Source organism: Salvia hispanica, chromosome 3 (genome assembly GCF_023119035.1).
Source record: "Salvia hispanica cultivar TCC Black 2014 chromosome 3, UniMelb_Shisp_WGS_1.0, whole genome shotgun sequence".
NCBI classification, from domain to species: Eukaryota; Viridiplantae; Streptophyta; class Magnoliopsida; order Lamiales; family Lamiaceae; genus Salvia; species Salvia hispanica.
The window spans coordinates 19471195-19542900 of NC_062967.1; the positions used below are offsets into that span (position 1 = coordinate 19471195).

The 71706-nt window shown below is 36.1% G+C and overlaps 6 protein-coding genes and 2 long non-coding RNA genes across 21 annotated transcripts; 4 read left to right on the top strand and 4 right to left on the bottom strand.

Annotated features, from left to right (window-relative positions):
- Positions 1-2091: 2091 nt before the first annotated feature.
- Positions 2092-4860, top strand: LOC125217147 (ultraviolet-B receptor UVR8). Of its 7 annotated transcripts, none has more exons than XR_007175576.1 (6): positions 2092-2422; positions 3085-3301; positions 3420-3738; positions 3819-4286; positions 4407-4535; positions 4633-4860. XR_007175576.1 is itself a non-coding variant. In XM_048118982.1 (5 exons), the coding sequence occupies exons 1-4, from the start codon at positions 2109-2111 to the stop codon at positions 4283-4285; spliced, it is 1317 nt and encodes a 438-aa protein (XP_047974939.1). In that variant the 5' UTR covers positions 2092-2108; the 3' UTR covers position 4286; positions 4407-4860. The 7 variants fall into 7 exon arrangements, 1 of the variants encoding a protein (XP_047974939.1); XR_007175575.1 differs by having other exon boundaries at positions 4641-4860; XR_007175574.1 differs by having other exon boundaries at positions 4407-4530.
- A 3172-nt stretch (positions 4861-8032) lies between these two features.
- On the bottom strand, positions 8033-8362 carry LOC125209531 (keratin-associated protein 5-4-like). The gene has a single exon (XM_048109130.1). The coding sequence runs from the start codon at positions 8360-8362 to the stop codon at positions 8033-8035; it is 330 nt and encodes a 109-aa protein (XP_047965087.1).
- Positions 8363-17045: 8683 nt separating this feature from the next.
- Positions 17046-19275, top strand: LOC125209650. Of its 6 annotated transcripts, none has more exons than XR_007174334.1 (7): positions 17046-17255; positions 17639-17712; positions 17876-17934; positions 18144-18228; positions 18502-18592; positions 18678-18825; positions 18989-19275. It is a non-coding gene; the product is annotated as an uncharacterized LOC125209650 (long non-coding RNA). The 6 variants fall into 6 exon arrangements; XR_007174335.1 differs by having other exon boundaries at positions 18507-18592; XR_007174337.1 differs by lacking the exon at positions 17046-17255 and adding an exon at positions 17413-17517.
- A 9027-nt stretch (positions 19276-28302) lies between these two features.
- LOC125212649 (2-oxoglutarate-dependent dioxygenase DAO-like) lies at positions 28303-29818 on the top strand. Its single transcript, XM_048112872.1, has 3 exons — positions 28303-28756; positions 29037-29355; positions 29419-29818. Exons 1-3 carry the CDS (start codon positions 28422-28424, stop codon positions 29671-29673), a joined length of 909 nt encoding a protein of 302 aa, XP_047968829.1. The 5' UTR covers positions 28303-28421; the 3' UTR covers positions 29674-29818.
- A 14378-nt stretch (positions 29819-44196) lies between these two features.
- On the bottom strand, positions 44197-46338 carry LOC125217101 (2-oxoglutarate-dependent dioxygenase DAO-like). The gene is made up of 3 exons (XM_048118927.1): positions 45972-46338; positions 45374-45692; positions 44197-44661 (listed from the first exon to the last, which is right to left on the bottom strand). The coding sequence occupies exons 1-3, from the start codon at positions 46301-46303 to the stop codon at positions 44410-44412; spliced, it is 903 nt and encodes a 300-aa protein (XP_047974884.1). The 5' UTR covers positions 46304-46338; the 3' UTR covers positions 44197-44409.
- Positions 46339-50345: 4007 nt separating this feature from the next.
- Positions 50346-57013, bottom strand: LOC125210911 (putative late blight resistance protein homolog R1B-16). Of its 3 annotated transcripts, none has more exons than XR_007174426.1 (4): positions 56496-57013; positions 53387-55621; positions 50722-50799; positions 50346-50622 (listed from the first exon to the last, which is right to left on the bottom strand). XR_007174426.1 is itself a non-coding variant. In XM_048110545.1 (3 exons), the coding sequence occupies exons 1-2, from the start codon at positions 56931-56933 to the stop codon at positions 53396-53398; spliced, it is 2664 nt and encodes an 887-aa protein (XP_047966502.1). In that variant the 5' UTR covers positions 56934-57013; the 3' UTR covers positions 50346-50622; positions 53380-53395. The 3 variants fall into 3 exon arrangements, 1 of the variants encoding a protein (XP_047966502.1); XR_007174425.1 differs by having other exon boundaries at positions 53380-55621; XM_048110545.1 differs by lacking the exon at positions 50722-50799 and having other exon boundaries at positions 53380-55621.
- Positions 57014-59705: 2692 nt separating this feature from the next.
- Positions 59706-61598, bottom strand: LOC125209497. The gene is made up of 3 exons (XR_007174328.1): positions 61515-61598; positions 60670-60754; positions 59706-59896 (listed from the first exon to the last, which is right to left on the bottom strand). It is a non-coding gene; the product is annotated as an uncharacterized LOC125209497 (long non-coding RNA).
- Positions 61599-67010: 5412 nt separating this feature from the next.
- On the top strand, positions 67011-68563 carry LOC125212276 (stemmadenine O-acetyltransferase-like). The gene has a single exon (XM_048112387.1). The coding sequence runs from the start codon at positions 67112-67114 to the stop codon at positions 68420-68422; it is 1311 nt and encodes a 436-aa protein (XP_047968344.1). The 5' UTR covers positions 67011-67111; the 3' UTR covers positions 68423-68563.
- The last annotated feature ends 3143 nt before the right edge of the window (positions 68564-71706 follow it).

Sequence of the window (71706 nt, forward strand, 5' to 3'; positions counted from 1 at the left end):
TTCAAAAGGTATAACCATGTAAATCTGCTAAAGTGGTCAATGAATGTTACATAATAGGAAAAAACCATTTCTAGAGTTCATGGGAGCGTCCCCAAAGATCACAGTGAATTAGAGACAAAGGAACAATATGCTGGAAACATAAGGAGTATAAGGAAGCCTATGTGATTTTGCAACACAACAAGGATGACACAACAAGCCTCGCCTGTCGACTTGCCAGTAGGGGGGGATGCCGACTAGACCTCCAGGGACCTGGGCGACTCCCCTAGAACGAGCCCGTTGCGCTGTCCTTTGACCAACCGGCGGGTGCGGGGAGTAAATGATGGAGGGGACGGGAACTCCAGAGCATCGTCGGGGAGCTCGTGGGAACCACCGCTGCTGCTGTAGTCACCGGCATAGTTCAGACGCATCGATACCTGCCCGGAACTTCTCAGAATCCATCAACACCACGTAGCATTCCAGAAGGTGAACTCCTTATAAACCCCTTTCAAGGGGAACTGCGTCTCCGCGATCCTTCTGACCGCTGGTATTCATGCGGAGGTTGTTGGCGTACAACCCCGCAAATCGGGAGACCGCAACCCTGATTCGCTCCCACTACTTCCGGCACTCCTCCCCGCTGTGTGTCTTCCCATGCGGGCAATGTGTCTTGTAGGCTGCTGCAATCTTAACCTACAAGTTGACGATCCTATGATTGTTCGACTGGAGAGGATCATCACAAACAGCCACCCAAGCCTTGGACAGCTCGACGTTCTCGTCATCCGTCCACTTCCTCCGTATACCGTCGTCATCTCCAGTGAATTGAGTCTCCACTGAGGTCGATGTGTGGGAAGACACAGTCAAAAAGTCAAGACTGGTGCGATAGACATTGTCCCCCCCGGGCTGCACCACCGGCACCCCCCTGGCATCCCCTGAATCCCGGGCTGCACCCCCATCATCCCCGGCTGCCACCCTTGCATCACTGGAACCCCCGGCATCCCCTGTCCGCCCTGCCACACCGGCATACTACTACCCCCGGCTGCCATTCCCGGCATCATCTGTGGCCAAGGGTACATATTGTAGAACCTGCTCATCGGGTTCCATCCACTTCCCACGGGTACCGTGGGAGTTTGCGACCCGGACGTCACTGGAGTAGTTGGAGTGGAGTCAGGGATGGAGCCAGAAATTCTGTATAGGTGGGGCAAAATTCCATACAAAAACATTTCAAGGATTTTAGAAGTGGCATTTATAATGGTATTTCAAAAAAAATTTAAAAATAATGATCAAAATAGCACTAGTGAATTTTTTTGAGGTGGGGCATTTGCCCCTTGTAGGATGCATGTACATCCGTCCCTGAGTGGAGTCGTTGTTGTTCTCCATTTAGCGATATTGCTTTTGTACAGAAATTAAGAGAGAGAGATACTCGTTAACACAAGAGGTGCGAATGAAAATGACGTTAAAAGCGCGTATATATAGAGTTTCGAAAATAACAAAAAAAAAATTTCACTCACCAACCACTAGCCGATCGGGAGCCTACAATGGCGGCCAGCGGATCGGCTAGCGAATCAGCGATTCGCTAGCCGATATGTCGCTAGCCGCTCCCAATGGTCGGCTAGCGGACCGGCAAGCGCGCGCGGAGCCGCTAGCTGGTCCGCTAGCCGCCATTGGAGATACTCTTAACAGTTGCTTTAAAACTTTTATATTATTTACATTAAATTTGTTACTTTTTATAAATGACCTTTACGTTAAGTTTGTTACTTTTGGTCCCAAATAATGTCTCAATCTAAAATTAATACTCTCTCCGTCCCTGAAAGTTTGTTTCATTTTCCTATTTCTTTCCACCCCAAAAAATTTGCCCCATTTAACTTTTTAACATTTTTTTATAGTGGACCTCATATTCCACTAGTTAATTCGTATTCACATTTTATTATAAAACTAATATATAACATTCCACTAACTTTTTCAACTAATTTTTTATTACATTTCTTAAAATTTGTTCCAAGTCAAAGTGCGGAAAATATTTTAGGGACGGAGAGAGTATTTTTTATTAAACAAACTTAATATAAATGAAAAAAAAATTATTCTAATAATTTTGTTTACAACATTTTCAGTCACTTGAAAACATAACTCGCGCAATGCTTCGATTCCTCAACAAAAATTTCATAACCCGACCGGGCCCTCTAATCGGGCTGAGCTGCCGATGGTTGTCCGTCAAAACCACCGTCTTGAGCTTCGGCGACGATTCCCAGGGTGCACTTGGTCTCCAAAACTCCCCTTTCGGGCTTAGCTCCGACGCCTACGAGCCCACTCCTATACCGGGCCTTCCGCCTGATGTTTGCAGCGTCGCCGCCGGTCACTACCATTCTCTCGCCGTTACTTCTGAGGGCCACGTTTGGGCTTGGGGCCGGAATAACGAGTCTCAGCTCGGCCGCGGCCCGCTCTCTCCTAGGTTTTGCTCCCCCCAAATTGTGAAATTTCAAATTTTTACCTCCAATTCGTTCGATATACGGAATTGGAATTGGAATTGGAATGGAATTGTAATTCAACGGAATTGAATTTGAATGAATTGAATTCAATTTCAAATCCTTTGTTCAGTAAAAATGATATACGGAATTTAATTTGAAGGAATTGATTTGAAGTGTGTGTGTATGTGTGTACAGTGTGTGTGAAGTATGTTTGTGTAGAATTCAAATTGTGAAATTGGAAGGAATTGGAATTGTAATTCAATTCCAATTCCAATTCAATTCCAATTCCAATTTCGCAAGCTGAATATCATGGTAGCGAACAGAGCCTCATGGACTTTTGCTACAGTCAATATAAAGAACTCAAGATTGGGGTGGATGAGATCTCATATGTCTGAAAATAATGAAATCTTACTTAATTGAAGTTCAGATTTTTAATGATTTATATAGATAATTCGAGATTTTTGTGGCACTGCCTGATTTCACAGGCAAAAGCTAATGTTTCTATTTTATGCCAAATTTGTGCTTCTCTTAGTCCTCTAGAGAAAACTTGATTTTTGAATTCAAGATTGTTCTTTTGCATGATAAATGAATCCAAGATGCTTCTTATGATTGTTTTCAATAAACAATTTGTTCATATTTAATATAGAGAGACGTGGAGTAAACCACAAAAGGTGGAAGGGTTGGATAAGGTGATGGTTCGAGCTGCGTTTGCATCTGGTGTTGTATCTGCTGCTATTGGAGATGATGGTGCATTGTGGGTGTGGGGGATGTCGAAGCGTGGACAGCTAGGTCTTGGGAAACATGTCACCGAGGCTGTCTCACCGGCCAGGGTTGAATCACTTCTCGGACATGAGATAGTTAAGGTAGTCTTCTTACTAGTTTAAGGTAGAATTGATTTATAGAGCTCAGTTAACATGATCGGTGTGAAGTTGTTTTGCTGATTGAATATGTTAATTGCATTTCGGTTATATGATTTTGCAGGTTTCACTTGGCTGGGGACATGTTCTTGCACTGACTAAGGGTGGGAAATTGTTCGGATGGGGTTATTATGCAGATTGTAGATTAGGGAGGATTGGTAGATCTTTGGAGGCCTCACCATTGGATTCCATTTCTGAAAAAGTAATATCGCTGAGTGAGAATAAGAGTATGATGATTGAGGCAGCTGAGAAGCTGGTTTCAGAAGCAATGGAGAAGGAAACAGATATGCCTATAATCTGGGAGCCTACTTTGATAGAAGAAGTCAGTGATGCTGAAGTTGTGGATATGGCTTGTGGGCTTGATCATTCCTTAATACTATGCGGTAAGTCTTTGTTATCGATTGATAGACTGGCAAATCATGTGATGGGGAGTTTTTTAAGGTGGTTTGGATTCGATTTTCAGGGGATGGTACGCTTCTGAGTGGGGGGAGCAACGTGTATGGCCAACTTGGTCAAGTGACGGGATATTTAGGATTGCATTCTGTCGACCTTGGCCTCCGGCCAATCTGTATAGCATCAGGGCTCGGGCATTCTTTAGCTATCTGCAGTGCAGAAGAAGGGCCAACTATTTTTACATGGGGGTGGAACCAGTGTTCTCAACTTGGGAGAGACGGCCCAGAGAATATGCCCTTCGTTGTTGATAGTTTGGTTGGTGAAATGCCAGTTTCTGTTTCCGGAGGCCGGGTGCATTCTATTGCAGTAACAGAGAAGAGGGAGGTTTGGTCTTGGGGCTGTGGTAGAAATGGCAGGCTCGGATTGGGTAGCTCTGCTGATGAACCCGAACCTATGTTGGTCGAATATTTGGAGGGCTCTGATGTTTTGCAAGCTGTCGCAGGGTTTGATCACAATCTGGTTCTTGTTCGTGAATGATGTGAGAGAAGCCTCAACCAGCATTTATATATCCTTGTTCTAATAAATCTTTCGTTTCTCTTGTATATTGCCAGTTACTCGTGTTGTGCAATGATAATCTTGATATTTTCTCAACGTTCAGGGCTATCATCAAGCTGTTTCTTGTATTCCATGTCCACCTCCAAGATTTCCCGAGGCAGGGAAGTCTGGAAACGAGCTCAACGCTATCTCCAAACGAAGGTGAAATTTAGCACAAGTGTCATAATGTACGGTAAATGCAGTCATAGTGTTAAACTGTTGATGAAAATTTTACTCGAGTTGATGGGATGAACTTACCTCTGTTCGATATTTTCCTCTGTAAAATCGAGTGGTGCAGATGAGGCCGATATTGGAGAAGTAGAGAACCTCTGGCTTCGGTTTCTGAGCTCGGTCGTTATCGTTGTTCCATTCCTGAGCTGCAAATGATGTGATGGATTTAGAAACTTTGCTGTGGCATGGTTAAGGTTTTCGTCTGTTTTTGTTAGCCAAGAAATATGTGGTCAAAACATGAATAATGTTTATGTTGAATATTTATGTACTATTCATGATTTTTTTTATGGATTGTGGTAATGTGGAAAGATAGCGTTTGTATAAAGTACTACTCCATGTGTATATGATTTTCAGTTTAAAGTGCGAGTATTAATACTCTTTGGATTAAAAATTAATCACTTCTACTTTGTTTATAGTAATAAGAGAAATAATAAATTGTTGAGAACACTGGTTCCACCCCCATATAAAATTTCAATTTTTAAAAAAGTTGTTACAGAATTATTAGTATGTAAGTTATTTTAATTCAATTAATATTTATAAATCGATTTTTAACGTAAAACGTAAAAAAGTTTGATTATGTATGTACAATTATATACATTTATCATTACCCCGTTAAAAATGGAGAATCAAAATACAAAGAAAATCTATGGGAAGAGAGGAAGAAATTGCCATGGAAACCGTCGACAAAGAAGAGAGCAGCCGTCGATAAAAGGGAAGAGAGAAGAAATGAAGGATTTCATATAATGACTGCTACATTTTAGAAAATCTATGGGAAGAGAGGAAGAAATTGCCATGGAAATCTCCACCGCAATTGATCAACCTCCACAACCACCGCCGCCGCCGCAACCACCGCCACCGCAACAGCCGCCGCCGCAACCCCCTCCTCCGCCATCTCCACCGCCGCAGCAGCATCCCTGTGAAGTACCATCAGCGGATTTCCCCACGCTAGCTGCGCCCGCCAGAACCACCATGTTTCCATCATTCCCGCCGCCTTTCGATTTCCCCACATTCGGTGGCGGTGGCGGCTGATTTTTCCCGTTTGCCGGCACTGCCTTTTTCTGCTGATTGCCCTCTTTGCGGCCTCTTTTTCGTACGCAGCAAAACATTGTTAAGTGATGATTTGCACTCACATATCTAGCTCTTTTTATACACAGAGCACAGAGGCGCCATATTGGTCGAATTACAAATATGGAAGTCGAATTGTTCAGATAACAAATATGGAAGTTGAATAGATCATGGAAACTTCGGAGAAATTCATGTGAGAATTTAGTGCCCTTATATAATTATATTTTTTTTCCATAATTATATTTTACTTCACCCTCCATCCCGGCTAATAACATATATTTTTTATCGGCACGAGATTTTAGGAATTGTTAGTTAATGTGGTTAATTGGAGAGAGAGAAAAGTGGATTAAGTATTAAATGATGAGAGATTTAATTAAAGAGAGATAAGAGTGGTTAAATGTATGAACCAGAAAGAGAAAGCTACCAAAAAAAATAGATGTGTATTATCTTGTTGTGAAAAATTAAAGAGGAATGTGATATGACCATGGTGCTAGACATCAACTGTCTCTCCTTCGACGGGAGCCATGGATTGATTATAGTCTAAGGATGAGAGAGAAGACACTCCGAAGAGCCAATAAAGTTCGATGGCCTCCTGAGGATGAGAGGAAAAGAGAAGGCTCGGATTTGAGGACAAATTCTTTTCAAGAATGAGAGGATGATACGATCATGGGACCGGGCGTCAAAGGTTTCAAACGCAGTTGGATTCCAAGAGTAATCAGCTTATCAAAATGATGTTCAAACGCTCTTCAAAGATTATCAATGTTTTCATCTTCGAAAGAGGTTCGCATGAGTATCTTGCATGGTTTTGACAAGTTGGGCAGAAAGTTTGCCCGGGTCGGGTAATTGGCACTTTCTGAATGTCCGGGTCGGCCGCAGGCACTTTTTGGCTGATTTTATCCATTTTAAAGCTTTTTCTCTTAGGTTTTCAACCCCACCTATATATATACTCATTTGTGAGACTTTAAACTCTAGTTTATTGATGGATGTTGAATTTTAAAAGACTCCTATGGAACATCTCCTTTGTAAGATTTTATCCAATTCTCCTTTGTTACTTTCAGTTGAGATTTGGGGAGGTCCAAGGCCTAGTGCAATCACTATTGTGACTTGAGCCATATCCTTCAAATCTCTTATTTCTGTGTGTTTTATGTTTAAGACGTTAGACTCTACGAAGTCTTGTTTTGTTGTACTGATTCATTTACTTAGTGTGCAGGTAATCGGAGGAGTTGGAGTCTCAAGTCCGGTAGAAGACTTGAGAATAGCTAGGGTTCCGATTTAGTTTATCTTGTACTAAGTAGACTTGTAATCTTGTTTCTATCTTTTGTATTTGGCTTGTTTCTCTGAGAGTAGCCATCTTAATAAGCGGTGTAATAACAAAAAGATGTCCCAGTAATTAGTGAATCATGGTGGTCTGATTCCTACAACACACATTGGATTTTTCCATATCTTACATATTGTTTTATAGTAAATTTAATCTTCAAATAATTAAATTCGATAAGTCTTGTTATTCCGTTTTATAATCATTGTTTTAATTTCCATTTTTCTCTTTCCTTTCTTCTGTATTATTTTGTTTGTATTTCTTAAGAGTTTTTTTTTTTTTTTGCTGTCACCCCAAATTTCAAAATTTTAAAGATTAAAAGAAATTAAATTCTATGAAGTAAATAAATAAAATCAAAATGATAGAACTCTTAAACTTTAAATTATAAACCCAATTAGTAGTATTATGTCATCATATATCTGATCATCTGCATATTTACTTTAAACTTCATGTAAGACAAAAAAAGAGCCGAGAAAAGCATTCATGTATTTTACACCTCATTTCTGATTTTTCATAAAAAGCTCATATTAATATTGATAATATATAAAGTTGTTGCTGGGGTAAACACGTCTTCTTAGTATCACGTATCGCTTTCAGGTTTTAACCAAACATAGCAGCAATCCTTTTCATTTGCCTCAGTTCAAAACCAAACAGCCAAGCATATTTAATTATGGTTTCCACAAGTGTAAAATATTAAAGCTAGCAATGTACTAAATTCTGACAAATCACAATTCAACAACACTGACGAATTAAATACGGTATTCACATGCAACAATATTTACAAAAATTAATCCAAGGAGCGTGGTCGAGTAGCACGAGGCTCGTCCATTCTTAATCAAACGGTCATGATATCAAACCATGTCTTTGAGAATGGAGCAACTTTAAATCCTTGAGCTAATTGCTCCACCCATTAAAGTGCTTACAAATCAGCACGGAGAATAGTCACTAAATCCGCCGATGAATACTTGATAATTACCAAATATAAATATTCACAAAGAAGAAGGAAAAAAATAATTACTCCAATTTGCTAATTACACAAACAAAACAATTTAGTAATTAACAATCTCCACTGCACTTGATCAACCTCCACAACCACCACAGCCGCCGCAACCGCCGCCGGCGCACCCCGCTCCACCGTCTCCACCGCCGCAGCAGCAGCCCTGCGACGTACCATCACCGGAATCCGCGACGCCAGCCACCACCACAGCCGTAGCGGCGGTGGCAGCAACTGCGGCGCCTGCTCCCGCCAAAACCACCATGTTTCCATCCTTCCCGCCGCCTTTCAATTTCCCCTCATTCTCACCGTATCCATAGCTCCCCGGTGGCGGCTGATTTTTGCCGCCTGCCGCCACCGGCTTTTGATCCTGATTCCCCTCTTTCCGGCCTCTTGTTCGTAAGCAGCAAAACATTGTTAATTGATGAATTTCTTTGAATTTGATTGTTAGCTGATGTTTTGAACTCAAAATCAATCTCTTTTATACACGTGGAGGCGTTGAATGGTCAAAGATGGAAGTTAGGAAATGGCTAAGTAGACTTTTTTGTATGAATTTGATCGGAAATATAGAGGAAATTCATGTTATATTTAGTATTAATATCATTCATTACATCATCAATCCTTATCCGGGAATTCATCACCATTGATGCAATTTGGCAAAGTATTTTAATTGAAAATGAGTAGACTTTTCAAAGTCAAATGGGGATTCTATTAATTAATGTCAACCATAACAGTCTATGTGATTAATGTGAATTGTTATGGGTCTCTTTATTAGGTTGAAGGGTTATTCACATTTATTAGAATCATTTAATACAATTAAGTGTAATATTGTTTTATCCAAATTGCTTTGGAATTTAAAATTGAAAAGCCTGTCTATATCTTCCCTCGTTTTAATTTCATTGGTCTCTTTTTGCTTTTGCTTTTGATTCTTTTTCTACTTAATTTAGATTATGCTTTTTTTTGGTTAGCTGGAGGAGGATGCGATATATATTAATTTCCCCCTGAAAGGCATGTTTATTTGTTTGCTTGGTATTTTAATCACTAATGACGGAGCATCTAAGTTCGAGTTTCTTGAACGAAACAAAATAACACACAACTGACAGAAGCACACATCGAGAGATAGAATAATAAATTATTGTCCTCTCGAAAATGATACATAGATTAGTGAATGTTATGTGAGAGATAGAATAATAAATTATTGTCCTCTCGAAAATGATACATAGATTAGTGAATGTTTATAAGCAGTGGCGGAGCCAGGATTTTAATCATGGGGGCCCAAATTACTGTTAAATTTTATTAATTTGTTTCGGTGTCAAGTTGTTTCAGTATCTACAATATGAAATTAACTCGAACATAAGTAATAGAGAGATGTACGCGAGAGACGGATAATGAGATCGATAACTAAAGGATGGTAATAAAAATAGAGATACATTGACAACGTCAACATCGATATAATTAAAAATAAATAGCATATCATTAAAATTGATTTTAAATAATATTATTATGCTATGACATAGTATTTACATATGTTCTAAAATTATGAAAATTATTCTTAATAGTTACAAAATAAAATTATTTATACAAGATTACTAGCTATAAGATTATAAATTACTAGAGAAAATAAACAAAACTATTAGCATTAGAATATCTAATAGAACATAAACATATTCAAGTCTCAAGAGAAAATCTAAGGATTCACATAGAAATATTAACATCATATTTATAGACAGTGAAAAAAAAATGACAAATTCTGCAAGATCAGGAGTTGAACCTAAGATTAATCAGCTACATGTGCATCATCCTTACCAATTGCACCACTATAAACTTTGTTAATGGTTTTGTACATATATAATATATAGGTAAAGTTGGAAAGGGTGAGGGGCCCAGGGCCCCCCCTGGCCCCACCCTAGCTCCGCCCCTGTTTATAAGTCTTCTTTCACATATACATTAACTCTAAAACTTAACCAATCTGAACGAATCAAAATATATACTATACATGTATAAAAGGGATGTTAGGGGGAAAAATAACAAGATTAATATCATGAATTTTATAATAAAATTAGGGAAATAAAAAAGTTTAGTTTATTTATGTGATAATTGGAAAAATAAAAAGGTTTTGTTTTTTTTTTAATAATAATTAGGAGAAGTGGTAGTAAAAAGGTTTTTGATAATAAATTGAATGAGATAAAGAAGAAAAAATGTTTTTAAAGTGAAAATTTTCATGCTATTCTTATAGTTTTTATTTGATCATTTTCTCTGAGTTTTATCTTTTCTTCTTATTTTATATGTTTGTGCTTTCTAATTAGGTTTTGTGGGTATTTTTGTTATCTTTTTTCAAGAATTTTGCTTTCAGTACAATTAATATGATATGGGAACAAAAAAGCAGAAGAAGAAAGCTTTGAACGCATGTAGTCTTCGTATTCCTCGAAATAGGTCAATCTTATATTTAACTTATGTTATCTAGCGGGATTTAGTATAAATTAGTCTAATTTATTTAATTCAATTTATATTTGAAAATTAGTAACACCATCAAGTACATGGGGTACCAGTACCGTATGATGTATGAAGATAAGACTTTTCTTGTTCTCACTGATGATGAAGCAAAGGGATTGGTATGACAGTCTCGAGCCAAGTTCGATTATAAGTTGGCACGATACGATAAGAAAAATTTGAGAATAGTTCTTCCCTTTTAGAACCACTCTCAAGCTACAATAGTGGCGGACACAGGAATTTTTACACTGGAGAGTAGAATTTGAACTCATACATTAAAGAGTTAAAGGTTTCTATGCCCAACAACAAAGCCACTTGAACTATTACTATATCACATAATTTTATGTGTAATATATATAGATACACTTAAAATTGGTGGGGTTCCAATGGCCCCCCACCCAACCATGTAGGTCCGCCCCTGCCTACAAGCCGAGATAACCCAGTTTAGAAAGAGAGATCAAGAATCTATGGAGGAAGCATGGGAGAGATTTAAGACTTTGCTGAGAAAATTCCTAATCATTAGCTCTCCACCAGGCATCGAATCAATATTTTCTACAATGGGTGTAGCGAGTCGATAAAGTGTCTGATGGTTCTTTCCTGGATTTGGGAGATGAAAGTTGCACCAAGATATTGGAGAAGCTTTCGCGCAACAACAAAGGTTAGAGCTTAGGAGAGAGAGAGCTCACAGAGTAATAACCGCTGCTAGTGATTTTGACTACATCAACATCGTCCCAATAGCTGATCACGATGAACCAAAATATGGATGATATGAAGGGGTCAAATGTCAAGAAGCCGCAAGGGATTGTTGAGGATGAGAGTTACTTCCACCCAAATGACAACCCACGGAACTTCAACAACTATCACCCCTATTGGGGGGTGGTAATTAACAAGCAAGGAACAATTCACATCCCAATCTATCTTACAGGAATCCGAACAATGTTTGTAACCACCAACAAGAGCCTTTGTGTCAAATAGTACGGTCGATGAGCCCAATAATAACACCACCGACAACCTAATAAGAACCCTCATGGTGATAACAGACAATACATGGCACACTACAAAAAAAAGTGCAAAATAATGACGGAATTAGTGACAACATTTAATAGCTCAACAACTAGTGACAGAATTAATGACTGAAAAGTGCCAGTCACTAATTAGTGATAGATTACCCGTCACTAATGCGAAGCAATCGCCTATGTTTTTCGTAATAATAACTTTAGTGACGGAAAATCCGCCACTAAAACTTTTTACCCACAAGTTTATTAATGACGGATCTGCCAAAACTTGATCTGTCACTAATATGTTAAGTGAATAAATTTCACTGATTAGTGACGGAAATATCCGTCACTAGTTGGCGAGTTTTTTGTTGTGGCTGGTTCGAATCAAAGAACCGATAAGATGGAGATGGATGTCACAGAGATGAGCTTTTGCATGAATCCCTTGAGTATCAAATGAGTCAGACTACGTAAGTCTTGGGAAGACAACATCAGTCATGATAATTTCCGGGGAACACCGTTAAAAACCCGAAGGTCAACAATGCCATCAACGTAAGAAGTGGCATCGTTTACGACAATCATTCTTTTCTCAAGACCAGTGTGAAAGAAAGATGAGCCCTAGAACCAAGTCCTCATCCTTAAGTCTAAACAAGCTTAAATGAATATGTCGAAGATCCTACTATAAATCTGTATGTGCCCAAGATTTTCCCTAACCATCCAAAAAACACGAAGATTGATGATCAATTCTCAAAGTTTCTAGATATTGTTTGGAAAGACCACTTGAACATCCTATTAGTAGGGGCTTTTTGATAGATGCCTAAGTATTCTAAATTCTTGAGATACGTGGTCATTGAGAAGAAAAGTTGACTAAGGACGAGAAAGTCAACGTGTCAATAGTTGTAGTGCAATAATTCAAAAGAAACTTATAGAAAAGCTCAAGGTCCGGGGAGGCTTCAACATCTCATGTGTCATTGGAGATGATTGGCAAACAAATGCCTTGTGTGATTTGGGGACGAGCATAAATCTTATGCCACTCTCGTTCTTTCGAAAATTTAAGTTCGACACGCTAATACTGATAACAATCCCGTTGCAAATAGCGAACAGGTCCGTAAAACACCCAAAGGAATTAAGAAAATGTGTTTGTGAAGGTAAATGACTTCTTCATGTGGAATTTGTTTTACTTGATATGGAGGAAGATGAGAACACTGTTGGGTTTGGTTTACTGCAAAATATGTTTCAAGCATGATGCACTATTAGAATTTTTTGCATACAACAAACTCTACAATCCACTTTTAACCCAATGCTAGAAGAAGTAATTTTATTGCATTAGTATTTGTTTATGCATTTATAAGATGTTTCACAAACATTTAAATGAATAACAAACAAACAAGTCTAAATCTTCTTCTTAGTAGATTGGTTGAACATCTTACAGTAGGTAAGGTAGTTGGTTCATTGCAGAAGAAATTCGATTTCACAATCTAGATTGACTTTGACTACCTATTGCGAAAGGTTACGACGTCAGTCCTAAAATTCCCTTACCTAAGGAAATGAACGGCGCTAGTGTGGTATATAACACCGAATGGATCTAATATCATATAAGTCTTCCTTGCCTATATATTGAAAGACGAGGTCTCAGTGATTGTTATTTTTTAATCATTGTTCACATAACACTTATTAATACAATATTTTGTATGCATTACTTCGATTTATCAAATGGTGCAAGTTTTTCGTAATCCAAAAATCCTGATAACTTGGGTAGTGATGATAAATGTCTAGAGGTGCTAGTAATGTTATTGGAATGAATCATGTGATGAGAGAGTCCAGTTTGATGGGGTGCGTTGGAATGTTAACTTTTCTTAAATTGCTAACATACTAACTCATCAACGCGGTGTATTAAAAATGTCAACACGATCACATTAAAATGTCAACACAAAGTTGTGTAGACATTTTAATATAATGAGTTGACATGTTAAATATCAATGTTAGCACAATGTATTAAAATATCAACTAAGTTTATGATGACATTTTAATGTCATCGTGTTGACATTTTTTCAATACACTACAAAGATGAGTTAGCAGAGTTAGCAACGGATCACACCTCAAAGTTTGATAATATCATCAAGAGGTTTTCAATAAAACTTTTATTATTCAAAACTAGACAACAGTTAGACTGACGGGGCTCGAACCCGCAGCTTCCGCCTTGACAGGGCGGTGCTCTGACCGATTGAACTACAATCCCAGGAAAATTAGGTGTACAGCCTAAACATTCTTCTTTTTTTTTCTCTTCATTCATTCGAACCATTTAGTTTCCTTATTCATTAGAAGAGAGACAGTTCACCCTAGACCACTAGGGAATTGAATCCTGAGTACCCAACCGGCCGAACAACTGCATGGGCTTCCATCAGTGATAGCTGAACTAACTAGATAGCCGCCCAAAAAACCCGGATGTATAGTTTTTTTTATTCTCCATTATGGAGGAATTTGGGAGATAAGGGGGAAATGGTGAAAGAAAAAGTAGTATGCTTAGTTGAAGAAAGTGCACGTTGTGAAATAGAAAAATTTAAAGGGTGCATGTTCTAGAAAAGATGCCTATAGTATAAAAAGAAAAAGAAAGAGAAAAGAAAGAAAGTTTGTGTAGAAAAATAAAGAAAATAAAAGGAATGCAAAAGTGAGTTGAAGTTAGAATAATCGTCAAAAGTGTATTGAGTTTGAAAGAAAAGTGGAATCAATTTTACTCTACTTGGTAATATTTATTTTTAGTCACTTTTTAACAAAGTATTCCTCACCTACCAAAGAGCCTACATTACGACAAAAAATAGAGACCTTTCAGACTTTGGATGCTTAATCACATCCAGTAGATGAGGGATTAGACTTTGAGCAAGCCTATGGTAAACTTTGTTTGATGCACGATTTGAGTGCTTATACACATTGTCATATATACTATTGAGGGTGAGAGATAAATACACTTCCCATCTTTGGAAGTTTTCCCTTGTGAGTTCATAAATCCAAGGTGATCTACGAGTTAGTAATGAAAATGCATTAATAACTCTAGCTTGAACTGATTGCGTTAATTCATCTATTTCTTCCATATTTAAGGCAATTACGACGTCTAGTCCTTATGCAATCCGTGCGTCTATTTATGTTTTTTATGTTTTCTTTGAGGACAAATAAAGAGTTAATTTTTGGGGAGTTAATATGATCGGATTTTGTACTGTTTTAAGGCCATTATTTGTTCCGTTTTGAGTGTCAAAGTTGCATTACATGTCCTTTACTTGCATATTTGGTCCGTTTTGTGATAAATGTGAAAAATAGAGCCTAAAAAGATAGCAAAAAGTCGAAGATGGAAATTTGGAGTCTTCGAGACAGCTAGCGAACTACCCCTGAAGCGGTCCGCTTCGGAAAATTAGAGCTGAAAAGAAGAACACGTCCAACGACAACTGGGTTGTGTGCTGCGACCGCTGTTAGAGATAAAAAAGCTACGGATGATTTGCAGCGACTACTGAACATTGTGCAACGGCCAGCTGGAAAAACGCGGTGCACAGAAATTGCCCTATTTTCTCTCAAAGACTTACCATACTCTATAAGGATTTATCATATCAAGGCACATGACTTGGAGGCTATAAACCCCTCAAACTTCATCAAAGGGACATTTTTGCTGAATAATTTCCAGAGCATAATAGTTGAGAGATCTTACACTGTTCATTAAGATCAAAGGCGTTTAAAGTGTTGATTCAAGAGAAGATCAAGACTACAAGATTTAATTTGCTTTAGTTTTAATGTTTTCTATGTTTTTCCTAAAAACTCTGTGTTTAGCTTATTTCATCATATGTAACTAAACTCATAGAATTCTAGGGATGTGTTAGTAACGACCTTGGTTATACAGTTCCTATTTATTTAATATCTGTTTTGTTCATTACTTTGCTTCTTTTTTAAGTGTTTGATAATTTCTTCATATTTGAGTGACACATTCTATGATGATCTATTGACTTGCAACATAGTCAGAGGAGGTTTGCGAGTCAAAAGAGCTTAGGTAACGTTACAATTAGCTTCCCTTGAAACGACACTGTTAATTGAGAGCGAAAACATTAAGAGTCTAAGGAGCTTTTAGGAGTTACAAATCTACGATTGACGCCCCTAATGTCTGTAATCCACTTTGTGTCGCATGGACAATAATTGTGTGACTTGTTCTAGTAAAGTATGAACTGTGCTAGGGTGTTGTAGTTGGAACATGTATAAAGCATAACTGTGAAAGCACATCCCTGGATTTCTCTTATCTCATATATTTTTATTCTGTGACTTTATCTGCATCTATTTACTTGTTTTCTTTATTTTTACAAATTTATTTTCAAAAAACCCAAAAACCTTTATTTCTCCAATTAGTAGAAGATAGACAATCTGTGATCGTTTTTACTGTGTTCGATATCCGTTACTAACCTTTAGCTATACTATATATACTCTGTACACTTGCAGGTTTAGTTCGTACTAATAAAAAGTGCATCACTCACTCAGTGATGGCTTGACATGACAGTTTTATGAAAATGTATTTGGCTTGTGTTCACTGAGTATATCAAGTACTCAGCCCTATGTTTTAAAAATGTGTCGGTTGAGCGACGATGACGATGGACGGTGTTGAGCAGTCGTATGTTCTTTGATAGAATAGTGATTGGATGCATCATGTCTCTATACATGATGCCACTTGTTCTTGAATGCTTCCGGTAAAATATTACTTTCTTTCGAGTTCATGTAATTCTCCATTTACAAAATTGTTTCCCCCCTTCTTCCCCACTTCTTTAATCCGCATTACTGACGATAAACCGAGCCTTCTATTCTTAGAAAGTTGGGGCGTGACATCTTAGGTCCCAAGGAGGGTTCATCTCTCTATACACTTCTTTCCCCTTATTTTTGTGCCACCCAAATATCTTTTGAGTCTAGTTTTTTAGGTTATGTTCACCTATTCTTGACATTTGTATTAAAATTGAGGGTCAAATACTTATATCTTGAAATCATGGAGGATTCATTCATAAGAATCCTCTTCAGCAAATATGTCATCTTAGTGGGATAGAGAGTAAATATTTTAACTAACACTATATTGAAGTATTATTTTAAACAGATTTATATCAAACTAAAAAACAAATTGATCACGATTTCATAATGATTTGCATGAATACGCATTAGATTTTTCCATATCATCATACACATTGTTTTGTTGTAAATTTAATCTTTGTATAATTAAATTCGATAAGTCTTGTTATTCCGTATTATAATGATTGTTTTAATTTCCAATTTTTTTTTTCTATTTCATGTTTCTGTATTATTTTGTTTGTTTGTCTTAAAAGATTTTTTCTTTTGCGTGTGCTGTCACCCCAAATTTCAAAATTTTAAAAATTAACACTACAACAAATCTTTACAATAACGACACAAGATTAGAGACGCAAATGATTGCGTTACTAAATTTTGAAAAATCATCAAAATACACGACGCAAAACAATAGCGTCCCCAAATTTAGTCCAATTAGACACATGTATAGTTGCGCCCCAAATTATAATTGCCAATTACAAATTAATGAAAAATAAGTTGATTAAAACAATTACCAATGGAACAAAACTCATAGAAACAGATCCATCGTTCTCCCTCTCTCCCATCTTCCAATCCCTAGCTCTGTAACTCTCAGCCGGCGCGCCTCCGTCATTCCGCCGCCACCGGTAAAGGTCATCGTTCCCCCTTCATTATCGAAACCCTCCACTCACGATGTGTACGCACACTACCGTGGTGACGTCTCCAAGGCTCATTGATTGCTTCTTCGCTAAGCTCAGGGAGAAAGAGGTGAAATTTCTCTCTGATTCGTGATTGGATTGGTATGTTGAGGTCGTTTTTGGTTGTGTTGTCAGTATAAATGTTATGATTGATTCGGTGCTTCGTGCTTCGTTATTGTAGCTGTATTGAGATGAATCAGGTTCAAATCGGCAAATCGTCAGCTTATTCTGATGTTTTGTGCTTGTGATTGATTTCGTTTGATGATAATCTCCTATTTCCTGTGCTTATAATTGATTTCATTCGATTTATAAGGTTCAATTCAATAAATCAGGTTCAATTCTCTATCACTTTCCAGTTTCTTCTTTCGATATTTATGTCAATTTGAAATATTTTGGGAACATATTGTATGAATCAACTCTGATTATATCATCTTCTACTTGTGATATTTTCAGCCAGTCTCTTAAGTGCAAAACTGGAGAGGCAATTACTTACTACATTGGAAATCAGACTTGTTTGAAATGAAGAGGTATTTTTCCTATAGTCTTTGATAGTATCCCTTTGAACATATATTTGCCATTTTTTATATGAGTATAAATATTAAATGTGTTTCCTTTTTCTGTGCATTGTGATTAGTCTCGAGTATTGTGATTAGTCTCAGCTACCATCTTGTCTTGTTTTGTTCTTTTCAGACGATTAAATGAGGAAGATATGTACTACGCGCTGGTCTTTCATTGTAGAAGAACAATAGGTAACTTTAATTCCTCTGATTACATGATATTGATTGTGATTGTTGATTTATGATTATGATTATTAGATTGATTCAAGAACACAAAGTTGATTTTCTTCGCCTTATCAAAAGAAGAGTACAATAAGATTTCTATTTATGCGGATAACATAGTTGCAGTTGTGAGTTTATATGATTGGGTCCAAAATTTGTGGTTCTTTTCCCTGATGCAGTGTTGACAACATACTAGGCTAGCTAACAAGATCAATGCCACATGATATAACAGTTATTCCCGAGGAACGTGAAGCTATAGAAAGGGTAAGGCGCTTTGACTAGATTTCAATTTTTAGCGTTTGTATGACATTTGAAGGTTGCAACACTTTCTGAAATCTATAGCGAGATTTTTCTTTATCGTAGGCCACAAAATGTTTTAGGTTTCCTAGTTTGTATAGATGCAACGGACTATATTAGAGCTTGATTTTCTGCAATTTTAAAAGTAAAATCATTGGTAATGAGATTTTGATTTTGTGATGGATGAAGCCTTTAGAGTATGACTAAATTGGGTGTTGTGTTGTGTTGTGTTTATGAAAGAATAGGAGGGAATCTAGCGCGTTAGCATCAGAGTAGGGAGAACTGTGTTATTGCTCCCAAATGCCCTGTTACTGGAAAGAGAATTCAAGAGGTAAGTTGTATTCACCAATTTTGCATTTTATATTTTCTGGATAAATGTGATTGAATCTATGGCAAAAGGGCTATCCATTTTGTAGAAATACATAAAGTGAAATAGTCAAGGATGTAGAGTGAATAGCAAAAGGGGCTGCCCGGATGGTTATATTTGCTAGCTGCTAAACCCTAATGATCTGATTGAATGACAATCATCCAATTTGGCCTTATCTGTTTTGTGAAGTTCATTCGGTCAGCTACTGATCCTTGGATATCTAATGTTTTTATTTATTGTAGCTATTTAATTTTCATCTTCTAATTGAGTTTCTGAAGTTAGAAGACTTTATTCTCTTTATATTTCATGACTTGATTAATAAAAAGAAAATCTTTCTTTTTTATCTCTTGTGTGCTACAGAAAACTCTTGAGGAATGTTAACAGCGTGTGGATTGCGGCCTAGCAAGGTGCAACTTCACTCACGAACATATCATTTTGTATGAAAACAGAGAAGCTGAACCAGGTCTGCTCCTTGGGGTCTATGTAGCCATTTTTAACACTAATATTAGTTAAGTTAGTGTTAGTTTGTGTTCTGTATAAGGTAAAGGTCGAGTCTTGGTTATAAGGCTCTACGTTTTCGATGTATGAAGATATTTGGTTGGTTGGTAAAGGTGAAATCTTGCAGAATTAATGATAGATTTGGGATATGAAGTTTTATTTGTATTTGAAATGTGTATGGTTGCTATGATCTGAAATTTAGCTACTGATCATGTGTACAAGTTACATAGCTAGTGAAATTGTGTTGTGTTCTTGATTTAAACGGTTTGGTAATAGTCCCAATGTGTTTATAAACGTTTAGGGACGCTTTTTAATATTGTCCCCAATTTTGCATTTAGGGACGCTTTTTAATAGTGTCCCTAATTTGTGTTTTTAGGGACGCTTTAAAAGCGTCTCAAAATAATTCACCTGACGCTCACTATTTGCGTCCTTATTTTTATTTGGCACGCCACCAGTAAGGACGCTTTTTGAAGCGTCGGTGATATATTTAGCAACATAAAAAGGCGTCTCTAATTGATTAAAAATGCGTCCCTAGCCATTCTTTTTCTTGTAGATATTAAAAGAAATTAAATTCTATGAAGTAAATAACTAAAATAAAAATTATAGAACTCTTAAAATTTAAATTACAAACCTAATTAGTACTATTATTATGTCATTATATATCTGATCAGTTGCATATTTACTTTAAATTTCATGTAAGACAGAAAAAGGGCCGAGAAAACATTCATGTATTTACACCTCATTTCGGATTTTTCATCAAGAATTCAAATTATCATCGACGATGGATGTCAATCTAGCCCGAACTAATCTGGTAAAATTATAGGGTTATGCGGGCTGGCCTGGGAGGGTTGCGAGCCCATAGGTTGAGCATTTAAAATGAAAACATAATTAAAATTTTGGACGTATACTTATATGAAGTATATATGGTAATATTAATATGAAACGTAGCATTGATATGAAGCATATATGGTAGATGCTATTAATATGTACTCATATTAAACACCGCATTACGTCTTTCCGCTCGAAGACAATGATCCGGTTGAAGCTTCAAAAGCTATAGATGTAGAAGAATGTCACTCAACTCAATAGAGTTTATTTTTTGACATAAAACTATATATATTTATCCATCCGTTCCACAATAGTAGAGTCATTTTAATTTTCTGCACTCGTTTTTTGAAAATGACAATAAATAGTTAAAGTGAATAAAGAGTAAACTAAGAGAGAGAATAATTTAGAGAAGACTCTTATCTACATCATTCTTTTTATTACATTACTTTTTCTTCACTTTAACTATTTATTATCATTTATCCAAAACGAGTTCAGAAAATAAAATGACTCTACTACTGTGAAACAAATGGAGTATCTTTTTTATCTGCTTAGAATTTTTTTTTGGTTATACAATTTCAACTCCTTTGAAATGCAAGGTTTTCATTTAATTGTAGACAGATTCATGTGTACTATTAATTAAGTGATATGTTTATTTAATTTGTTTCAGTTTTCAATTGGTATTATTTTTTTTTTCTCGATCAGTTTGATAATACTTTACTATTTGCGACAACTTGTTTCTGATGAGTTAGAATATTGAATTGGATAGAAAGTAACACATAAGATAACTTTTAACCCGAATAGTCCGTGTGTTAGCTCGAAATCCAAAGATTTAGTGTTAGGACCGAAAATTTATAACCCGAAAATTCACAACCCGAATAACCCACACCCAAATAGTCCAACAACCCGAATGGATTGGCCCGAACCCGAGCGGATTAAAGAATAACTTCTACTCGCAAAGTTGTGACAACCGTTATAGCGAGCACAACCGGTATCAAAGTTCTTGCTGGGAGTAAAGACGTTTTCTACATCACCAATATTATCACGGATCATTTTTTAACCAAACATAGCAGTAATCCTTTTCATTTGCCTCAGTTCAAAACCAAACAGACAAGCCTATGTAATTATGATTTCCACAAGTGTAAGATATTAAAGCTAAAAATGTACTAAAGTCTAACCAATCACAATTCACAACACTAACGAATTGAATACAGTAATTCACGTGCAACAATAATTAAAAAAATTAATCCAATACGTGTGGTCGAGTATCATGAGACTCGTCCATTTTTAACCGAATAGTCAAGAAATCAATTCTTGTCTTTCGATATGAAGCAACTTTAAATCATTGGGCTAAAGTGCTTACAAATCAATACGGAAAATAGTAACTGGATTTGCCGGTGAATATCTTTGATAATTTACCAAAAATAAATAATTACAAAGAATAAGCAAAGAAAGTTAACCTCAACAACCACCACAGCCACCGCAACCGTCGCCGCCGCACCCTGCACCACCGCCGCAGCAGCACCCCTGTGGAGTACCATCATCGGAATCCGCGTCGCCAGCCACCACCACAGCCGTAGCGGCAGTGGCAGCAACTGCGGCGCCTGCTCCCGCCAAAACCACTATGTTTCCATCTTTCCCGCCACCTTTCGATTTCTCCACATTTGGTGGCGGTGGCGGCTGATTTTTGCCGTTCGCCGCCTCCGGCTTTTGCTCCCGATTCCCTTCTTTGCGGCCTCTTGTCCGTAAGCAGCAAAACATTGTTAATTGATGATTTTTTTTGGATTTGATTGTTAAGTGATTATTTGAACTCAAAATTAATCTCTTTTATACACGTGGAGGCGTTGAATCGGTCAAATATGGAAGTTAGGAAATGGTTAAGTAGACTTATTGTGAGAATTTGAATTCGGAAATATAGATGAAATTCATGTTAGATTTTAGTACTAATATAATTCATTGCATCATCAATCCTTATCCACATTATACATAGGAATTCATCACCATTGATGCAATTTGGCAAAGTATTTTAATTGAAAATGAGTAGACTTTTCAAAGTCAAATGGGGATTCTATTAATTAATGTCAACCATAACTGTCTATGTGATTAAGGTGAATTGTTTGGGGTCTTTTTATTAGGTTGAAGGGTCATAGCTTAACTTTACAATCAAGTGTAATTCAAATTGGTTTGGAATTTAAAATTGAAAAGCCTGTCTATATCTTCCTTCGTTTTAATTTATTTGGTCTCTTTTTGATTTTGCTTTTGATTCCGTTTCTTATTAATTTAGATTATGCTTTTTTTTTGTTAGCTGGAGGAGGATGCGATACATATTAATTTCCCCATGAAAGGCATGTTTATTTGTTTGCTTGATATTTTAATTGTTAATGAATCAGCAATTAAAATATCAAGCAAAAATAAAGGGAGAAAAAAAGAAGATAAATTATCTATGTTTTTTCTTTTTTCTTTTTTTTTTTTATGTTTGTGCTTTCTTATTAAGTTTATGGGTATTGTTGTGTCTTCTTTTGGCGTTGGAAGAAAGAAGCTAGCCAGTAGTTAACTTAATTTAATTATTGGGCTTTAGTATAAATTAGCCCAATTTATTTAATCCAATTTATATTTATATAATTTTATTTGGCTCATAATGCGGAGAAATTATTGTGGACGGTTTTCGTCGTCATACGGTTTTTTGGTTTCCATAATTTTTTATATTGATTCAGGTAAGTCAAGTCGATAGTTAACTTAATTTAATTAGTGCTCTTTAATATAAAAAAATTAGTCCAATACATTTATTTATTTCAATTTATATTTGTGTAAATTATTTTTCTCAATTGTTTGGAGGGTTTTATAGGGCTTTGTATTTCCATAATTTTTTATACTGATTTACGTTTTGAGTTTTAGACGCATAGGGATTTTTGAGTTTCCATTTGTAATAAATTAGTTTGTGTTATTATATCTTATTTAAACTTAAGAAATATATAAAATACAAGTAATGTTGGAGTAATAAGGAAAAATTAAGAAAATAAGTTATGCAAAATAAATAAAGGACTATTTACACAGGTGAAATGTAACTAATGAGAAACCAATATATAATAAATGTGAATTTTGTAAAATGGAATCATAAATATGCTAAATAAGAAAGAAAACAAAATCTCAAAATTTTTAATATGGTAGAATGGATTAGAACATTGTCAAACTAGTAAATTAGAATAGTCGTATACATTATGACCGTGAATATATGAATTAAACTATATTTTATATTTTCAATGTAATAATTATATTGATAAACTGACTTTTTATGTATATGTGAATTTATAAAATTAAAATTCTAAATTTTTTAAGATTGATATACATAATTTAATTTAATTTGGGTTATTAACATAAACTAATGAATTTACTAAATCTGATATTATTTTGTAAGGTTATATTATTTTCTTTGTCATCTAGATATTTTTAACTTTTTAAAACTTGGGAAAATATACATATAAAATAGAGTGAACAGGCTGCATCTTTAGTCCCTAATATTTTGGATTATGATACCACGCATCCTAACATAAAGAAAATAGCGTTAGATGAGCCTAACGTTTAATATAATCACGAATGCAGTGTTTTTAACCACTTTTTGTACGAAAATGCCCAAATAGTTTGAGGGCAATTTTAGCAATCCCTAAATCTGCTAACAAATGAATTATGTCACATTTCTCAGCAACTTCTGGTGTGATTTCTTAATAAGTTCTATAGTACTTCAAACGTGATTAAAGTTTTGTCATTATTTGCACAGAAAAAACTTCGCATATCCCTCTATTTCTAGTTAATGGTAACAACATACACTAGTTATATCACGTAGAAAATTCATTAAAAAACAACAAAAAATATGGAAAAAGTGAAGTTATTTATGCAATAAAATTCTGAACCAATAATACACATGATAAAAAGTATTTCACATTTAATTAAATGTGAAACAGTAATTATTTTCTTGACAACACTGAGATTTAAAATATTATTTCATTATATATCATCGAACTAATTTGTTACTCAAAGCTTAACTTTATAACGATTTTTATGATTGATATTTTTTTCAGAATTTTAATTTAGCTCAAACTGAATTTTTCAACATCATATGAACATTCAATCTTTACATATAAATTTGTATAGAATCTTGCCATTCATGATAAAAAAAATAAACATCATTTGAAAATATTCAAGTATGTGATATTAGGCTATTTAGTCCTTGGAGATTTTTTGTTATTAATAATAGTATTTGAAATAAAGAGAATGTAAATTTATAAATTAATACTGCAAAATTAGGATATTTTCATAATAAATAAAATTGATCCGTAAATCAAGTGAAAAACTAAGAAAAATTAGGAGAAATAGTAACACGAATAGAAAAATGAGTTTTATAATGAAGAAAGGGTCTCATTTTATTATTTTCATATTAATTAATGCAGATAATGATAAATTTGTATATTATAAAAACATAGAAAGTGTAAATAATGAAATTTTTTTAATTACATATGAAAAACCAGAATTTATTAGGAAATTACATGAGAAGTTGCTGATAGAAATGTGACAGAAATCATGAATGAAGTGACAAAAATGTCCTTATAGGCCTGAGGGTGTTTTAGTCCGAAAAACATCATTTGTGATTATATTAAATGTTTGGATACTGGTGCTATTTTTTTTTAGTGTTTATGGTGTCACAACCCAAAATGTTAGGGATTAATGAGGTAGTTCACTCTATAAATTAATAGTCCATGCATAATTACAGTAGTAAACTTATTACTTAGTGTAGGAGACATTTTATATTTGCTTTTTGTATCATTTGGTGTAATAATACGTGTCATGCAGTGAATGTCATTGATGCAGTGAATATTACTGTCTGTTTCACATTAATAGATATGTTTTCTGCATTCATTTTGGAAAAATAATAATCCTTTCGTCTGATAATATGAGTCTTATTTGGTTTGTGTACGAGTTTTAAGAAATATAAAGAAAAAGAATGGGTTAAATAAATTAGTGGAATGTGAGTTTCACTTATATATACTCCTTCCGTCTGCAAATAGGAGTACCGTTTTTCCGTTTTAGTCCGTCCGCGAATAGGAGTCTCACATTTCACTAACTTATTGGTAATAGAGTCCCACATTCCACTAACTCATTCCACTCACATTTCATTTAAAACTAATATATACAAGCAAGACTCATATTCCACTAACTTTTTTTCCACCTACTTTTCTATTCTTAACATTTCAAATGGAGTATTAGTTTTATAATAAAGGATAGTGGAATAAGCTGATGGAATGTGAGGCCTATTTACCATTTATGATAAAAGTGAAATAAGACTTTTATTGTGGGACGAACAAAAATGACAAAATATGACTCTTATTGTGGGACAGATGGAGTAATAAGTAGTTAAAGTGGATAAAGATTAAAGTAAGAGAGAGAGTAATATAGAGAAAACTACACATGGAAAATAGATTAGAAGATTTGTGGCTAAGTACTAAGAACTACACGCGGAGAGTAACAAGCAATCACCAATTTTTTAGAGAATCTATTTTGTAATTCTAAACTGTAGGAATTCATTAATTAAGGTTTAATTCATTGTTTGTGAATAATGTGCATTTTAGTATGCAATCAATTGTACAGGGTCTGAATCAGTTAATCTCATAATCATTCAAATAGATATGTTCGTCTGATTTATTTGTTTACACAAGCCTTATGTTGTGCATAGTTCACCATAACACCAAAAAACGTACTTGCCGACCATTCCTAGCCACGGCCCACGAGCAATGCATTAATTAATGTGTCAAAAGGGAGCTTACACTTCAAATGGGCACTAAAAAGGCCAATCAATAGATTTACAATGCCATGAGGAGTCCCGCATATGATTATTGGAAGATAGAAAAGAAATGCAAAGTGATGCATGTTTTTTGGCCATGGTTTAGGAAAAAGAGAATCAAAGATTCGATTGGAGCTTTACAACTAAAACGAAGATGAGAAGCCCCGAATGATGAAGAGGAAATTAAGCTAGAATATGAAATGGATGAGAAGCTTAAGGACGGTTCGCGCAAGGTGAATGCATAAACGAGTTGGTGGAAAAGAAGATTGGCCAAGTTATACTTGGTCGAGATAAAGAAGAGAGGTGTCGAATCCATTATCCGAGTAAGGCGAAGTTGACATGGAGCAAAAAACGTCATACTAATGATGTCTTTCATATCATAGTTCTTTTTGTGTTAAATGCCCAATTGGTGCTTTGAGTTGGGTATGGCTTCTTCTTGTTTTTGAAGGTTGCGGCAGCAATGGATAAGAAAGGTAGCTCAACCCACTGCACCTTAGAAGGTCGTACGTAGCCCATATTTACATCTTTCTCAAACTTATTCGAATTTTGCACTAAATAGCTCAACCTTCCCTTTTGGTATTGTTTGTCGATGTTACCTGCTAAGTATGTGGTTGATTTTATTTGATTTGAATTTATGGAGTCTTTCTCTGTTTTATGTTAACAAAATTACACATGATATTGTATTATTATTAATTTATTGGAACTACCAATTTTATTTACAATAATTTAAAAAAATAGATTAATTAACTAAAAGAGATTTATTGATACGAGTACTTTTCAATTTCGATAAATTTATTCAATATATTTGAGTATATTGATAGGATAAATAATAGCAGAAATAATTAAATAAGTTAATTAGTTATTAAGATATTTTGATTATTTTGAGTATGTATGGTCAAGATATTTGAAGTCTAAACTTTAATAATTATAGTTGTATAGTTGTAAAGTATGGGTAATGATAAATGCAAATTCTGTATATTGTATAAATTTCAAATTCCTCAACATAGTGTTAACATAATGTCAACACATTGTAAAATTTTAAGATTTTTATGTTAACACAACGTCAATACATTGCCAACACAACGTTAACTGTTGATATTGTGTTGACATTTTTTGTTGCTATTATTTTATCATTTAGTTGATGCTTTTCTAACTGTCTGAATCATAGTTTGAAGTTTCTAAAATATTTAAAGTTTACATTTGATTGCATTCCTATAAAGTATATTACTCTAATACACAACTATGACCATCTTATACAATTAGATGTTAAAGTGAGTGGATGAGATTAAATCTCACGGTATCAATAAATAGTAGTAAAAATATGAATAAAAAAGTAAAATCGTCAATTAATCATAATAATGATAATATTTGTGGTTTTTCTAATATAAAAAAATGTATTAAAAATATTAACACAATAACATAAATATTTCAACATAACAAAACTTCAACACAATTTTATTGATATTGCACATGCAATCATATTGAAATTTTTGTATGCATTTATGGATATAAAAATCTACTTATCAACATGTATGAAAATTAAAATATAAATTATAAAATTTTATCATCCGATCATTATCAGAACATATGCAATTGAGATTTCATTAGAATCCTTATAAAATTACCTTTAATTTAATACTCTCCATAAAAATATGTGCACTTTTCATTTTTGTCCGTCCCATGAAAATATGGGCATTTCATTTATTGAAAGTTATCCCAATTTATTACCCTCATAGATCATGTTATTTACAACTTTAGCACCATTAAAGCACTAATAATTAATGAAGTCTCACTATCTACTATCACTACATTAATTAACATTCCCCTCCTTTCTCCAACTTTACTGACTTTGTCTTAATTCTCTTGCCATATTATATGTCCATATTGTTATGGGACGGACATAGTATATTTTTTTAAAAAAATAATTTGAATGTAAAGATTTGCCTAAATTTAAAGTTTTAAGGTGAATTTGAAAGAGAGAAAAAAATTTGTTTTAACTACCATATATTCATTTGTCTCAAGGTAGTTGAGTCGTATTTCAATTTTGTTTGTCCCAAGGTAGTTGAGTCAATTTTCTTTTTTGATAACAACTTTCTTTCATCTGTTACTTTACTACTCCATCTCTTACTTTTCTTCTCTACTTTAATCTTTAACAAATCAATATTTTAAATCTCGTGCCAAAAAAATTTCTCAACTACTTTAGACAAAGGGAGTACACAAAATTAACATTAATATCTTTAAATTTATTTAATAATTTTTTAAATTTAAAATATAATCTATTTGATATTATTTTAAAATCATAAGCAAACATGTCAGACATGATAATTCACAACGTTATTTAGCTACCAAACATAATAAAACCATAATAAATTAATTAGTCAACATCATGATAACGACCGTGATAGTTACATATAGAGTGCAAAGTGCAAAGTGCATATACCTGCCAAAAGATGACAAAATATACAAGCAGTATTTTGGAACTGCAGTTGAAATAATAAAATAATTGTTGCACATGTTGTACTCTCGCCGGCAGGTGGTGTGTGAGGTGTTCACATTTGTATTTTAAAAATCGAGATCTAAGCACAAGAGTTGAATGAATGGCAAGGATTTTCTTTGAGTGATTACTAATAAATCAAAATGAGTAGTAGTTCTAGCATTCCAGTGATTGATTTCAAGGAATTCCCATTGCAATCGCACAAACTGCTGCAAGCATCCCAAGATTGGGGATGCTTCAGGCTCATCAATCACACCATTTCCCCCAATTTAATGGCGGAGATGAAAGCTTCGGTGAGAGCTCTCCTCGATCTCCCCGCCGATATCAAACAACGGAACAAAGACATCATCGCCGGCAGCGGATACGTCGCTCCCTCCAAAAACAATCCTCTCTACGAAGGATTAGGTCTTTACGATATCGCCTCGCTCGAATCCGTCCATCACTTCTGCTCTCAGCTCGAAGCTTCTTCTTCCCAGAGGTTCCATTTTTGTAATTGCTCTTGAGTGTCAATTTTTAATTTAGGGATTTAGAAAAAGTACCAATTTCTAGGGTTTCGTCAAGTTTTACTTGTGTAAGCTTTTTCTTCAATTTTTGATTTGATTTTCGCCAATTCGACTTGAAGATTGCTAGGATGGATTTGAGTAGGTGAATTTGCATCTGAAACTAGATTTGATTAGGTGAATTTGTTTCTGAATTGAAGATCTATTTTTATGCAAATTAAGCCTACAGTAATGAAAAAAATGGGTTTTATGTTGCAGGGAAACCATTGTTAAGTATTCTGTAGCTGTCCATGAACTGGCGATGGAGTTGGGTCGAATGCTATGCCGAAGCATGGGATTCGACGGAGATTTGTTTCGGGGCTGGCCTTTCCAGTTCCGGATAAACAAGTATTGCTTCACTCCTCAAAGCATAGGATCATCAGGGGTTCAAACTCACACGGACTCCGGATTCTTAACCATTCTACAAGACGATGAGAACGTTGGTGGTCTCGAGGTGCTGGATGAGAGATCTGGAGAGTTTGTTTCTGTTGATCCATTGCCAAACTCTCTTCTTGTCAACTTCGGAGATGTTGCCAAGGTCAGGCATGAATTCAATCCTTAGGAGATGTTACCGAGGTTGATGTTTCAATGATTGATGCAGGTGTGGAGCAATGGGAGATTCTGCAACGTAAGGCATCGTGTGCAATGCAAAGAAGCAGCAGTGAGGATTTCGATTGCTTTGTTCGTGTTGGGGCCCAAGGAGGCAGCAATAGAAGCGCCTTCGGAGCTTGTGGACGCTGAGCACCCGCGGCTCTTCGTCCCATTCACGTTTGAAGATTACAGGAAGCTCCGGCTCTCCACCGGACTGCGTGCTGGTGAAGCTCTGGCGGATCTGGTGTGTAAGCCCTCAAGCTAGTGGCAGATACAACCATCTTTGTTATGTGGTTTTTACACATGCCATTGTGCATCTCTCGTTTTCCTTGTATAGACCTGTTTAAAGAATAAAAGCATTAATTATTGTTTATTAAAAATTTTAATAATACATTTTAAAGAGAATATTACTCCCTTCTGTCCCAGATGATTGATTTCCTTTTTTATTTGTCCAACCAAAATGATCCATTACTAAAAATGGAAACACATTTATCCTTATTTTATTCCCTCTCTTTTACTTACTCTTTCCACTTAACAAATAAAATAAAGTTTTATAAAATCTTGTTGCGCACAACGCCTAAAGAATGGATCGTCTTTCTTGGGACGGAGGGAGTACCTTAGTCCATGAAAAATAGTCTTGGACATTTGTTCTCGGAAGACATGATTGTTGATGAAAATTTTGTTAAGAGAGAATTAGGGAAAAATGAGCTAAAGTATTGTTTGTGAAAATTGGAACACTTGCCCGTTGCTTGAAAAAACAATTTTACCCTTTTGGGAAATTACGTCTGGTGTTTGCGAAGAATGCAGAAACTGGGTATCTTTATTTCTTTGTCTATTAATTAGTGTATTATGAGCATCTCCAATAGCAATAGGCTAGCCATAGGCCAGTCATAGGTTAGCCACAAACTCCTCCTGCCACATCATCAGCACTAAAATTCATCCTGCCACATCACCAGGACAAGCAACTGGACAAGCAATAGGCCAATCATAGGCTAGTCACTATAAACAAAATTATCAATAAATACGGAATTAGATTTACGACAAAATTAAATTTACGACAAATATACGGTAAAATGCAATAATTTTATTTAAATTAAAAAAGTGCGTCCTAAAAAAAAATTACATAATTAAAAAAAATACATAAAACAAAAAAACTATCTCCGTGCAGTCCTCCATGTCCACAACTCTTCAATTAAATCCTTTTGGATTTGAATATGAGCATCCACTTGGCGCATGTCGGCATGTGCCTGGAGGCAGCCGGTTTAATCGTGAGGTACCCCCCTTCGTACGTTGGCGGCGGCCACGTCGTGGCTTGGACCGGCTTCATTATCGTCGTTGGCCCAACTAGTCAGTTGTACACCTTCATCTTCGACAATCATGTTGTGCAGGATAATACAAGCATACATTATATCAGCAATGCAGTCGACATGCCACAAACGCGTTGGACCCTTAGTTGCGGCCAATCGAGCCTGGACCACACCAAATGCGCGCTCCACATCCTTGCGCGCCAACTTCTGCCGTTCCGCAAAGTAGGTCTTCCTGTCATCATTTGTGCATCTGATCGTCTTCACAAAGACGAGCCACCTAGGGTATATCCCATCCGCCAAGTAGTAGCCCATATCATGCCGGTTGCCATTGGCGACAAAACTGATGGCCGGACCGACGCCGTGGCACTGCTCGTTGAAGAGGGGCGACGAGTTGAGGACGTTGAGGTCGTTGTTCGACCCGGCTACCCCAAAATACGCATGCCAAATCCACAGCCGGTAATTAGCTACGGCCTCGAGGATCATCGTGGGATTCTTTCCCTTGTAGCCGGTGGTGTAGAACCCTTCCAGGCAGCGGGACAGTTCTTCTACTCCCAATGCATACAATTTATGCTGTCTAACATCCCCGTGAACCCATGCTTCTCCCCGTGCAACCGCATTAGATCCTGACAATCTTTCGGGGGTAGGGCACGACAGTCGTCCCACATATCTGTCGCACCTCCATAGGCCAACCGGTCCTGATTGCCGCAGTGCACTTTTGAATAGCCGGGAGTGGTCGGGTCCGCCGCCCGCATCCCGCCTGAAGCGGAAACACAGATATCGACGCTCCAAAGCGTCAACAATACGCATAAACAGCTCCCTCGCGCATCCTAAAACGCCGCCGAACAAGTGTTGTCCCCAAACCGTGGCACGCTTCTACGAAGTAGTCGTCATATAGCCGCTGATGTGCAGCCTACGTGATCCCGATCAATCATTGCTCGACGGTGGACAACGGGTCGAGGTCGAGGTACCCACGGCTGCAAGGCCCTTTCTAACAGCCGCTCTGCCTCGCGGGTCGTATAGGCCTCTAACTCTTCCAACACTTGCCATTCGAACTCCTCTTCAGCATCCCCACCACTACCACCACTACCACCCGCGTTACTCATTTCCCGTTATTGCTCTTGTACAAAAATTCAGAGAGAAAAAAAACTCGTTAAAACAAGCGATGCAAATGAAAATGACGTTCAAATCGTGTATATTTAGTGTTTCGAAAATAAATAAATAAAAAACACCGCTGGCCGATCGCTCGTCGATCGCCAACCTACAATGACGGCGAGTCAATCGACGAGCGCATCGGCCAGCGCTCACCTATTTTCTCGCCGAATTGGCGCTAACCGGCCACAATGGTTCAGCGAGCGGACCGGCCATCGCCGAGAATCGGCTAGCCAGCCCGCTCGCCGCTATTGGAGGTGCTCTAACAAAAACTTGGAAAAAAAACTGTGAAAACTTTTTATTCAAGAAATTGGGAATTGTAATGGAAAAAAAACTGTGAAAGCTTTTTATTCAAGAAATTGGGAATTGTAAATACTGCAGCGTGCCTGACAACTTCTGATTTTAGAATACCGTGACAAAAAAAAATTCAGATTTGAAAGTGAGCCAAAATTAATAGCAGTTTGCTTATGAATACAGACCACAATTTGTTTGTATCAATGCTCTTCCCACTTTGTTCTTTCAATTCCTCACTCTTGGGTTTCTATCTGTTCGTCTATATTCTCCATCAATAAATCAATTTTATCAAATTTTGTACAATAAAAAACTTATTTATATGAGAAAAATATATTTATTTATGCATTTAATTAAAATATATGGGCGTACATGAAACGTGCATAATATTGTGATTATATATTTATGATTTGTGTATAATTTTTTACTTTTTCAGAACTATAAAAGTAACTAATGCATACTTTAATTTAAATTTGAAAATTAATATAGAAGCAATTCATATATAAATTTTTTTTGAAAATGAGGCTAAAGACTAATCAAGTCTTTTTAAGTTAGTCCACCATGTTTGGTAGGGGTGATAACTCATCTAGGGATATAATTTTATGAACAAAAATATTTTTTTCATAAAATTATATACCTAAATGAGTTATCGCCCCTACCAAACATGCAAACTATATTTATTAATTTAATATATGATTAATACATCAAATTATTAATAGTATAAACTTTTTTTGTTGTACAAAATTTGGTTGTTTATCATTACTCATATTCCATCTCTCATTAATTTGTTTGACAAGTTTGTGTTTTATCATTACTCATTTTCCATCTCTCATTAATTTTGTTCATGGATTTCCATCCCTAGATGAGTTATCACCCCAATATACAATCTAGTATCTACATGTAGGTATATGCGTTCTTCACTCAATAGAGTCATTCTTCGTGGGCAGCATGCAATAAGACAAAAATAACACATCAAGAAGTCAGAATTGTCAAGCAATATGCAGGAGCTGATCAGAACTTGATTAATGATTGGTAAATAAAGCGAAAGCAGTGAGATTTCTATATATTAACAAAGATGCCCAGTTATGACCAAGAAATGCTTGCAGGATAAGCATGGCTCGGTTTAGCAGTTGCTCAACCGCTTGAAAAATTACAGTACAAGTTGGAAGTACATGCGAACAGTGATGAGAAAAATAATGTAAGCAAGAGAAAGCTGATCAAGAACTCATTCCTGAATGTGTGAGAAAAATCTTTTGTAACATTTCCGAAGCTTTACTATCAAGGCAGAAAGTATAGGCAAAAGAGGAGAAAAGAAGAAGGTAGGTACCATGAAATTAAATCTACAAAAAAATTAATAGATCAAGGAAAAGATAGTGAAATTTTAAATAACATGAATATAATACTCCCATCTCTCTAACAAATAATCAAATTTGGAGTATAAGTTATTCTAACAAATAAAAATTAAATCTCTACAAATTCAGAATTCCCCATTTCACTATTATTACAGATAGTTACTTCCTCTGTCCACGAAAAATAGGATACATTATGAATGACACAACTTTTAATGTGGAATTGGAAATGTAAGAGAGAAGTATTGTTAGTGGAATGTAGGGTCTATATTATTAGTAAGAGAGAAGAGGAAAAAGTAAGAGAAAAGTTATTGAAAACTTCCCTTTTTTAAATGTGCTTTATTTTTCATGGACAACCAAAAATGACAAATGTGCTCTATTTTTTGTGGACGGATGTACAATTGAATATTTTCCCCTAATTAATCCATTTATTATTCATTTTTTCATGAATTGAGTAATCATACTATATTTAAAAATAAAATAGTAATAATTGGAAAAGATAGAGTCTCTCATATCTTGTACTCCCTCCGTCCCGGATAATTCGTCCCAGTTTTCCATTTCGGTCCGTCCCACATAATTTGTCCCATTTCACTTTTACCATTTTTGGTAGTGGACCCCATATTCCACTAACTCATTTCTACTCACATTTTATTATAAAACTATTATATAAAGGTAGGACCCACTTTCTACTAACTTTTTCAACCCACTTTTCATTACAATTCTTAAAACCCGTGCCCGGTCAAAGTGACCCGAATTATCCGGGACGGAGGGAGTACACTTTTACTAATTTAATGAAATATTTTTCTTATTTTTTTCTTTGTTAAAAATATTTGTGTACGTGTTTGTTTATTTACATGGATATGAATACCTATTAAAATTTCTATAATATATGTATGAATAGGTATCTGTATGCATAGTGTCATCTTTAACGAATTAAATTGTTATATAATTTAATAAGATGAATTTTAATTTAAAGAATATGCTATCTTTGATTAGGTAAATGGTTATGTAATTTGATATCTTATGGTCGATGGGGTTAGTTTGGTTTGCAAATTTATACCTAATGATTAAATATATATAATGTTTAGTTTATATGATTGAATCTCACAATTTAATTTAGATCGTATGGTGCCGAGAGCTGCCGGTAGCCCTACATGACGAGAGGAAGCACGGAGGTGGCGCCTCACCAAGAGCAATGGTAGAGGTCCACGGAGGAGGAAGAGAGGGAAGAAGTCAGGAAAATCACCAGAGAGAGACTGTGGCGGCCAAAAAACGTATAAAAATCCTGCACCGAATAGAAAATATTCACTTAGAGTGAGATGAGAGATGTACATTTTTTTTAAGTGTGCATAAGGATATTAGTTTTTATTTCGGTTGAATTATTTACAATTCGTATTTCATTAAGTGAAAATCATATGTCTCATGCATAGCACGAGTGTTAATACTAGTTAGATATAAAAACTTACCTTAACAAGCCAAGACCTCTCTCCCTTCTCCCTAAATACGCCATTCGGTTACCCATCTTTTTTGAGCGCAAACCAATTGGTAAGATGCTTCCCCTCCAACCAATAAGTCGCAGGTTCAAGTCATCGTGGAGTAGATGGGAAACCATTGTTGATCCTTTTTTTAAAAAAATAAAAAAAATCTGAGCAGGTTGTAGTTGTCCTATTTCCTCTCTTATCTCGTGATTGTTGATTGCACCCATACCCCTTGATATATGTACGATTTGATTTTATTGATGTTTGATTCAGGTCCAACAATGATGCACCATTCCTACTCCACACTCACAACAAAATAAAATAATCTTATAAACATGAGCAATTTTAATAAGTGATGGTGGGTCCATTTTATTTTGTTGTGAGTGTGGAGTAGGAATGGTGCATCATTGTTGGAGTAAGTGATCTGCTATGGTTGAGAATTTTGATTAAATCAATTTTAATGCTATGCATTTTTTTGCAATATAACTTTCTTGAAACTTGATACTGATGAACAATTATGATTTTTATGTAACACAATTGTTCCTTTTCTAGAACTTCTTTACTTTTACTGTTGGGAGTATTAGTTTCTGGATTACAAGAGATGAACCGGGCGTAATACAACCCAAAAGAAGGAATACAAATGGAAAATTGAAATTAAATTACAACTGAAATTCGAAACAAATAAGGAGGTTTTGCACGTGTGTCGTGTGCACGTGTCCCTCCTTTCAACAAGATTTATAGTTTCCCACTTTTGTAACAAATATTACTAAATATAAGTGGCAAGAGAGGGGTCGAACCACAGAGACCATGGACGTACTCGAGATTGTTTCTACGACATGGGGATGGTGTTAGACACCACGCCTTGAGCATTGGAGATGGACCTAATTACTAGTGTGGGAAACTTGAACTTTAAACATGGAAACCGAGTTGAGAGCTTAAACTAAATCTAACTAAGGGGGCATGGAATGAAGTGTAATTCAGGCGTCGAAGTTGTCAATTCCTCCACCGAGACTACAGATCTAAGCTACATGGAAACATGAAAGTAAATCAAAGCGGTAAAGATAGCAAGGATCCAACATCGGAGTCGTCAATTCCTTTGCCGAACCCATTAAATCTAACTAAAGCAAGGTGGTGAAGGAGCTTCTAAAATGGAGGCATCAATTCCACCGTCGAATCAACCAACACTCTGTAAATCTGCACTAAAGTATGGAAAACATGAAATTAAATGTAATCCTGATGTCATAGTCGTCAATTCCTCCATCGAAACTACAGAGCGAACATGAATCTAAACATCTAAACTACCAATTGCGAAAAGCATCCAAGAATTATAAGTAAATAGCATCATCAACATGAAAATAAACAAAAGCTTCATAAAATTGGAAATAAGTAAGATCTAGCGCCGGAGTCGTCAATTCCCTTGCCGAACCCATTTAGTCTAACTACAAAGCGAGGTGGTGAAGGAGCTTCTTAGATGAAGGTGTCGATTCCACCGCCGAAACGACCAACACCATGTAAATCTACACTGAAGTCTTGAAAACATGAAATGAAATGTAATCCTGACGTCGGAGTCGTCAATTCCCCCGTCGGGACTACAAAGCTAAGTAAACTAAACTAATCTAAGAGAGCTTTTTATCTAAGCTACTGTAGCGTTAAGCGCTTCTTCTTTATTGTAGAAAACTTCTATTTATAGAGCGGCTTCAATCTTCAACCCTAAGGTAACTTCTCATTTAATTTGAGCATTTTATCTTTGCAGTAATTCAGGCTGACCCAGTAGATGTGTCCTCATGTGGTGGCCTGATAAGCTCATGTCTTCATGTGTTGGCTTGATTCAGCTCATGCCCTCATGTGGTGGCTTGACTAGCTTGTGTCTTCACTTGATCAACTTGTTGGCCGCCTGGTATTGTCAATTCACCTTCGTCCACTTGATCAGCTTGCACCATCTGCTTGATCCAGCTTGATCAACTTAGCATGGCTGACTGGCATTGTAATCCCATCTAGGCTCTCTTGATCAGCTTGTCTCCAACTGATCAATTTGTCCTCATACTTGGCCATTTTTTGCTCCTTTTCCGAGTTGATCAAGTTAATCATGCACTTGCCACCTTTTCATTTTATAGCCCCTGCACACTTAAATTCACCGCTTTTTTGCATATTATCAACCCGATTAGTGTATAAACACCTATAAAACCATGTATAAAACGAGTCTTATCAACCACCCAAGTCCAAGTCCAAGGACACGGACACGGGCACAAGATCGTGCTCGCGGTGCGGCGGGCGACGGTGGCGGCGCGCGCGTATGCGCGCGTGAGGGTTCTATAGCCCATCTTAGTCCACTATAATTCCTTCTTATTAAATACTTATTTAATAAGGTTGTTACTTTCAATGTGAGATAATTAACTGATAAGGCTAATTTCATGCATTGGTTATGGGGTAAAATTCTATGATTTTATGGGTCTAACAAGGTTTTATAAGCTAGGTGTGTAAAGAAATCGCCCAGGAAGAAGACGAAGATTGCCTGGATGGAGAAGCTGACAGGGAACATGAGCGGAAGAAGGAATAGTTACTAGACTGAGGAGCATCAAATTGGAGGGCAAAATAGGGAACACAGGAACAGTCTAGAAGCTCTATCCACTATAAATAAGAGCATGCGATCAACATGAATAAGACGTTCCATCACTTTTCGGCTTTTAGCTTAGTTTTCCACTTCTCTACACACACTTTCACGGGGAATTGGTACGAGAGTTCACGTTTTAGCTTGATTGTGGAGCAACACCGTCTCTATGGAGGCGAAGAAACAATTATCTTTTGCTTTCATGTTTACTTTTCGTACTTTCCGAGTCCTCGTTGTTCGAGGCTCGTCCTTGTTTCGTTATTGTCGTTGAATACTTCGTATTTTGCAATGGATGTCGCTACTTTTGTTTCGTTTACCTTATCGCTGTGTTGTGGTTTTGATTTGCTGATTATTGTTGGTTGATTTGAGTTTGGAGTTGGATTGTGAGAAATTTGTTGTTGATCGGTTGAATCTACGTAAACTTGTGAGGATCGGAGATGGAAATGATGTTTGATTGTTGTGGATGGCTTGGATCCGGAGTAGATTAAGCGTCCCGTGGATGGATCTGCTTATTTTCTCTTGATTTTGTTGTTTAAATTCTGCATTCTTGTTTGCCTCGTCTAGTAGTCATAGATCCGCATTAATTTTACATGTTCTTCATTTCTATCGGTTTAATTTCGTTCACCTTGTTTCGATCTTCGCTTTGCTCTATTTTTTCACTGGTAGTTTCATGATAAAAGTTGGAGAAGATGATGTCGCTGTTAGTTAGTCCTTAGGTTCCCACGTCTAATTTTTCCCAAGTTTGGGTTAGTTTAGAAAGCTTTTTACTCGGTCCAGTAATTGTCTTGCTTTATTCTGGTTTATGCATGCTTTAAAGATCCCATCTAGATCTAGCTGTTAGGATAAGTTCTTTAAATTCCTAAGTTTAGGAAGTAAGCCTCAACCCCAAAAATTGCGTGGCAGCAGCCAAAAATAGTTTCCAGGTCTGTGAACATGTTTACTTACACATTCATCTCTGTGGATTCGATCCCTGCTTCCCTATATTAATCTTTTAGCTATAGCGGGTTGAGGGTTTTGAAGGGGGATTAAGGTAGTGATTGTGTGCCCAACGACAGGTAGCTCAAGATTCTTTGAGTTTCTAGACCCAGTGTCTAGAGGATCTTCTAGATCGAGGGTTTTTAATTTTGAACACTATGTCGCTGACCATTAAACTCACAGCTCTTCATTAACCCACTTAATTAATCACATGACTTCTCTCTTAGCTCATTTAAATAGTTTGCAATTTTGCACAACTTTAATCCATTATTTCTCAATCACCGAGAATCGAATTTGAGAAAATGAATATACCAAGGTCATCTACTGCAAACTTAGATCGACGCTATATCATTTAATTTCACAAAATTAAATGTCTCATTGGAAATATTATTGGTCAAAGTCCTTTGACCGGGCATACAATTCCAACAATCTCCCACATGAGTGGAAATAGCCAAATGCATATGCATGCAGACACAAGCTCAACCCTCTGAGGTATATAAGCATAAAGATAGGTTGTTGTTGGCTTTGAACCATCCATAGTCAACATTATCAGATACACATGCGGCCTAGTAGCGTGATGCTTTTAACTATCCCTCCACGGCGTGCACCGAGACAATGGTTTTAACTTTTAAACAGCTCAACCTCATCCGTTCTCACGTTTTATGTCCTTTTCGGCCTTGGAAACCACTTTAGATTCATAAGTGTGTAATTTGAAGCGACCACACTTCATACTTACATAGGTGATTCCTAGTCGACTATCTTGCCGTACTCGGTCTCCTTGAGAACTCAATCTCTTAGAGATCCTTAGGAATCATTAAAAGTCATAGACTTATCCTCACCACTAGGCAAGTTTTTCAACACTCTATTGCTCTCTAGGGAATAAATATAGATGAGTGTTTCACCCGAACTCTCATAGCTTAGTTTTCTCATTGAACCAAGCTCTTGGGATCTCCAGTCACCATGGTTGGGTTACCACTACGACAATCTTTAGTTGGTGGATTTCAAACCAATTCTCTCTAGCAACTTGTTCATTTGATCACGATTTAACTCTTTGGTTAGCGGATCCGCTAGATTATCTATTGACTTCACATAGTCAATTGTAATCACCCATGTTGGGATCAAATGTCTCACGGTATTATGTCGTTGACGAATATGTCGAACTTACCGTTATAGAAGCCATTATTTGCCCTTCCAATAGCGGCTTGGCACTGGCTTAAACCAACCTGGAATATCTTCAAGGAAGTTCTTAAGCCATTCGGCTTATTCCCCACCTTTATCTAAAGCTATGAATTCTGATTCCATGGTTGATCGGGCTATACATGTCAGTTTCGTGGATTTCCACGAGACAACACCACCCCCAATAGTAAAGACGTATCCACTTATTGAAAGTGAGTCTTTATTGTCGGATATCCAATTCGCATCACAGTACCCTTCAAGTACCGGGGGATATCTCGAAAAGTGTAGCCCATGATTTTGAGTATGTTTTAGATATCTCAAAACCCTTACAAGAGCTCTCCAATGCTCTTTGCTTGGATAACTCGTGTAACGACTCAGCTTGTTCATGGCACAAGCAATGTCAGGTCGAGTGCAATTAGTCAAGTACATAATGCACCTAATAACCCGTGCATATTCTTCTTGTGCAACGGGTTCGCCTTTGTTTTTGCTCAAGTGAACGTCGAGTTCAATTGGAGTCTTAACCAGCACGCCATCATAGGCATTGAATTTCTTCAATATTTTCTCAACATAATGAGATTGTGTTAATATGATTCCATCAGATGTTCTTAGAATTTTCATTCCAAGAATTACATCGACTAGACCCATGTCTTTCATGTCAAAATTTCTTTTTAACATGGCTTTTGTCTCGTTAATCAGTTGAGTGCTACTACCAATTATTAACATGTCATCAACGTACAGACACACTATAACATATATGTTCTTGATATACACGCATTTGTCGCATTCGTTAATCTTAAACCAATTTGATAACATCACATTATCAAATTTCAAGTGTTATTCCAATGGCGCTTGTTTCAATCCATATAGGGACTTTACTAGTTTGCATACCTTTTTCTCTTGTCCAGGTACTACAAACCCTTCGGGTTGTTCCATATAGATTTCATCTTCTAATTCACCATTTAGAAACGCAGTCTTTACATCCATTTGATGAATCTCAAGATTGTGCAGTGCATCAATCATGAGAAACACTCTGATAGATGTAATCCTCGTTACAGGTGAATAGATATCAAAGAAGTCATGTCCTTCCTTTTGCTTAAAACTCTTTACCGCCAGTCAGATTTTATATTTATCCACTGTTCCATCGGCCTTAAATTTTCTTTTAAAGACCCATTTGCATCTTAAAGGTTTAGCACCTTCAGGTAGATCAACCAACACCCAAGTGTGGTTTAGCAAAATTGAGTCAATTTCGCTTTAAACAACTTCTCTCTAATGTAACCCGCCTGGGCCAGCAAAGGCTACTTTTATTGATGTTGGTGTTGGGGTTTGTATACTAAAAGATGCTTCGAGCGTACATGCCTTTGTACAGTCAGCTCATGCACGTTTACAAGAAACGTCACCTCCACTTGTTTACCTAATTATGAGAATAAATAATATAATATAATGGTTTATTATTGAAATATAATAAACAAGTCTAAGGCTTCTTACTAAGAAGGTTAAAGTAGGGGAATACGATAGCTTCCATGTGTTCACCAGTAGGGGACTTGACCAGTTACTCTAGTAAGAAGAAAAACGTATTCACAACCTAGATAGGCTTTGGCTACCTATTGGTATGGTTGCGGTGTTTGTAATAATTCTCTCTTACCTAAGAATAGATAAGTAACACCGGTGTGGTAAAGCACTGAAAGGATCTAATACGAAATGTATTCTTTATTGATATCTACTGTAAGAATATATTTCAGAAAGTTTAGTATTTTCTAGTCTATGAAATTAATATCAATATTTTTTATTTAATCAAACGCCACTTTGACTTATCAATATGGGAGAGTTTGTACGTAACTCAAACATGGTATCTTGGGTGGTAGTGTTGAATAACATGAAGGTATTGGAATATTATTTCATAGAATTCGCGTGCCCAGTGTGGTATGATTAAATTCCTAACGGGTGATCCCCAAGAGGTGTTTGAAAAGGAAATTTATTGTTTAGAAATCTGCGCAGTTGGAATTTATTCCACGAATAATAAATAAAGTTTCAAACTAGACAACTCTTTGGAGAATTAATTTAATTCAAGTCACATAGCAGACAAAAGAATTAAATTGACGGATCAAGATAATCTTAAATGCGGAAAATATTGTAAAATAAAATGGACCCAAGTTATTTGTAATCTGGTAATTTAGATGTGAGTGCAATATTATTCTTTAGTGGAACAAAATAATATTCCATTGATAATATATTAAATCATGGGTCATTTGATTTAATTAGATATTTATCTAATGGGTGAGCCCAACATCTAAGTCATTCCATGGATCCCCATTCTAGCCCATTAAGTCCCAAGTCTATAAATAGTGAAGAGATGGGAAACCCTAACACACAATTGCACAATTCACAACTCTTCCTCAAAACCCTAGCCGCCTTTATAGGCGTTCTCTCTCCCTCTTCTTTCCTAGGTTCTTGGTTTTGTTCCTTTTCTATCCTAATTCATAGGATTAGATTAAGACAATCTTGTGTTTGTGTGGTGTTCTTCCTAGATCTCACCAATGCTATCGTTGATCATTCAAGAGCCGCCCACATGGATGAATTATCAAGGACAAGGGAATAGAATGGAAGATTCTTGGTCGATAAACCAAGGATCTCCGGGTGGTGCAGCTAGCAACGTCGATCCTTTGATGGATCAAAAGGTAACAATCGAGTCTACATCAAGTTAGCATGTATATGTGTTTATTTGATGTGTTTATCTATAGATCTAGTTTATTGCATGAAATTGGAATCGAATGCATAATCACCTAAATGTTTTTGGAGTTCTGGCCCTACTACCACGTTTTAGTACTGCATCACTTGGATTAGGCCTTGCTCGCTTTCGCGATTGAGGTTCTTCATCCACTGATTTAGAACTAGTGGCTTCATCTTCAATTATTGTCTCATAATTGGTTGTGACCTCTTCTTTGTCTTTGCAAGGAAATGTATTTTTCTAGAAACACGGCATTCCTTGACTCGATTGTTGTTCCTACTGTTATAGTCGATATTTCAGACTTGTGAACAACAAATCTATGTGCACTACTATTAAGTGTATATCCAATGAAGATACAATCAACCGCTTTAGGGCCAATTGTAACTTCTTTGGATGGGAGACCATTACCTTCGCCAAACTCCCCCACACTTTGAGGTATTTGTAGGATGGTTTCCTTCCTTTCCATCACTCATAAGGAGTGATGTCCTTTCCTTTGAGTAAGATTTTGTTTAGGATATAGTTGGCTGTCAAGATAGTCTCTCCCTACATGTTATGGGGCAATCTTGAACTCAGTGGCAGTGCATTTATCATCTCTTTTAGAGTTCGATTCTTGCGTTCTGCAACACCATTAGATTGTGGTGAATATGGAGTGGTTGTTTGATGAATTATACCACTTGCGTTGCATAACTCCTCAAACGGGGCTACACATTCTCCTTCTCTATCACTTCGAATCACTATGATTTTACAACCAAGTTGATTCTCAACTTCAGTCTTATAATTTTTGAACGCTTCAATTGCTTCATTTTTACTTCTTTAAAGATAAACATAACAATATCTTGTGCAATCATCTATAAAAGTGATAAAATACTTTTAACCGCCTCTAGCTTGCACAAACTTTAAATCGCATACATCCGTGTGAATTAATTCAAGGGGGTTTTGTTTTCCGTTCAACGGAGTGAAACGATAACTTAGCCATTTTTGCTTCAAGAAAAATTTCACATTTATCTTGGGTATTCACTTCATTTTCCTTTAGTAGATCTAAATTTACTAATCTTTTAATGACGTTTTGATTTACATGTCTCAATCTACAATGCCACAAATTTGAACACTCAGTCAAATAAGAGGAAGTAGATGCATTATTCTTATTAGCCAACGGTTTTGGGACATAGATCTATGGTGTATTATTTTAAAAGCCAAATAGGTGTAGCCTGCACCCGAACCTCCATAGATCCCTGACTGAGCTCAATATGTAACTTAATAAATAGGAGATAAAGGAGAGACCATGTGAATACACTGCAAATTTCCGTCCCCTCTCTCTCTGAGAAGTCGTCGCTTTTCCTCCCCCACTATGTATGGGATTTTTGGCTCTTTTTTATTCTTGTCCTGTATATTTTGATAAGATCAGCCCATTCTTATATTGAAATATTGTTCGGGAACCAGTCAAAAGATCTATGGTCTAATATTGAAGATCCTCCCTTGGAGAAGTCGCAAGCCATCTGCGATTCTTTGGAAAATCAAGAAGGTAATTAATTCTCTCCGTAAAAGCATACTTTGAATTATAATTAATCTAAAGAATATTTTAATTCAAATTGTAAGCATGATACATGTGATAATTGTGCAAATAGAATTTATCTAAATAATCTGGCTATATATAAACTCTAGTTTATTTGTTTTTCCGCTGCAAGCCTCGTCAACTGAAAGGTAATCGAGTTCTTGAAAATTGAATTTAATTTGAACTCATAAAAATTAATGTATATTCTGAAGTACTTAAACTGATAACACAGTTACACAAACTTGGCCAAATGCATGAAGCGCCCAACATCAGTGCTTCAACTGCATAATTACAATAGTACTAGTATAATAAAAAATCAGTCGAACGATTATGTTTTAATATAAATATATATGCTTCTCATTTTTCTTCAAATAATATTTTCATTTAAATATCAGGAACTTTTGGTCAGAAAAAGCTCAAGAGCTTCACCGGTAGGTGATTTGGTTGATGCTCTGAGCTTTCTATACTCTTCAAAGTCGAACGGCACGTAGCGGCGAGGGTTGCCGGAATCCAGAAGTTGCGGCGGCGCCTCTACTTTCTCATTTCTCGGCCCCAACACGAATAGAGCAATTGAAGTACGTACAGTCGCCTCATTGCATTGCACTCTATGCTTCACATTGCAAAACCTCCCATTGCTCCAAGCCTAATTAATTAGCATATACAAGTACCAAAAACACAGCTAAGAACATCTCTAAAGGTAAAACGCCATAAATATAAATTCTTAAAAATAGTGAGTTTCATGAAAAAAAAAAAAATCAACTGCTCCCTCTGTTCTATGTTAACTGAGTCATTTTTCAATTTTGAAAAGTTCCAAGATAATTGAGACATTTCTATTTTTGACAAAAAGTAATCATCTCTCTTACTTCGGTCTTTATTCGTCTATCTTACTTTATTCATTATTCACTTGACACATTATTTTTAATTTCCGTGCCAAAAAGAAGCGTCTCTATTAACAAGGAACTAATGAAGTACTCCCTTCGTCCCACAAGAAATATGCACTCTTTCCATTTTAGTCCGTCCCACAAAAATATGCACTTTCTAAATTTAGAAAGTCTTTTCTCTCTAATGAGGTGGGACTCATTCTCTACTAACAATACTTTAATTATTTTTTCTCTCTAACTTTCTCTTACTTTACCAATCTTATATTAAAATCCGTATCGAATCCAAAGTGCATTTTCAAAACTGAAGAAGGTACAATATCGGTTCATTCTAATTACCCTTCCCAATGAAAAATAAGTTATTATTATATAAATAAAAGGTAAAGATGGTAGTTCTTTTCTTTAACTTCCATTTACCTTTTCCGTTTGAGATGTTCTAACATGCAAAAATTTGATAGTGATAAACCAAAGCAATACCTTAGCAACATCTCCGACATTCACAACTAGAGTTCCTGCTATTGGATCGAGCGACACGAGTTCACCGGTGATCTTGTGCACGGCCTCAAGGCCATTAACAACCTCATCATCTTGCAATATAGTGAGAAATCCGGGGTCTGTATGCAAAACGGCGCCAGTTAATCCGACCGTTTGAGGGCCGTAGTTGTATTTGTTCATCTTCAACTGACATGGCCAGTCCTTAAAGAGGTCTCCGTCCATCCCGAGCCCCTCCATCACCTTCATCCCCAAAAAATGTGCCAGATCGTACAGTGCGAACGCATATTTGTTGAGCACCTCCCTGATAAGATCATGTCAAAGTTATTTAGAATTTTGATTGGAATTATTATAAGTATGATAGTTCTTATTATAAGGAATGTCTCTATTATAGATATAGAGACATTTCTTTTAAACACTAGATTAAGGAATTTGTATTAAGTGGAAAGGAAATAATGTAAGAAACATAATAAAGTTAAGAGAGAATAAATTAATAGAACCGAGACAGTCCCCAAAAAAAAAAAAAAGAATACGACTGAATTATAATGGGAAAAGAGAATATTAGATAGGGATTTGTGTCGACCTCTGACGTGGCGAAACGTGAATTTGAGAGCAGAAGTGGTCAATTGCACCGGGTGAAGCCATGTCATAGAGACTGAGGCCCTCAAAGTAGGGGCTAGCCATGTTTGGTGGGGTATAGCCTTTGCCAGGCTCAGGATGAGAGTTTTTATGTTTAACCTCCATGGGAAGATCCATCAGCGACCGTGTGACGGCCTTCATCTCGGCCATCAGCTCCGTGTCCACGCCATGGTTAACGAGTCTGAAGCAACCCCACTCTTCGCATGCTTTCACTATCTTCTCTGCTAGATTTGACGAATCTTTCATGTCGATTACTGGAGCTGAATCCTTACCCATTCTTTTTTTTTTTTGACAAGTTTTGTGTTGTGATTTCTTTGAATTGTTGATGGAATTTGCTTATGCATGCTGGTTTTTATAGTGTAAACTAGTGTCATTAATGTCGGCGGCTTAATTACGATTTTTAATTCCCAACTATACCCTCAGTGCCGTAGAGAAATAGTAATTTTTAGTTTTGAATATGTGTCCAGAGAATTGTGATCATCTTATTAAAAACACTAGTTCCTTAGTGTCTTATTCTATATATTTATATAAAAAAAAAAAGAATGACACTGCATTATACTTGCCAATTTTATATTCTTATTCTGAGACCAAACTTATTTAGATTTTTTTATGAAATAAATTAATAAAAAAAAACGGATGACATTAGTCTAAAATATTAATTGGAAGATGGAGAATGTAGTACTATAATATTTAATATATGTTTTTTGACATGGGAGATCGGATAATATGTCAAATTATGGTGGCCTAATTCACCGAAACAAAGGACACATAATTGTTGTATATGTTCCTACTTTTGCAGCGCCATTCTATATTCACTTTATTTTGCATTGTACACTTAGTTAAACAATTTTTCCTAATTAATTTACTACTATAATTAGGTGACCTATAGATAATAGTAGTACTTTGGTGGGTTCCTGTTGTACCAACACCATTTTACTTCTATGTGCTTTAAATATTAACTTACTGTTGTAAAATCTACAAAATTTAGATTATTAAACATGTACAAAGTTATTTTATGAACATTACCATAAAATACATGTAGATGTAGGCTTGCGTGATTGAAGTAATTATAGAAGAAAACGGTCCAAATCAGAATAGGCCGAATATTTTCTATCAAACTTTTTTTATGTCAATGTTAAACGTGGTGCATCTTTATTAACTATTCTGTGGAAATTCATGTAGCCAATGAGTGATAATGACTATTGACTAGTACAGGAAGCGGCCTACGCATTTTGAAAAACTTAAAGCTTCGAGAAGCACAGGGTACTAGATTTTGTTGTTTTATTTTATTTTATCTTTTTGTAATTTTGTAGTATGAAGGTATAACATTGAGAAAAGAAAAGTTGAATCATGAAATGTGGTTGAATTCAAATTAGGTGTACATAACAAAATCAAATAGCTAAAAGAAATTAAATGGGAGATATTAGCCAGCTTCATTGAATTCTGGTACTTTAGTAAGACGAGTAGTTTTAGTCCAAAACCACCATGCAATTTCTGTTGGCTTCAAGGCTCAATGTGAACGTTTTTATTTATTTGAAATAAAATCATTCATTAAGAAAAAATAGTTTGGAAGAGAGAAAGCAGATGCATTGGTAGAACTAATTTCAGTTTGAAATGAACCAACGGAGAGTACGTACACTTTTTTTTTTTAATTTAAAGGAGTTAAATTGTAGTTTTATAATAGAAATTTAAAAAGAAAATCACAAATAATGTTGTTTGACAAATAATATTACGAACTTTACCCGAATTTCTCATTTTCCTCTAGTGAAATTAAAGTTATAGCATATTAATGGATTGAAGAACAATTTCGGAGGGTGTGCTTCAAGAAAAACTACCTCAAAGATTAAAGAACTTGCTCTTGAAGTTGTTGTCGAGAGATTATGAAAAAAAATCTGTATCATGATATTATTTGTCTGAATATTTACGCCATTGGAAAATAACAAACTCGGGTAAAGTTCGTAATATTATTTGTCAAGTTATGTTTGTTAGAAAAACCCAACTTTTTAAAAATTCTATGATATTAGAGGCCAATATAGAAAACCCAACCTAAACTCGACTGCTAAGTTGAGTTTCTAAAACGCGGCTATCGTTGAATATAGAAAACATGGTAGAGGTTGTTCTCCTCATTCAGTCAAATGCAAAAATGGAGGCGATTTACGCGAGCTTTGGGCGAATTTTTGCAAATTGTTGTAAGTTTTTATCACTTTTGAAATCAATTTCTTCTTCCATAAGCGTTGATAAGTATTGTATTTCATATAGTTTTCCCAAGTAGTCATTGCTTTAAAAATTTAGGGGTTTTGGTGAAATTTAGGACTTAGATTAGAATTGTTCTAATATTGAAAATTTGATATATATTTATTGTATGAATTGTCTTAGTGTGTAAATGTGTATTGGGGCTGTAAACTAGTCCAATCTTATGGCTTGAGCGTTGCATATGATCCAATCGTATTGTAAAATAGTCCAATATTTTAAGTGATAATGTTTCTTATGGAGAGTTTCTAGATTTGGTTTGTGATCGGTTGGTAAATAAGGATGTGCTCAATGTAACAATCACATGGAAACGCTGTGTGAAATTGGGATATGGTTTCAGACAGTAATGTAGTTGTTTGATGGGTTTCCACCTCTCGTTTCAGTTATATGTTGAAATACCACCTACTCCCGACGTCACACAATAAATGTCATATTTTTCCATTTTGGTCCGTCCCACAATAAGAGTCACACTTCATTTTTACAATAAATGGTAAGTAATTCTCATATTCCAAACTAACTCACTTCAATCACATTTTATTATGAAACCAATATAAAAAATGAGTCTCATATTCTACTAACTTTTCCAATCCACTGTTCTTTACCTTTCTTAAAACCCGTGTCCACAATGGAGTGACTCAAATTATGTGACGGAGGGAGTATTTCGCAACAACGGTTTCAACCAATTGTCAATTATGATGTGGGGACGTCTATGAGAGAGCAATACTTGATAAATATAAAATGGACTAATATTTTGAGATTTAGTAAATTGCAAAATAAAGGTGTATTTTATTTTTTTCATAAAACTTAATTCTCATCTAATGTATTTAAAAAACACCAACTTTTTTTTGAAAATGTAACTCCCTCGCTCTGTTTTTAAAAAAATACTCCCTCCGTTCACCATTAGAAGTTCCGATTTACCATTTTAGTCTGCCCGCCATTAGGAATCTAGGTTCATTTTTATATTAAATGGTAGGTAAGATCACATATTCCACTAATTCATTTTACCCATATTCTATTATAAAACTAATACACCCTCCCTCCCATAAAAATATGGGCAAGAAGTATGACACGGGAATTAAAACAAAATTGGTAAAGTAAGAGAGAGAGAAAGAAAAAAAAATGGTATGGTAAAGTAAGAGAGAGGAGGGGAATGGTAGTTCAAGTAGTGTTAGTGTATTGTGAGACCTACATTATTAAATTGATATAACTTTCCAAAAATGGAATGCACATATTTTTGTGAGACGGACAAAAAGGAAAGTGCAAATATTTTTATGGGACGGATGGAGTATATAAAAATGGTCCCACATTCCACTATCTTTTCTCATCCACTTTTATGTACATTTCTTAAAACTCGTGACGAATTCAAGTTAGACTCTAATGAAGGGAGTATGGATTTTTTGGAACAACACAAATTTTAAATATAATTGATAAAGTAATAGATAGAAATAAAAAGTAATTGAAGTATTTTTATTTAGAGTGAACTACATAAATGGTACCTGGTCTTTCACTTTCGCACGTAAATGGTACCTAATCTTTATTTTATATTGTTTTTGGTACCTATAAATCACATTTTTGGTACCTAATGCAATTTTCTTCCCAAAATGCCCTTTAAACAAATATATTTTCCCATTTATATCATAAAGGGTATTTTGGGCATACATAAAATTTGTACCAAAAGTGATATTATAATATCTTCTCTCATTCTCCTAATTCTTTATACTATTATTATTAATCAATATTAATATTATTATTTTGATGTTATTAATTAATAATTAATTCATTTTTAATATTATTCAAATATACTTAAATATAATTATAGTTATAATTATATTTGATTATTATTGTTATAATACTAAAAATTGATAGTAATTAATAAATAATTATAGTATAATTATATAAATTATGAATCACATAATATTATGTAATAATTATATTATTTTACATTAAATTAGTAACTAATCAATATAGATTATTATTATTATTATTATTATACTAAAAACTGATAGTAATTAATAAATAATTATAGTATAATTATATAAATTATGAATCCCACACTCAATAGGCTTCCTGGAAAAGAAATTATTAAGGCTTAATTAATTAAGGGCAATCTGGCTTCTTTGAATGGGAAATACTACACACTCAATACCATACCTGGACTGGTAAGCGGTATCTGGTTTCTTTGAATAGTCAGAGACATGATTGCACAACTACAAAGATATAATCGAAACAAAACTATATGATAGTTCTATTACAACATAATATTGTTCACTCAAAGAATCAACGATGCGATGCACATTTATTCATTGGGCATAATTTCTCTCCATTCACTTTTTTGCATGCAGTACCTGCGAATAGTCGTGATCAGCCCCGCAACAAAAATTAAACATTTTAGCAATTAAATGCAGCAACAATTATTCTATCTTGGTGTTATAGATTATACTTACATTTCTTGTTCTGTTGGAGTTGAAACCGCATAGTACTCCCTCTGTCCGTGCCTTATAGTCCCATTTTGCTATTTTTAGCTGCCCATAATTTAAAGTCATTTTCTCTATTCCATTTTAGGTAAATGGAGTGGACCCACCATTCAATTAAATCAGTACGTATAACTCACATTCTACTAGAGCATCTCCAATGCCGGCTAGCCAACCGGCTAGCCGATTCACGTGGCTAGCCGAACCATTGGAGCAGGCTAGCGCCATTTCGGCGAAAAAACCGGCCAGGGCTAGCCGATCGCGTGTGGCTGGCCGATGCGCTGGCCGCCATTGTGGCGGCCCGATCGGCCAGCGACGATTTTTAAATTTTTTTTTTTTTTAAACCTATATAAACGCGATTTTAGTTTCATTTTCATTTGCACCGATTGTTTTAACGAGTTTTCTCTCTCTCTAACTTTCTGTAAAGAGCATCATCGAGCGATGAGTAACGCGGGTGGTAGCGGTGGTGGTAGTGGTGGGGATGCTGAGGAGTACGAACGGAGGATGAACGAGGCTATGGAGGCCTACATGAACCGCGAGATGGAGCGGTACATGCGTAGGGTGGAACAGCAGGACATACCTCTCCCTCCACGGGTTGTCCACCGCCGAGCAAGTGATTGATCGGGATCACGTAGCTGCACATCAGCGGCCGTATGACGACTACTTTTCAGGGAACCCGCGGTTTCCCGCAAACATGTTCCGGCGGCGTTTTAGAATGCGCGGGGAGTTGTTTATGCGTATCGTTGACGCTTTGGAGCGTCGATATATGTGTTTCCGCTTCAGGCACGATGCGGTTGGCAGACCCGGCCACACCCCTATTCAAAAGTGCACGGCGGCAATCAGGTAGTTGGCCTACGGAGGCGCGGTAGACATGTGGGATGAGTACCTCCACTTCGGTGAGTCGACAGCCCTGGAATGTCTGAAGTATTTCTGTGAGGGCGTGATGAACATTTTCGGTGAGCAGTACCTTGAAGCCCTACTCCCGAAGATTGTCGAATTTGATGCAGATGCACGGGGAGAAGCATGGGTTCCCGGGATGTTAGGCAGCATAGATTGTATGCATTGGGAGTGGAAGAACTGTCCGACTCGCTGGAAGGGGGCCTACACGACCGGCTACAAGTCAAAGAATCCCACGATGATCCTCGAGGCCGTAGCCGATTACCGGCTGTGGATCCGGCATGCGTATTTTGGGGTAGTTGGGCCGAAAAACGACCTCAACGTCCTGAACTCGTCTCCCCTCTTCAACGAGAAGTGCCAGGGCGTCGGTCCAGCCGTCTCATTTGTGGCCAACGGCAACCGGCATGATATGGGCTACTACTTGGCGGATGGGATATACCCTAGGTGGCCTGTCTTTGTGAAGACGATCGGGCACGCAAGTGATGAAAGGAAGGCCTACTTTGTGGAACGACACAGGAGTCGGCGTGCAAGGACGTGGAGCGCGCATTTGGTGTGCTCCAGTCTCGATGGGCGGCAATTAAGGGTCCAATGCGTTTGTGGGATGTCGGATGCGTTTTCCAAATAATGTACGCCGGCATTATCCTGCACAACATGATCGTCGATGACGAAGGCGTACAACTGACTAGTTGGGCCAACGACGATGAAGCCGGTCCAAGCCACGGAACGGCCACCCCTAGCGTACGACGTGGGGTACCTCTCAATGAAGCCGGCCGCCTCAAGGAATATGCCGACATGCGCCAAGTGGAAGCTCATATTCAACTCCAAAAGGATATAATTGAAGAGTTGTGGGCACGGAGGACTGCACGCCGATAGTTTTTTTTTCTTTATTATGTAATTTTTTTTTTAATCTATGTACCTTTTTTTTTAATGCAATTAATGAATTTTTCCATATATCCCATCCGCCAAGTAGTAGCCCATATCATGCCGGTTTCCGTTGGCCATAAATGAGACGGATGGACCGATGCACTGACACTTCTCGTTGAAGACCACCGCTACCACCCACCTTACTCATCGCTCGATGATGCTCTTGTACGAGAAAGTTAGAGAGAGAGAAAACTCGTTAAAACAAGTGGTGCAAATGAAAATGAAACTAAAATCGCGTTTATATAGGTTTTAAAAAAAATCGAAATTGGGCGCTGGCCGATCGGCACGCCACAATGGCGACCAGCGCATCGGCCAGCGCCACGCGATCGGCTAGCCCTGGCCACTTTATTCGCCGATTTTGCCGTGGCCTACTCCAATGGTTCGGCTAGCCGACCGGCTAGCCACGCGAATCGGCTAGCCGGTTGGCTAGCCGTCATTGGAGATGCTCTTATGAAACCAATACTCATCCCATAAAAATATGTGCACTTTCTTTTTTCCGTCTGTCCCATTAAAATATGACATTTCCATTTATGAATATATCAATTTATTTACAACCTATGCCACTATGGTCCACCATTACAACTCATTAAACACTATTAATAATGTCAGTCACAATATCTATTAACACTATTTAATTAATCATCTCCTCTTCTTTATTACTTTACTAATTATGCATTAATTCACGTGCTATAAAGTGGCCTCCATACTCCATTTTCTCATTTTTTTTCACAAATTCAAACAATTTCTTAAAACTCATGCCGAGTCAAATTGAGATTATAAATAGCAGACAGATGAAGTACTATTACTTACCACATACATAATAGATTCATGCACATGGTGGAAAAATGGAGAGCGTGAAGGTGGTGGTTTTGGCCTTCTTGGCGGCAGCAAGCTTCATGGCAGAGGCAGCTGCTTCCACACAGAAGTGCACATCCAAACACTCCAGATTCGGATTATCAGCCAGCCCTATGGGAACTTCCTTAAGCTTCTCACAGTTGTGCAGTTGAAGCTGTTTAAGGCTCGGGAAATGCTGCGCCGATGCAGTCCAGGTCAACAGATCAGTCCTCCTAATATGCAGAACCTCAAGCGCGTTGAAGCCTCTCTCCATCACCTCCCATGTCGTCCCTACAAACGCCTTGTCCTTGAGCTTCAGCACCTTCAGTTTCTGCAGTGACCCTAAAGTAGACATGTGTGTCCACTCCAGATACGTGTTTTGTAGAGTCAGGCTTCTTAGATTTACGGGGAATTTATAGGCCGGAGGGAGGCTGTCGAGCTTCCCAAGCGAAGGTGGCTTCGGATATACATCGTTGAGCAGCTTCAGCTTCTCGAGATAGCTCAGTTTCGTTAAACAATCAAATGTTCCGGTCTTGCTATTGAGGAATGAGGATAGTTTTCCACGGATCCCGAGCTTTTTTAGATTGCGTGCCCTGTCAAAGAGTGCCTCCGTGCAGCTCTCTGGTGACACTGTGCTGAGGCTCTGAAGCTTCTCACCTTCTTTGCTTTCTTTACCTGGCTTTACAATAGTGGTGCACGCGTTCGTCTTCAGATGTCTTAGCTGAGTCATGCTCATGACATCTGCTCTGATGTCGAGGGAACGTGATGTTGTGTCGACTATAAGAGTCTGTATGTTCCAAAGCTTTTTGAAGGTGGAGGGGAGAACGGAAGGCGTTGAGTTCGACTCTGGCTTCATGGATAGTGCGAGGTACCTCAGATGAAACAGCTCGTGGAAATCCTTGGGTAATCGCGAGAATTTGAGGGGCTTTGCTTCTAAAACCCTCAACAGCTTGAAAGCCGAACAAATGGCCGCGATTTTGTCTAAAGGCACCTCTATATCTTCGGAGAATGTGACGAACGAGCGGACGTAAGGGCCTTCTGGACCTTTACCGAAGAAGTCCATGACATGCGAGTGGATACAGAGGCGTCGATGCTTCTGTGCTTCAGTGACGGAGGGCTGAAGCCCTTCATCACTGGACCACTTAATTTCTTGGTAGAAATTATCACTGTCTTTCCCGCCTTCAACTTTGCAAAAGTCACGTAACATGTCATGAATCCTGCAGGACTTGACTCTCCCATCAGCCTTCAATTTTGCAGCCATAACCAGATTTCGATTGATCAAATCATCAAGATTGTAGCCAGCAACCTCCTCCATGGTGATGCCGTCCTTGGGCTGTATTAGTCCTTCTGCAATCCACATTCGGATCAATTTCCAAGCGGGGATCTCACAATCTTCCGGAAACATACCCATATATAGGAAACATTCTTTCAAGTGGTAAGGCAACCTCTCATAACTCAATGCTATGATCTTCTCCATGCGTTTCTCTGAATCATAACCAAGGAACGTACTCACACTTGTAGAAACTATCTCCCATTGAGTCTCAGTTTTTGAGAACTTGGTGGCAAGAACGCCTCCTAACACCACGATAGCCAGGGGCAGGCCGTCGCACTTTGCAGCAATCTCTCTCCCGACACGTTTCAAACCACGCGGGAACTCTGGCTTTTTGAAAACCTCCCATTGGAGTAGCTCGCAACTCTCATCCAAATCCAACTTACGCAAAGGGTGAGGCTCTCTGAAGCGGTTGACATGCTTCCCCACATCCATCTGGCGACTGGTGATCATGACTTTACCTCTCGTGTTATCCTCAGGCAGACATTCTTTGATCTTATCCCAGTCTTTAGTCTCCCACACATCATCCATGACTAACAAGAATTTTCCAACCTCGCCCAAAAGAGCTGATGTTTCTTTCGCGAGGTCTGAGCATCTCTTTTTCGTGTACTCTTCCTCGTTGAACTGAGTCTTCATCTGTCTCAAAATGGAAAGAAACACCTCCTTCTCTGTGAACTCTTGGGATACATAAACCCATACACGGGTGGTGAATTCATACTTGATGTCGGGATCGTGAAATATCTTTCCGGCTAGTGTTGTCTTGCCGAGGCCAGGCATGCCAATGATGGAGATCACATCCAAATGTGAAGTGTTTTCTTTGAGATAGCCAACTATTTTGTTAGCCTCATCTTCCAAACCCACCACATTATCTTTTTTTGATGGTGTTGGCTGCTTCAAGGACAATATAATCATAGGTCATGAAATTCACAATTCATGTCAATTAGCAACTACTACTATATTTTCAGTTTTATACTCTACGTCATCATTGAAATTTGTCACTTAATTATCCTATGTTTATTAACACATAATCAGTTTTATTCTAGGCTTTTTTCGTCTATACATGCACTTTTACAAGACTTGCTAGTTTCTTCATCTTTTGTTTTTCTTATTAATAATATATTTATGATTTTCTAAACTATCCACATGAGTTATTATTGCTGATAGCAAATTAATTATATGCATAAATGAACAAACTTTGGTAGTAGTATTAAAATGAGTATCATCATTATTACACTAATTTTACAAATAGTATACACACACATCCATATATATCAAGAGAGATTGAATTTATACAGTTTATTTTAACGGGGGATCATGGTCCCTAAAATTATTAACTTTGTCAAAAATATGCTATTTCCCATAAACTATAAAAGTGGTACGAAAACCACAAACTTCAGCAGAGCGTGGTTTTTCCAGCTTTTAAAATTTTTCCGGCAAAATACCATCTAGGTGGACAATTGTTATGTCCGCATTTGCACACCGGAAATTTAAAACCTTTGATATTGTTTCCTTTCCTAGCTTTTTCAATTAATCTAAGAATTTGTTCGACAAATCATAGATTGGAATATTTTGAATCGGGAAAATGGAAATGGTGTGCGTATTTGGAAAAATGTTCTACTACATATTTGAGTATTTTATTTCTAAAAAATGTCTTGTAAATAACCGAAAGTTAATGATTTTAGGAACTAAAATATTTTTTTAAGTATTTTATTTTACCATATTTTATCAAGATAATAAGTAGTAGTAAGTAATAAAAGTGGACCTGCAGAGCGTCTTCATCAGGGCCATCATCGGCGGTGGAGAAATTGAGGAGGTTAAACTTGTCATTGCCGTTGAGGATGTGAGTGATCCTGCTGCAGATCTCATTGATCCTCTCTGCGTTGCTGATGTCATGGTTGCTGGGGAGGGTTACAAATTTGGGGATGTATTTCCGTGTCTTTTTCTCGGCGGCCTGCGTGACCATAGTGTCGATTGCGTCGTCGGCGTCGTAGATGACGCCGCGGATCTCACGCACCAGCGCCTTGAGCGTGTGGTCCTGCCGCAGCTTCTTGCTCGACACCTTCTTCAAAAAGGATTTGAAGAAGCCGACGTCCTGCTCCAGCTTCTCCACCTGGCTCCTCGCGTTTTTTATTAGGTCGGCGTGGTGGATCAGCAGCTGCTTCAGGTTTTCCAGCAGGAATTCCACTGCCGCTTCTGCCATTTTTTCAGACTCAATTTCTCTCCCTCTCTCTATTGAGGATTTCGGTCACTTTCCCTTTGAATCTTCCAACCTATCATACTCCAACTTAAAGTACCCCATAATACTAAAAGCATAGAACAAAGTAGGAGTAGTATTATTATCTCTGTAGCAGCACATGTTTTATAAAATGTAAAAAATATTCTATTGAAAAAGTTAATGGAATATGAAATTCACTTTTTTATATTGATTTTATAATAAAATGTGAGAACCTATTTACTATTTATAATAATAGTGAAATGTGACTTTTATCGTGGGACAGATCGAAATGGCAAATGTGATTCTTATTATGTGAGGGAGGGAATAAAATTGATGGAGTAAAATTGATTCTTATTCCGATTGTGATTGTAATGGAATTTTTAAATAATGCCAAAAAAGAGGAAGCTATTAGATCTGGTATTGAAATTTGAAGCTATAGTATTTCCTTTTTCATATTGAAAATGATTGATTTTTCTTTATAGTTCGTTCATCTTTATTTTATTGCATTTCTCTTACTCTCCTTCATTCCTTGTTAATTAAGACGTTTTTTTTCGACACTGATTTTAAAAATAGTATGTTAATTGAATGGTGCATAAAGTAAAAGAGATGAAAAGATAATAAAGTAAGAGAGATGATTATTTTTTGCATAAAAATAGAAATGACTCAATTAACTAGAAACTATTAGTAAAATAACTCAATTAACATGAAACGGAAGGAGTACATTATTCTCTCCAGCTACACACAAAATAAAATTGCATAAAATTTTGTACCATCCAAGGAATGAGTCATCTTTCTTGGAATGATGGGAGTAGAGAACAAATTTACAAATTTTTGCTAATTTAATAAAACTCCATGAGTCTAAAATTACATATTTTTAGTCTGTACAAGATTTTAGTAGTTTTTTTTAGTAATATGTTTAATTATAGAGAGACGAGATAGGTGTGAGTTTTAAATGGAAAGAAAAAAAAAAGTTAAATATTAGAGTGAATTACATATTTGGGCCTTATACTTATCACGATGCACGTTTGCGGTCCATATACTTGCAAAATATCATTCGCGGTCCCTATATTTGTACTTATGCACATTTTAAGGTTCTTTTCACTTTTCAGCATTTTTTTCGGATAAAAATACCCCCAAAGGATAGAGGGCAAATTTGTACACTGTTTTTTCTCTTCCCCCCTTCTTCCTTTTTCCTCTTCCTGGAAAACATTGTAGAACATTTAAGTTGTGGACATGTTCTATAATCCATAGAAATTTGGTTGCCATTGTGCAGTTTGTGGTCGCAAAACTATACTCCACTACAAATCAGCATTAGATATCACATCCCAACAAAAATACCATTCTTATTCAACGCCCTTCAAGAGGTAGGAAGAAGAAGAAGAAGAAGAAGAAGAAGAAGAAGAAGAAGAAGAAGAAGAAGAAGAAGAAGAAAGAGGAGGAGGAGGAGAAGAAGAAGAAGTTGCTCTCTATCCTTTCGGGGGTGAAGAAGATAAAATAGTGTACAAATTTGCCCTCTATCCTTTTGGGGGTGCTTTTGTCCGAAAAAATTGCTAAAAAGTGAAAAGAACCTTAAAACGTGCATAAGTACAAGTATAAGGACCGCATATGATATTTTACAAGTAAAGGGACCACAAACGTGCGTCGTGATAAGTATAGAACCTAAATATGTAATTCACTCTAAATATTAATATGTTTAATTAAGAAGAAGAAGAAGAAGAAGAAGAAGAAGAAGAAGAAGAAGAAGAAGAAGAAGAAGAAGAAGAAGAAGAAGAAGAAGAAGAAGAAGAAGTTGCTCTCTATCCTTTTGGGGGTGAAGAAGATAAAATAGTGTACAAATTTGCCCTCTATTCTTTTGGGGGTGCTTTTGTCCGAAAAAATTGCTAAAAAGTGAAAAGAACCTTAAAACGTGCATAAGTACAAGTATAAGGACCGCATATGATATTTTACAAGTATAAGGACCGTAAACGTGCGTCGTGATAAGTATAGAACCTAAATATGTAATTGACCTCTAAATATTACTATGTTTAATTAGTGGGTATTACATCAAAATAAATGCTCACGGTGAAGTGAATGCTGCACATGTTCATAAAGCTACTTGACATACAGCTGTGAAGGTCAATTAATTTTCTAGGTGAAATAGATATTCTATAGAATTAGGTTATATGAAATAATTTTCATGCATAATTGGTAATTTTCAAGATGAAGTGGATATAAGTGTTTTTTAACTCTCTCAATAAAATTAGGTTATATCAGAAATATGAAATAATTTTCATGAAGAGTAAAATTAGGTCATATCAACTATATAAAATAATTTCTGTGCATAATTGATATAGTAAGATAGAAAAAAATTAATTAAAAAATAGTGAACCCATAAATAGTAGTAAAATAAAACAGAAAATAAATATTTCCATAAGTGGATATAGAAAATGAGAGTTATTTAAATTTATATCTATTTGTTAAATTAATTTAATCAGTCCCTAATTTTTTAAATTATAATGAATTGATTGTGGTGAATCTAATGTTAGTATCTCAACATGTATTTTACTCAGTTATTTTACTCGGTGTTTTTTTTCACATTATGACACATTAAAACTCAAAAGTTATATTTTTATGTAATACCCCATACCCAACCAGCGACCGGCCGAATAGAAAATGTCACTATTAAAAAAAAACTATATAACATAATAGTTTTTATGCCTTAATTCAGTCATTAAAAATTTAATAGTCAACATAATATAATATCATTGCACACCAAAATATAAAAGCATATTCACATACTTTTTCTTTACAAACATAGCAAAAGTTATACTCCATAAGTTTTACTCCCAACATGCCATAACTACAAAAGATATAATCCATAACAAAAGGTGGTTATCGATGACCAAATAAGAATTTGGAGCTGACGAAGAAGCAAAAGAAATATCCACAACGATCTTCAATCATCTCACCTGGTAGTACATCTAATATTTTAGCCAAAACTCTATCACAATAAAATAAAATAAATAGCTCAAATGAATTCTTTTTACTAATATTATCCATGCCCTCGTATCAAACCGACTCGATCACAAAAGATCTATTATACAAAGTATATTGATTTCTAAGGCATCACAACAACAATATCACGATTTTGCAATCATAGCTCAGTTAATGTGTGTAGTATGGCTACATGGGCACATACACAATACACCAACCTCCGTCTATCGTATCATGGCCAATAGCCCCTGATAGAGTATAACAGTCTATCTAGGCAATGTGGCACATCCCAACATTCAAGCCAGTAGCCCCTGATAAAGCATATCGATGTATCTAGGCGGTGTGACACATATTATCATAGCCAATAGCCCCTGATAGAATCTAACTCTACCTAGGCAATGTGGCGCACCACATATCATAACAGCCAATAGCCCCTGATGGAGTATAATACTCCACCTAGGCAACGTGGCAAAATTCAAAGCATCATGGCCAATAGCCCTGATAGAGTAGATAACTCTACCTAGGCAACGTTGCAAAACCGAAATCATTATAGGCAGAAGCAATAACCAAGTGTATGACGTAGACACTTATAACCAAGTACCTCTAATTCCTTAAATTTCCTTATTTCAATATATACATTTCATATCTCATATTAAATCACAATTCTACCACATATCAAATCACATAATCACATAGTCAAATAAAGAGCTTAAGAGGATTATTTCCCCCCTAATGTTGAACATGTTACCTCGAATGAGCTTAAAAGAAACTCGATGATCACCGGCTCCGTTCTTTGTTGTTATCCAACTTACTTGGGCCGACTGCTCCTTCACCTTTTTATCACAAATATTATAATAATCAATCCCAACCACACATATATTAATTATTTTTTCAAAATTTAAATTGAAGACTAAATTTTTCTTGAACTTCTATCTAGATCCAAAATACCAATTCTCTAGTTTTACTTTATGAGAACCCATTCTGGGTATATTATATATGTGTAGTTATCTTGAGTATGGATGTTATAGAAGTAAGCTAACTGAATCCCAATTGAATACTCTTTTGCTAAAAATAAAGATATGATGGATATGTATATGTGCGTGCATTACACATGCATCTTGATAAATATAGTATTCACATATATGCATTCTAGTTACACCATGAAATGTATTTTATCATTTTATATGTGTATGGATGTGTCTCTGAGTATGTAGATAAATATACTATGCTAGTTGTCTTCTACATATCTATTCCAATTTACCATAATTTACAAATTATCTTGCTATATACATATATGTATAAAACGTGTGTGTGAGTTGTGATGGTGAAACAAGACACATAGCTCTTATAATTCTACTTGATGACCACATTCTTATGAACTCACCTCTTATCAACAGTGCGTGTATATATATATATATAGGATTGTGTTAATTCGTTTCCATACTTAAAATGTTCTAACAGAAAATCTGATATACATTGTCCAAACTATAAATCTAATTGAAGGACGAGACAATGGAAAAGACAAACGGGATTACCTTAATTTAGTCCTTGGCACTAGATTACCTGATTAATTCAACCACAAACAAAACTTACCTGATTAATTCAACCAAGAACAAAACTTGAAGATCATGAATAATGGCTATGGTGATTTTGTTTGTTTTGTCGGGGGAGGGTGGCTGTCGATTCCCCTTTCCCTCTTTATTATATATACTACTCCCTTGACAAATGTCATTATTTAATTTATATCTAATATTTTATTCCTTTCTAGATTGCTCTACCAGTTTCTAGGTAATTCAAATTAACTCCCCATCCCTTTTTTTTTTTTTTTGAATATTTTATTTTGCCAATGTACAAAAATAAACGACACTTTATTCTTAATAAAGACTAACCATTCTCTTCTTATATAATTATTTATCTTCTTTTCAATCTAACTTAATTTACTTACCACTGTATCAAATTCTCTATTAAGTTATGCCATACATAAGTATGTAGCTCATACTTAATTATTTATGTTTATTATCGATTTCGTCACTTTAACTGATTAATCTTATTTCGGCAATTTCTTTTATCGGAATAGTAAATTCTGTTTCACTCTATTTTTGGGGTGTTACATTTTATGTTTCTAAAAATTTGTCATTTCACTTCCAATTATGATTTCATCCAAGAATTGCAAAAATATAACTCTGTAACTTAATATTCTAGATTAACCATTGACTAAAAAAAATATAACTCATTAACTTAATATTCTATTTTCAAACACTATAGATTAACAATTGACTAAAATTAGTACTCCATCTATCAATTAAGTTGAGTTACTTCTTTTGGACACGAGATTAAGAAATTGTATTGAATGAGTCTGTCCCTTTAGCAGTCTCGGTTATTCATTTCTGTCCGTCCCGCTTTAGGAGTCCCGGTTGAAATGTGAAAACGTAGGAGTTGTACAGGGTCGTTGATACGGCATATTCCCTAAGATTATTCTCATATCTTTACGATTTAGTTAGTTATTGATTTCTCATATCTTTTCATATTTATTAGGATTATTTTCTTGTTCCTTAAGTTAGGGTATTTAGCATTATAAATATCAAATTATCTTTTCTTCTTTTATCGTATTTTACTTTCTTTTGCAATCCTAAATCTTGGTTTGATCGACCGGCAAAGCTCCGGCAACTCTCTTTTACCGTGTTAACGGAACTTCATCCTTAACAATTGGTGCTTTCATCTTCGTACTCATGTAGAGGTGCCCACGGTTCAGGAACCGACGGTTCCGGTTTTGGAAATTGTTGAACCGGAACCGAACCGTGAGGGTGCTTCGCGGTTACGGTTTCGGTTCCAAAATTGTCGATTTCGGTTTCGGTTCCGAATCGGCGGTTTTTTCATGGTTCCGGCTTGATTTCACGGTTTTTTGGCGGTTTATCGCGGTTCCGACACGGTTTTGGTTCGAAATTTTTTGAACCCGAACCGAACCACAGTTCAAAAATCGATGGTTTCAGTTCGAATAAATTCTCACGATTTCGGTTTGGAACCGTAACCATTGGGTACAGTTTCGGTTTTAACTGCCGGTTCGGTAAACCTTGGGCAGGTCTATACTCATGGATCGTTACAACAACGAGGATATAATTTCCGTATGTGACCGGATAACGGCTTTCTGCATCAGATTAAACAAGAGGTTGGATGCGGCTCACCCTCTCTGTCACCGATCGTCACGTGGACAGCCTTCGTTCGCTTGATTTACCTGAGCAGAAACCACCGAATGCTCACCCGGATTGGCAGTAGCCCACCTCAGGACCGTTGTTGGGGTTCAACCTACCGTCGTAGGTTGTTCAGCCGTCGCCTCTTGGAAGTCAGCAACAACCCTACTTCCACAACACTGACCCCTACAGGCAGCCGACGTACCAGACCTACACCGATCCATTGCAGCAGGAGCAGCTCGTCCCCCATTATTATTATTATTATTATTATTATTATTGTTATTATTATTATTATTATTATTTTATTATTTAATATTATATGATTAATATTTTAAATAAACATATTATAATTATTTATTAATTAAGAATTACTCCCTCTGTCCCCCATTAGGAGTAACACTTTGACCGGACACGAGTTTTAAGAAATGTAAATAAAAGTTGGTTGAAAAAGTTAGTGGAATGTGAGACCCACTTTTTTATATTGGTTTTATAATAAAATGTGAGTGAAATGAGTTAGTGGAATGTGAGACCTACTTGTCATTTATGGTAAAAATGAAGTGTTACTCTTAATTGAGGACGGATCAAAATGGAAATTAGTAACTCTTTTTCGGGGACGGAGGGAGTATTAGTATTAAAATACTATAATAATAATTAAATATAATTAAAACTATAACTATAATATTAAGTATGAGTCATAATTTGAATTTCATTAAAAAAAATGAAATATTTATTTATATTTTATAACATCATAATAAAAATATTAATAATAATTAATAATAATAGTATGGAAGGAAAAGATAGAGAAGATATATATAAGGGAATATTACCGTACTTAGAGTGACACCATATCACTAATCCTAGCCCTTAGATTTATAAGTTGGACGTCTAGGATTGAAATTTGAATTGATGAAATAGAGTTTGGATTGCAGTCTTATGTGTTGTATATTGCATGCGTGGGTATTTTAGTTAATTCCCACGCTTGTAACATGTAAACTGCAAATACTACTTGGTAACACTATAATATGCATGGAATAACACTGCAATATGCATAGAGTAAACCTGCAATTTGGTAAGGTAAAAAACTATTATAAATGATGCAAGCGCGTAACACTGCAATATTCATAGAGTAACACTGCAATTTAGTAACTGACTGAAAATAGAGAATACCAATTTTTCCCTTCAGCATTTTTTTATGTTCCAATTTAATTAAAATGGGCTGCCACATGGCAGCATGAGAATCACAGGATCTTCTAATCTAACGGCCTAAAATTGTAGTATGGTGTTACAATAAAGAAGGTTGTCATATTAATAATTAGGATGTTCACTTTCTATATTTGGAAATAAATCTTCCTCTCCTCTCTCATTAAAATATTCAAATAGTACTCCCTCCGTCCCAAGGTATTAGACCAACTTTCCTTTTTGGGATGTCCCAACATATTAGACTCATTTCCTTTTTTAGCAAAAAGCATCTATCTTATTTTATTCCCCACCTACTTTTTTCTCTCTTCTCTCCCCTACTTTTTCCCTCTCTCATACTTTACTCTCTCCACTTTAACTATTTAAATATCAATTCCTTAAATCATGTGCCCAAAAGAAGTGAGTCTAATACTCCGGGACGGAGGGAGTACTTTTTTTCCCTCAACTTACTTCATTTAATAACTTCAAATTTTGTGCCACCTTAGAATTTGGGTATGTTGATGGGACGGATGAAGTAGTAACATTTTTGGGAGATTTTAATATCTAAATAAAAAACCTGCCACCAACAACCTTACTCTCTCCCCGTGTTGCTAGTTAGTTAAGTCACTTATTTTGGAATGAAGATTAAAAAATGTTTAGTGTGTTAAAATAAACTAAGGAAATAAATTAAGAGGGATAATTGGACTCACATTATTATTAGTGTTCAATAATTGACACTAGTATTATAGTAATTTGTAAATAAATTGATATATATATGAATAATGAATTTGAGAGAATTTTTCATAAATAAAAATAAGATATTTTTTGGGACGAACGAAAAAAAAGTGCCCTTACAATTATGGGACACGGGGTATATAGGATTTAAAAATGCAGAAATAGAAAACACACCTTATAAACATATACTTTATACTAGTACTCCTGTTGTCCCATAAAAATATATGCATTTTTCATTTTCATCCGTCCCATAAAAATTTGTACATTTCATTTTTGGAATAAGATTCCAATTTATTATGCCTATACATCAACTTATTTACAACCTATATCAGTATTAAGCACTACTAATAATGCGGACATCACTGTCTACTAACACTATTTTAATTACCATTATCTCTATCTTTTTATTTTATCAATTTTATTTTAATTCTCATGTCATATTAATTATCTATATTTCTCTCTAATAAAGGAAAAGGAAGTAGTATTAAGTTATGATTGGACATCTCGAAAGTATGCTCTTTCTCATAATTACTGGCATTGCAATTCATCACGTTTTAATGAAGAAGACCAATTGTATGTGATAATTTTCAATCAACAGTTCACCTTACTGAGAAAAACATATTTATTGCTATCCATTCACAGTGAAATGGATTAGTGGAGGGCCTCTAAATATAATTAGTCTAAGAATTAATCTTTATCTTTCACATATTATATAGTATATTTTTGAAAAAAGCCTAATTTAGAGTTAGAAATGTGCCACCATAGATATAGTGGAGAGTACTTTTCTATAAAGCAAATGTAGTAATGCTCAATTGGTCCTACCAATAAACCGAAAATAAAGTCATATCCCCAATATATTTCTTGTTCCTGGATCAACATAACCGTATTTAAATAAATCAACTTATTCTTTCGGTACTTTTATAATTCTATTTCATTCTGTGATAATTACATTTAATTTGATATTATTATGAAAATTAATTGTCAATCAAATATGAGGTTGCAAAATAATGCCTAGAGTACTGCTACAACTAGACATTTTATGTTAGGGACTAATTAAAACATTTCATAATTTATTTAATATTACGTCCGTAAAAAAAAAAAATAGACTAATCTTACCATTTTAAACAATCCATCAAAACTAGACAAATTCAAAATATGGAAAATTTTAAATAAATTTAAATGAAACCGATTTTATCACCTTCCCCTTCCCCTTTCAATTTTACCAATTGTGTATCAAAATCAGTTTCATTTAAAATTTGTCTATTTCTTTTTAGACAGATACTCCCTCCGTCCGCGAATAGGAGTCTCGTTTTTCCATTTTGGTCCGTCCACGAATAGGAGTCCCGGTTCATAATTACCATAAATGGTAAAGAGGTCCCACATTCCACCAACCAATTCCACTCACATATCATTTAAAACTAATATATACAAGTGGGACCCCTATTTTACTAACTTTCTTCCACTCACTTTTCTTAACATTTCTTAAAACCCGCACCGATAAGAAATGGGACTCCTATTGTTGGACGGAGGGAGTATATAATATTTTTTAAATCAAAATAAAAAGTAAAATAAATATAACAAATTTTAAAAAATCATATTCTTATTATAGTAATTATATATCGTAACAAAGATGAATAACATTATTTTCGAGGGTTGGAGGTTTGCATCGACGCCCATCTCCACTTGTTTTTATGAAAAGTTGGAGTACTTTAACCCTTACCTACCCACCAATATACAAACTGAATAAAACTAATACTCCATCTATCGTAAAAAATTTGACAAACTTATAAAAATGACAGTGTAATGAATGTTAGTGAATTGTGAGGTTCATATTATTATATAGCAAAAAACTTTTTATATTTAAATTTTATTCAATTTTAGAGGACGATCCAAAATAGTAAAAAGTAACCAATCTTTTTGGGTAGGTGGGAGTATATGACAACTATTTAATCAAACATTACCACTGATTAGAGGATGACTTGGAAATCACAACGAATTTCGTAGTACTATATAAAACGTTACACGATATTCCAACAACCCAAAATACACATTCAAATAAAAAACAGGGTGCAAAATAAATAAATTGGCAAAATGAAGATGGTGAGTGAAGAAACAACAAAAGAAATGATAAAACCATCATCTCCAACTCCACCCCATCACCGAAATCTGCAGCTTTCATTCCTTGATCAGCTAGCTCCGCCTACATACATTCACATCATTCTCTACTTCAAAGCTCCGGCCGCGTCATCGCCGGAGCTCAAACGCTCCCTCTCCGATGCCTTATCCATATACTACCCTCTCGCCGGCAGACTCCGGGAGAAGTCCCGGGTCGAATGCAACGACGGCGGCGCTGAATACATCGAGGCTCGTTTCAACGACGTCAGAATCTCTGACGTCATTGAAAACCCCCAGCCGGAGGAGCTCGCCCGGTTCGTGCCTTTGTCGCCATCAGGCGACGGCGACGTCCCACTGGCCGTCCAAGCGAGCTTCTTCGGCTGCGGCGGCGCCGCCCTCGGTATCTGCATGTCGCATAGGGTGGCGGACGCCATGTCGATGGTGGCGTTCGTAAATTCGTGGGCCGCCTGCTGCCGCGGAGATGGAGGAAATCAGCCAGTTTTTGACATTTCCTCCCGTTTTAGCCCTTCCGATTTCTCGGATTTCTTCAAATCCGTCCAATTAGCACCACCTCCGCCGCCGCCGCCGCCGGAGAAGGTCGTGACGAAGATATTCTTGTTCGACGGAAAAAAACTCGCGGCGCTGAAGAAGGCGAGCTCAGGGCCGCTGATGACGAACCCCACTAGAGTGGAGGCCGTCTCCGCCTTCATCTGGAAGCATTTAATCGACTCCACCTCCGCCCGAAACCCTAACCCGAACCCCAACCCGGTGTTTGCCGCCACGCACGCGGTGGACATCAGGGAGCGGGCCAGCCCGCCTCTGCCGCGCCACTTTTTCGGTAACGCCTGCGCCAGGGCGATGGCAATGACGTCATCATCCCCGGCGCAGGATTACTACCGCTTAGCCCTCGAGCTCAGGAGGGTGATAAGGAAAGCCGATGCGGACTACGTGAGACGGCTCGAAGACGGAGGCGAGTTTCTGAAATACTACGCCGTGAGCGAAGAGAACGATCCGGAGTTGAGGGAAGGAGGGAGGACGGTGGAGGTTTGCGGCTTCACGAGCTGGTGCCGGCTGCCGGCGTACGAGGCGGATTTCGGGTGGGGGAAGCCGGTTTGGGTTTCGATTATTGGCGTTCCTGTGAAGAACTTGGTGTTTTTTTTGCGTACGGAATGTGGGGATGGGATTGAAGCGTGGGTGAGTATGGTGGAAGAAGATGTTGCTGTGATTGAGAAAAATTATCAGCTTCTTGATCAAATGGAGAATATTAGTGAATTAATTAATGTGTGACGCTGTTAGTGAATTAATTAATGTGTGAATCAAATTTACTGCTGAATTAGAGGTGTAAGCATAGCCAAATAATCAAGATATGAGATGTGTTGTGAATCTTATGATAGACAGATGAAATATATAGGTTACTTTTATGTTAAACTCTTGAAACTAGGATTGACAATTTCTGACATCTCACAAAATTCCGACACAAACACACGTGAAGTTAATAGACTTTTGTAATATCCTCTGAGTTTATTAAGCATAGAATACTTTATTTATGTTATAAAGAACTCTTTTCGTTCCATAAAAATATTATTTTCTATTTTTGTCCGTCTCATAAAAATATGAGCTTTCCATTTATGGAATGTGTATCCAAATTTATTATCCAAGTAAATAATAATAATAGAAATTTCACTATCCACTAACACTACTTTAACTATCCTTCCCCTCCTTTATCTTACTTTATCAGCTTTGTCTTACTTTCTACTCCCTCCGTCCGCCATTAGGAGTCTCATTTCTTGGCAGCATGGGTTTTAAGAAATACTCCCTCCGTCCCATTGAAGATGACTCACTTTCCTTTTTGGTTTGTCCCAACTAAGATGACTCATTACTTAAAATAGAAACACCTTTATCTCTACTTTATTCCCTCTCTCTTACTTTATTCTCTCCTCTTAACACACAAAATGTAACTGCATAAAATCTCATGCCACCCAAGAAAGGGGTCATCTTCCTTGGGACGGAGCGAGTATTAAGAAAATTGGGTAGAAAAAAGTTAGTGGAATAGGGGTCCCACTTGTATATATTAGTAGTTTTAAATGAAATGTGAATGGAATGAGTTAGGTGAAGGTGGGACCCTATTACCATTTATGGTAAAAGTGAACCGGGACTCTTATTCGCGGACGGACTAAAATAAAAAATCGGGACTCCTATTCGCGGACAGAAGAGGTATGTTATACTTATATGCCCATAATTTTTATGAGACGGGGGGAGTATATTAAAATTATTACATATAGTTGTTGAAATAATGAATTTGTTTTCAAATTTTTTTTAGTTTATTCGACTTAGAGTTTGGTTACGCCCTAGCAAAATAAATATGGTCTAAATAATTTGCATTTGGTTTATAGTAGAAAATATTTAAGTTTTCTACAGAGTACTTCATTCGTCTCATTCAAGATGTCTATCTTTCCTTTTTAATTCGTCTCATTCAATATGTCCACTTTCTATATTTGAAAATAAATCATTTTCTCCTCTCCCCTTATTAAAAATTCAACTATTCCATCATCCCTGAAAATTTGTCACTTATTTCAAATTTTGTTCGTCCCTAAAATATGTCACATTTCACTTTTACCATTTTTGATAGTGGACCCTACATTCCACTAACTTATTGTCACTCACAATTTTTTATAAAATTAATAGTAGTATATAAAAGTAGAACTCACGCGCCACTAACTTTCTCAACTCACTTTCTATTAGTACATTTCTTATTTCACCTAATAACTCTTACTACCCGCCACTTAAAGAATGTGAACATTTTGAATAGGACGGAAGAAGTATATATTAAGAAATATTTTGGCCTCACGATTTATGAGTTACTCCCTCCGTCTGCTATTAGGAGTACTATTTATGGACGGCACTGGTTTTAAGAAATGTTAAGAAAAGTGGGTGAAAAAAAGTTAGTAGAATAGGGGTCTCATTTGTATATATTAGTTTTAAATAAAATATGAGTGGAATGAGTTAGTGGAAGGTGGGACCTTATTACCACTAGTGGCACCCCGTGCGATGCACGACCCAATTGATTTTCTCCTTCCACAAATTTGAAATAGAATTCACATTTTTATAAAATAAAAACAATATCATTATATCCAGTTCTTTGAATTCGTAAATGTCTATAATAGTAACAATTTACTACACTAAATAAAAATTCATATCATTATATAAGTTTGACAACTAAAAGTTACTCACACACATCAATAAGAACATTCTTCGAACTCTACGTATTCAACTACAATCACTTGTTGCCGTAGATCAAACTCATGCGAATCTATTTTATTCTTTTCATACTTATTTCAAAATAATATTTGTAAAATGAAAAACAATATCTATCATACAAAATCTAATTCATACATATACAATATCCACGTGCCCAAAAATTTAAAATAATTAATAAACATACTAAATTTGACTGATGATACAAATTTTCCATGCAAATCTGATCATAATCTCTGGTAATCAGTTGAGAATTGAGATACAATGGTATTTAAAGTGGAAGATGGTGGAGCCTATTTATTTGCATCAAAGTTGATCTCTTATTTTCGAAAACCCTTGTCATGAAAAGAGACGAAGAGTTGAGAGCCTCACTCTCATTCTGTGTCGCTCTATTTTGTTCATCACTGGAACTTTTCACTTTTCCATCGACTTTTTACACTCATCCGCTGGAATCTTTCACTTTTCCATCGACTTTTACTCTGCCTCCTCTAGTTGTCGCTCTATGTCGCCCTTGTACGACTTTATAAGTAGAACTATAGTCGTCAGCTGCCCGAAGTTTAGGTGAATGTGTAGTGTACTCTGTTGTTGATAGCCAAGCTGTATGGAATGCTACACAACACACGCATGAGGTAGCAGTGCCATTACATGAACATCATGCCGACAACAATCTTTTTACCACCACGGTCATGAAACTTTTGATTAATAGATTTGGTATTTATAGAATTTCTGATAGCGCTTGAAATTCTCTCTTTTGGCATTCTTTTCTATCGACTTTTAGTTAGCCTAATTTCATTTATTATAAATTAAATGAGCAATAATGGCTCTGGTTGACCCTACTTTATATTATGGGGTTTTATTGGATTAAATTCCAATGATAATCCGCAATTAATGGAGAAATACGTTATAGCAATCAAAGATAAGTCATTATTCATTTGAACCGTTAGCTGAATAAAACGATTTTGGTCATAGAATCTCCAAAATTGAATGATAATATCAAAGGCGTTTTTGTATGGAATAGTTATTGGAAGGAATTAGTTATTACATAATTATTCAAATTGAATTGATAACTTTAAATATTTTATAATGAGGACAAAACTTATAAATATTTTAAAAGAAGGCCAAAACTCGCCTTTTATATATGCATAGATTTATGATAAAAGTGAACCGGGACTCCTATTCGCAGACAGAAGGAGTATATTGCAATTCATAAAAGTTTTTAATCAGTTAGTAATTGTAATAGGTTATCTGATAGGTCCTTTTCTGTTGGTTTAAGACTTTTATACCAACTTTTGGTTATAACTAGTACACTCTCCGTC

Bases quoted from the DNA above. Each gene is read 5' to 3' on its own strand.
- LOC125217147 (XM_048118982.1), top strand. From the start codon at position 2,109: ATGCTTCGATTCCTCAACAAAAATTTCATAACCCGACCGGGCCCTCTA. The intron at 2,423-3,084 runs GTTTTGCTCCCC...TATTTAATATAG, and splicing joins CGCGGCCCGCTCTCTCCTAG to AGAGACGTGGAGTAAACCAC. The intron at 3,739-3,818 runs GTAAGTCTTTGT...TTCGATTTTCAG, and splicing joins TCATTCCTTAATACTATGCG to GGGATGGTACGCTTCTGAGT.
- LOC125209531 (XM_048109130.1), bottom strand. From the start codon at position 8,362: ATGTTTTGCTGCTTACGAACAAGAGGCCGGAAAGAGGGGAATCAGGAT.
- LOC125212649 (XM_048112872.1), top strand. From the start codon at position 28,422: ATGAGTAGTAGTTCTAGCATTCCAGTGATTGATTTCAAGGAATTCCCA. The intron at 28,757-29,036 runs GTTCCATTTTTG...TTTATGTTGCAG, and splicing joins GAAGCTTCTTCTTCCCAGAG to GGAAACCATTGTTAAGTATT. The intron at 29,356-29,418 runs GTCAGGCATGAA...TGATTGATGCAG, and splicing joins ACTTCGGAGATGTTGCCAAG to GTGTGGAGCAATGGGAGATT.
- LOC125217101 (XM_048118927.1), bottom strand. From the start codon at position 46,303: ATGGGTAAGGATTCAGCTCCAGTAATCGACATGAAAGATTCGTCAAAT. The intron at 45,693-45,971 runs GTCGACACAAAT...TGATCTTATCAG, and splicing joins CACGTTTCGCCACGTCAGAG to GGAGGTGCTCAACAAATATG. The intron at 44,662-45,373 runs GTATTGCTTTGG...CTAATTAATTAG, and splicing joins ATGTCGGAGATGTTGCTAAG to GCTTGGAGCAATGGGAGGTT.
- LOC125210911 (XM_048110545.1), bottom strand. From the start codon at position 56,933: ATGGCAGAAGCGGCAGTGGAATTCCTGCTGGAAAACCTGAAGCAGCTG. The intron at 55,622-56,495 runs GTCCACTTTTAT...TCCTTGAAGCAG, and splicing joins CTGATGAAGACGCTCTGCAG to CCAACACCATCAAAAAAAGA.
- LOC125212276 (XM_048112387.1), top strand. From the start codon at position 67,112: ATGAAGATGGTGAGTGAAGAAACAACAAAAGAAATGATAAAACCATCA.